Source organism: Numida meleagris, chromosome 3, assembly GCF_002078875.1.
Source record: "Numida meleagris isolate 19003 breed g44 Domestic line chromosome 3, NumMel1.0, whole genome shotgun sequence".
In the NCBI taxonomy this organism is placed as follows: domain Eukaryota; kingdom Metazoa; phylum Chordata; class Aves; order Galliformes; family Numididae; genus Numida; species Numida meleagris.
In genome coordinates this window covers 74,980,887-75,052,975 of record NC_034411.1, presented here as the reverse complement: position 1 = coordinate 75,052,975, position 72,089 = coordinate 74,980,887, and the positions used below count along the sequence as shown (strand labels likewise).

The 72,089-nt window shown below is 38.5% G+C and overlaps 1 long non-coding RNA gene across 2 annotated transcripts; it reads left to right on the top strand.

Annotated features, from left to right (window-relative positions):
- LOC110396819 lies at positions 37,822-64,182 on the top strand. 2 transcript variants are annotated; one of them, XR_002437283.1, is made up of 3 exons: positions 37,822-44,142; positions 49,520-59,283; positions 63,564-64,182. It is a non-coding gene; the product is annotated as an uncharacterized LOC110396819 (long non-coding RNA). The 2 variants fall into 2 exon arrangements; XR_002437284.1 differs by lacking the exon at positions 37,822-44,142 and having other exon boundaries at positions 48,561-55,507; positions 59,050-59,283.

Sequence of the window (72,089 nt, the reverse complement as noted above, 5' to 3'; positions counted from 1 at the left end):
AATGCATCTCTTACAACCTTTTGTTAATGAATGAATTGGGGAAGCATTGGTAATGCAGAACACATCATAATATGACACTGGCAAAAACTGTATGACCTCGAGAACTGTGATAACAGAAATGAGACAGAGTTTAAAATAAGTGCAAGGTCTCATGAAGATTTTCTGCTGTGATATGGGATCTCACCAGTAGAGCAGACAAAACAAAAGAGCTCTTTCCTTGATTAAAGAATGATACAAATACCTAAAATGATGCAATTCTAAAGAAACGGAATTCAATACTAGGAAGCGTGAACTAAAGAACCACTAAGAGAAGGAAGAGAGTGGCGGTGACTGGATGAGAAACGCCTTCACTGTTATTGTAAATCTGCAGTGACCTCTGTTTGAGAAAGATAACTAACACCAGAAAAGGTGCAGAGAAAGGCTAAGAAGATGGCTGGGGGTGTGAAGAGTAAACAAAGAAAATTTGCCTTTTTTAGCCCAGCAAATTGAAGGCTGAGAAAATATTTAATATAGGCCTGTACTTACGTGTAGTTACTTACGTGTAGTTGTCTGAGACTGCTACGAATGAGATTTTTCCAGTCAGATACTCATACATCTGCTGATTTCAGATTCTTTACTACTCACCATGGAATTTATCTGAAATTGCAGCAGTTATTCAGAGACTGGCATGGGGAATTAAAGGAATTTAAATAGAACAGCATATGCCTAGACACTTTCATTCTGTCTTGAACTGCATTAGATGCATTTAAGAGGGGAAAGCTGTGGAAAAGCTGTGGAGTTAAATTCTGACTCCAGTGAAGACAATGGTGAAATTGAATGTTAATGGCTTTCCCCCAGCAGTATACCTTGTTTGAAAAAAGCTTCTTGGAGAGAAGTAGTTCATTTTTACTGTCATCTGATCTCTCTATTGTTCACATTCTTTGTTCAAATTTTGAACTGTTAGCATAACTAGTTTTTAAAGAATAAAAACCCTGAGACTATAAAGGACTAATATTGTTGGAATGAAGAAATCATGCCAAGTAGGAATTTTTTTCCTTTTCCTTTTCTTTTTTTTTTTCATTCTCTCTGTTTTCTTTTCCAATCTGAACAAATAATTAACAGGAATTAGAAATGCATACATTCTTGGAGATAATTCCTCTGGAATAGAACTTTCTTAGATTATGAGAAGGAAGAGGGCTGTAATGTTGCTATGTCTGTCATTGTCACTCAATAAATTTCAAAGATTATTGGAAGCAGGTTCACACAAGACTCTGTTATTTGTCTTTCAAAATGCACACAAACTCTTAGGAGTCTAAATCAATCATCAATCATCTAAATCACTTTGAAACAGCCAACAGCCTGGTACTGTAGTGCAAACACAACTATTTTATAAATCAGTCAGGAGACCAAATTCTTTAAAAGCTATTCTGCAGTACCGGGGCAAAAAGCTATATATTTCATTAAATAACAATTACAATAACTCAATTTAAGTGTATAATGACCCAAGTCAGCAGTCCATATCAACAGATATTTAATAGGAGCTTTATCTAGTTTGCTGACGTGTTCTTCTCCAGAAGACATTATAGGCTCTTCAGAATCGAAAACAATTGACTCTACTCTTTAATATTGCTGAACAGTAGGGAGGAAGTAGGGATTTCATCACAGCTTTGCTTTTTATAAACAGAATTTAATATATTAACAGCATTTAATATATTAACAGCATTTAATATATGTTCAACAGAACATTCTTGAGAAAGCTTCTAAGCTTCGAAAGAAGCTTAGAAATGTGACTGCACTTCTGTGATGCTCTTTAAGATGAATCAGATGTCACTGCATTGTGAAGGTGGAAGGCTCTGGTGCAGTCTCCTTCAGAAACAGCGTGTTTCCTGATATAAATTAAAGCAATTATAAAATGAATGGGCGTCAGAGAACTATTACAGTGAAAATCACTCTATTAAACACAAAAACAAATGTACTTTCCATTTCTTCCACTGGTTCTATATGTGCTGTATTTAAAAATGTAGGCTAATGTCTATATTGAATAGGTCCACTTAGTTTATGTTATGGAATATTAATGTTGGGATAACAGCGCCAAGACAGTAGCAATAGATGAATAAGTTGCCGTAAGAAAACTCTATTTACATCTTAGTATTGGGTGTTGCAAATTGAGCTAATATATTCTGTTAAATGCCATTTGTTACTTTTAAAGTTTATGAGGCAGTCAGACTACCTTAGGTGTAAATACATTTGTTGTGGTTTAACCCGGCAGTTGGCTGACATACAGTCATTCGCTCACTCTTCCCCTTCCCAGTGGGATGAGGGAGAGAATCAGAAAAAAAAAGTAGATCTCGTGGGTTGAGATAAAACTATTTACTAAGATAGAGAAAATGAAAAGGATAATAGTTATGACTATATATATGTGAATGTATATAACGAGTGATGCAGAAGCAATTGCTCACCACCCCCTGACCACCCAGCTAGCCCCTGAGCAGTGGGAGAGAGAGAGATGAGCTCTCACCCCTTTCAAAACTCCTTCCACATGATGTCACATGGTATGGAATATTCCTTAGGCCAGTTTAAGTCAACTGTCCTGGTTCTGTCCCCTACCAGTTCCTTGGGCCCTTTGCTGCAAATGTCCTTGGCTCTGTACAACACTGGATGGCAGCAACTATTAACATCAGTGTGTTATCAAGATTGTTTTTTCCTAGAACCAAAAACAGCATCTTGCCAGACAGTCTGAAGAAAACAATTCAATCCCAGCTGAAACTAAGACAAGGTTTTTTGTTGATTTTTATAACATCGCAATGCTCTAACTACATGTTAGCCCTGCACTAAAGGAAGGACTAAACTTACATGCAGAAAAGATAATTTTGCTTGAAATGGAAGATTTTATACTGCCTTTACACTGAGTCCAGTCCCTACAATCACAGTTTTATGATTTTTAGTTCCAAAGTCTCTGCAGCACTTCTGTCTCACACATCTTGCCGCCCTGGCCCACGAAAATCTCCCCAGTATGCCTTAATAAAATGATAATAATAATGCAATAATAAAAGGATGGTGGAGGAGAATACTAAAGGAGGTATCCCTGGAAGAGAAGTGAGAGAGGAGTGCATGTACTGGATGGAGCTGTGATGAAGGAGACACTGAAGGATACAGCTGAGAAACACTAGGAAATCTAGAATCATAGAATCATAGAATCGCTCCGGTTGGAAAAGATCTTTAAGATCATCAAGTACAACTGCAACCCTACCATACTACTCTAACTCTAACAACCCACCACTAAATCATGTCCCTGAGCACCACATCCAAATGGTTTTTAAACACATTGAGGGATGGTGACTCAACCACCTCCCTGGGGAGCCTGTTCCAGTGCTTAGCAACCCTTTCTGTAAAGAAATTTTTCCTGATACCCAACCTAAACCTCCTAGGGGAAGAAGAAAGGTGTGTGAGTATGCTCATGGGAGTCCAAATTGATTGAGTCACATCATGTTTGCAACACAGTAATGTCACAAGCCTGGACAGCCATTGAACCTTATGTGATCAAGATGTCTGTGAAATAAACCACTACACTTGAGTTAGTAAGTCGATTTTCACTTCATCCTAATGGAGAGAAATAGGCAGTTTTAAGACAAGACTAGTTTTCAACATGTAATTTAGGGCAAGATGTATTAGTCCATACAAGTACCTGATTCTCCATTGAGTCCTATGTCTTTTTGGTTTAGGTTTATTTTCATTCAGTACAAGAGAAATAGATTCTGCTGGTACAGACATTTTCTGTCAGAAAAGGTATTACAAGACACATCCTCCTTATCCAAATAGCGTGGACATGGAGCAATCCTTCCCATGGATAATGATATGGTTGTGTGTGATAAATGATGTCAGTGCTCTGTTGTGAAGTCTGTTTGCCTTCTCCCCTTAACTTGATTGTTCAGTGAACAGGATGAGTTCAAAAGGCTTGTGTTTATGCAGCCAGCAGTGAAGGGAACAGTAAACCAGTAACTTTGTGAAAAATCATCCTGCAGAAGGAGGACTTTTGAAGTTTCATTCCTTTATATTATATTATACTATCCAGTGACTGCTGACAACTTCCTATTTAGTATTGCCAATCTTTTCTGGTTTTTCCTTTCTACAGAAATTGTGGGACCTTCATTTTATTTCATAGTTTTTTAACTACTGAATAGTCATCTGACACTTTGTGAAATGGGACCTGTAGACTAAGGAAGTTGAAAGAATGTGTCATCCAGGGATGTTGTGCTGCTCCAGCAGACTGAAGCTACAAAAGGGGGTAATCTCCTCTTCCATTCCTCACTCCATCCCATCTTGTTGCTTGGTTCTGCCCATTACATTGCCAAAGCTTAGCAAAAGCACACACACACATATACACACACGGGAAACAAGAACAAAAAGAAGTCATAGAGCATCACCAGGGTTGCTAAAATTGAGGAAGTAGGACTGTGTGTGCAGGAAGGAGGAGAGAGAACCACTCCTTTTGGCAGCCACACACTGTTCCCCATCTTTCCTGAGTGTGATGATATTCTCTTATGTGAGAATGGGACCTTGTTCTCTGAGACTATCATTTCACACCATGACAGAGATTTCCTTAAGCCCCTTTTTCAGATACCTAATTAAGGGTATCTGAATAGATTAAAAAAAAAAAAAAAGCTGCAGTGAGCTAGAAATTATGGAGTTTACTCAGAACTTAGCCCAGGTAAGTGAGTTTTGCTGCATATTTTACTGAAGTGGAGCTTGCCCTACAGTGCTGATGCCGGGGACACTGTAGGCTTACAGGGCTTGAGGGAGACAGTTTTAGCTGTGTGAGAAGGAGGGGGCTTAGGGGCTGAGCTGCATGTTTTGCATCAGCTTTGTCAGAAAAGGTAAATGTGTTAAAGAAAGAAGAGTAGAGGTTTTGGAGGTTGCATTCACATTCTGATGAAATCACTTGCACTGAGTTTTCTTTGACTATTTCTCAGTGGGGACCCATAGAGGTTAGGAAAAAACCCTGGTAAAATATTTTCACTTCTAAAATTTTCTTTTGTGTTGGTGCTAAATCTTTGAGTTAAGCTTGGGTATTTCCCTCTGTGTTTTGGAAGAAAACTTGTTGTACAAACACTACAATGCCCAAGGAGAAGTTCTTCCACTTCTCCACCATGAAACTGCTTTTATTCTAACCAAGACATCTTTAGATATTTGGAAACATTTAACACTTTTTACTTCCTTTTATTTTCCAATATGAGAAGCAGCAGGGTCTGACACTCCTGAAGAGAAGGTGAGCTTGTGGTTGATAAAGAGGTTTCAGCTGTCACATGGTGAAGCGTGAACTGATCTTGTCTCACTGAGGAAACTTTGACAGTCACCATCTCCTTGTAGTGATCATTATGACATAAAATGATTTCTGAAGACTTGGGAAATAAAAATTCCCCTTAGGGTAAGTCTTACTGATTTTATCATTCCTGGCTTCATATGTGGCTGCTGATTTACATCTTACTAGCTAGTAGGAACATTTCTAGTTCCTTTAAGAGAAAAAGGGGCTTAAGGAAATCTCTGTCATGGTGTGAAATGATAGTCTCAGAGAACCTGATATTATTTATTCCTCTTAGAATTCATTCATTATCTTTCCCATTCTTTTTGGATTTCAGAGGCGTATTTCAATAAAGGAACATTTGAATACTCATCTGTGCTAAAGCAAACACTTTGTACATCTGGTGGACAGTACATCTGTCCTCACACAATGGTGGATGATTGGATGCTCTCCACAATGGTATTGTGCCATATGCCGTGCCTTGTGTCTTACTAGAGATTTCAGACTTCATTTAGAGATGTTTCATTTTTGTAACTTTTCCCTTAGCATCCCTCAGGAAGGTTTATCTGCATTTCTCTATTCTTGTTATCATATGAACAAAGATCGTACAACAAAAATATGTTATAAAGGCAGAATCCTTTTGTTGATTCAGACAGCTGATTGTGGGGTTCCTCTTGTGTGGAACTGTTTGAAAGTACACTGTCCAAGTCTGCATTATCTTTAGAGACTGGAGAAGACAAATGATTATGTAATGATGATTAAACATCGAAGTCTTTCTCTAATAAAGAAATGAGGTATGACCTAATTACTAAGGTTTGCTAGTAAAGATTGATCCATTTATCATTCTAGTTTCTCTAATGGTTAAAGCTTTTTTTCTCCCCAATTTTAATAAAGTGGAACTTGTAAAATCTCTTCAACTTTTATGTTTAAAGGGAAAGCCATATCACTTATTGGGGCTCACGTAGTCTCCATGAAATTGTGAAGACCTGAGAAGTAATTCTGTCACAATTACTTTTGTGCTTTTAACTCACCTAAACACAACAAGAAATTCTAAGAGTTAAGTGCTAAATCTTAAACATGTCAAGATTCAAGCTTTTTCACTGAGAGGTAACTTAACAGTTATGACTTTCAAGGAGTGAAAGTATTTGCATCATGGACTAGATTGACTCAAGTGTTAGGGTAACCCACGAAGCCTTTGAAATCTGGTCATGCTTCATCAGGTGTTTCTTCTCTGGCTTCTTGGGAAGAAGAAGGAAAATTTGCATTTAACTACTTAGAATGTCCCTTGTCCAATGGTTTAAATGTGGAGATACATCTGCTTTTCTATTCTCACTTTAAAGATCTTTCTAGGCATCAGCCATGGGATAGCAATAGCATTATTGTGATATGAGTAGTGGTTGAATTAGATGATACAATCTCACTTTATTTAGGACAGAACATTTATTTTAAAAGAAGATACAGAATAGATAGTAAGAGCTTTGATAGCCATATAAAAATTCAGACTTCACTTTCTTGGACCATGTTGGTTGGACTTGATGATCTTGAAGGTCCTTTCCAACCTGAGCAATTCTATGATTCTGTGTCTCATTCTACTAGTGTCTGTGCTTCAGGTGCAGCTTCCCTGTGCTTGGCTGATGATAACACTGGCTTCTGAGTTCTGCCTTGCAATGCTCTGGCAGGCCTTGTATAGCCAATGGGACACCAATTGTGTAGAACATTAGAAACATCTTAAGCAGAAGAAAAGTCAGCATTCCTCCTTGGCTAGTAAAATATCACTGTAGAGAAGTTCAGTGGGAAATCCTAAGCAGAATAAATAAGTGAACAAATCCAGTACAATGAACCCTGAAAAGCTGTGCCTTGAGGAACAAGGCTGAGGGCTAAGCAGGGTTAACTCAGGGTTAAGCATAAACAGGCAATCCCAACACTTTCTTACCATGAGATGACTCCTTTCCTGTCTTGTGCCCACCTCACCTGAGTGGTGCTGTTCATCCCCAAGGTGCAAACACACAACACAGCATACTCTGTGCTTTTGTCCTAAAACACCTGTAAGCTTAGACAACAACTGGCTGTATTTTTAATCTCTATCTCCATTTTTCCTCCTCAGTCTTCTTTTGAAGAATGTAATCCTTAAGATGCTTCATATAGTCAGTAAGTCACAGATGAGATGAGAGCTTGGCCTTCAGATGGGTGGCCTGGATGAGATTCATGTGAACTTGCAGGAAGAGGTCATAACAAGAATGTGAGTAAGGGAGACACTTCTGTCAAATCAGATCTTGTGTGGAAGTAAGAGTGGCTATTCCAGACCAGTGGTGATGCTGTGAAAGTACATTTGGCTGTCTTACTGCCACATCAGACTCCAAAGCAATCTGTCCTTTTCTACTGGGATGACTACTGCTCTTCAGGAGCTGGCCAGGCTAGTCCTGCACTACCATCTTTGTTTCTGATGAAGTATGCTAGGTTTACATGTGTCACCTCTATACTGTGGCACAGCTGAAAAAATCAACTCTTAATTTGGTGGGGACCTTATCGAGACTGGAGGAAAAGTGTTCACAGTTCAGACCTTATGTGCTTTTCCATTAATTGTGGTTGAGGGAATCGGTGTCTACCAGAGCAGCTCATATTTCCCTGGCTAGATCCAGCGTGTCAAATCTTTGCCTTACACCGCATTTTTTCTTTTTGTAGTATGCACACATATTCTATCCCTCCTGGCCCAAGACAAGTGAGGATAAAGTTGAGGCAATCCAGGGGAGCATTTGACTCCTGCATAATTTCTGGAAGTATGAAACAAGTCAGTCCTATATCTGAATGGCTGGAGATTTTTCCTTGGGACTTAGTATTCTGCATAGTAGCAAGTTGCCCCCTTTGGATTCCTTTGCTGCAGAATGTTGCCCTGAAGGAAAAGGTGGATATCAGCTAGCAGGCTAGCAACGAGCTTTTGCTGTAAACCTAGCTCAGCCTCAGACTGTTGTTGAACAGCTTATGAGGCATCCTTACTACAAAAGCCCAGGGAGGCTCTTTATGTGAAAAGGTGAACCCTTCAAGTGGTTTCTGTTTGTAAAGCCCAGTGCTTTCCAGAAGAAGGTCAAGTTCTTAATTACAATCTGTACTTGAAGCTGAAACTCTTTCAGGAGAACTTTTTTATTTCTCCAGGCAGTTACAGAGGAAGAGGATTGTAAACAAATAGATCAGATGATTAACATGACGAGTTTGCTCTCTAAATGGCAAACAGCGCACATGAAATGAGCTCATTGCAATCCCACTAACAGGTTCAGAACTTTACCAGAGACAAATGTTGAAGCCAATTTTAGTTCTTTCCTTTGCTTCTGTGGTGTTGCAGAAGCCAGTCATTTCTATTAAACTGAACTTTGGGAAAATGTAACATGGTAAATGACAAACTACAATTGTCAGCTTTGAAATGTTTCAGTAAAAAGGAAATTTCTGATCAAAATTTTACTAGGAGACTTTATAACTCTTTTCATAGCCTTTGAAATCTTCAGTAAAAATGTTTACTGTTACCACTGCTGATGAAGGCATGTAAAAAGAGAGTTTTACAGTGTTTTTCTCACTATTTCTCCTTTTTATTTTGAATTTTATTGAATTCAAACAAGAAAGAATGTACAAACATGTCCAAGTGAAAAAGATATTATTTCTTTGTAGATACTATTCCTGAATGACTAGGGGTTTTGGCAAAAATTGTGGTTCATTATCCTGAAACAAGAAATGAATGGACTTGATAAGATGTAAAAGCTTAGGAAGGGCACTTTTAGAAATTATTCAGCTCATTACACAGTTGTTTTCCTTGCTATGTCTAATGTTGTTACAGTAGAATAAAAGAAAGGCTATAGGGTTGTGGTCTGCTTCTCTGCTGTCATCTGTGAAGTATCTATGCTTTCTCCACAGGCAAATTAGGAAGTTTCTCATTTCTTTCCTTCTCTGTCCTTTCTACTCTTCCTTAAGCTTTTCTCTTTCTGAAGCCAAGTAGATCAGACAATGCTCTTGATACTTTAAATTTAAACTTAAATCCTTTAACATATAAATAAAGGATTTTCACTGCTAGATTTTTGGTCCCCTGTACAGCTGAAATTCATCACTCCATGAAGTTATGCAATTATACCCATAACAAGGTGCTTCTCAATCCTCTCCTCATGCTACAAATGTTATGATTTTCCAATATTCTCTTTGTACTGCAGCTGTAGAAAAACCCTTTTATTACCTTGATTTTGTGAAGTGATTTTTGCAATCGTTCCTTTATGTCCCTAGGGAAGCTTCAGTGATTTGCCTGTGTTCTGCTCCCTAGCCCTACCACTACATTGCCTGGAGTCTCAGTTTCATAGTTCCCAGGCCCAGTTGTATGTCACATACTCATTCTGCTTCAGGGAGCATCGCCATCCTTTCTGTGCTTCTCCATTCAGAGAAAACCCAAGAAAGTAGATGTGACACATGCTCCATAAAGTCTTCTGATGTTAACGATCAGAAGATAGGGACTGGTGGGCGCATTGTAAGGTGCCTTTTCCCTCCAATCTAGGAACAATCTCTCTGATTTTAAACCAAATTTGCATTTTATTGAAGTAGTTGAACTGTTCTTGTGTTCCCCAAGAAAGACCAGAGAAGGAATTGGGGGAAATAGCAGCAAGTTCCAACATGGCAGTAGATCAGCTGATCTACAAGGAAAAAAGTCAAACATTTGCAAGTCTCTGTGTCTCTGTCAGACACATGTTCATAAGAGGACAATGAGGCTATATCTTTTGGAACAAATAATGACAAAGAAAAGAAATCTGTTCTCAGGATAATTGATTTTCATGCGTGTTAAATGGATAGTCTGTAAGGGGCTGATTTACCACGTTATAGAATATTAACCATTTTCTCTCAACCCCATCCTCCAGTTATGATTATATTTTGGATGTAGAATTGAGTGTTCAGTTGTGTGCAAAGCTATGGAAGCAATCTTTCCAATTCTAATTGCACTGTTTGCTTCAGTTACTCTTGTAATAGTATTTAGATTCAGCTGAATATGCAGTTTATCCTGCATGTTTAACATAAGCGCCCTGAAAATTTAGCTCATATATATATAAGTATTTGCTGGGTTTTACAGTGATCAGATCACTGACGCTAAAATATCAGCAAGGTTGAAAGAGGTAATTATATAATTTATGTTTGCTAGCATACTTGTTATTATTTTATTTCTTAAGAAACCCAAAGCAATAAGCAGTTCAAAGGAAAATAGCATTGCAGTAAAAGAGAACAGGAAGTCACTGATCAAAGTTTAGAACCAAATTTCAAATATGGTAGAATATAAAACATTCTAGACCACTCTTTCCTCTTCCTTCAAACACTGTAGAGGTAAAGAAGCTTGAGTTTCAGAAAAAATGCATAGGGCATTAGTGCATGTAGCGATCTCCTGCGTAAGATCTAGGACTTGCAATTTCTTATCATATACAGTTTTCGCTATGCAAAGCTCAATAATTCTAGCAGAAAAAATAGTGCTATTAAAAAATGTTGTTATTTCACCTTTATGACCCTCAGTTCCTGGATAAGCCTTGATGGCTACCATAAATCTGCCTGTGAGGAAGTATATTAACTCCTTGTACATGTGTGAATTATCTTATAATTGTCGAGGGATGCTGCTTTCTGCTCTTGCTTCATGAGAAGGGCAGGGGGGAGCAGCTATGGCTACAGGCAGTGTCTAGGAGCCATGGGATGCTGTGCAGCCCCTGCTTCCGGCTCCCTGCTCTACACACTGGATGATGTGTCTGCTACAGCGCCTCGGACAGACAGGGCTTTACAGCTGCTTGCTGTGGCCTGGGCAGCACGGGCATTCCTGTGAATATGGCCAGCACCCTTTTTATAGGGTGAAATCCTACCCTTGTGAAATCAGTGGGATATTTGCCACCAACGCTGACGGGGCCAGGGTTTACTCCCAGAAGTTCTTCATTGTAATCTGAGATAAGCAGGCAGACATCTCTGGGAATGTGGAAAAAAAATCCCCAAACCTTAGTTTGCACTGGCTTGCTTCTGTCAGGCTCTTTTCGACTGCCTTGAAAGTGGAGTTTAATTTTTACTGTGCCCAAGGCCTGGCAACCTGGGAATTATCTGGGATGACTCTTTGTCCCCTCTGGGGACCAGCTAGAATTGCAAGAGGGAGCTAGAATTGCAATCCACATCGCCCTCGTGTTTTTTCTTCTCCAAACTCTTTCTACCCTTCTCACTTGTATGGCTACAGGGTGATGCACGAGCAAGGCAGGGTCCTTCCCTCCTCTGCTGGCACTGCATAAGGGGATGGCTGTGGGAGCTGTGGGCAGCACAGCAATGGGATTGGGTATTTGAGAGCAGAGCCCAGTGCATCTGTTGTTTCTCAGATTAGAATTGAGCCACTAATAGTTGTCTGACAATCTGCAAGTTGGATTTATAAATCTGCTCTTGTAAGAAACTGAGTTATAAACGCACTGTGCAATTTATAGAGCCTGCCAGTGAATCTTAACTGCAAACTCTTGATTTATGCACCGTCCGTTTAAACAGTGATTTTTAGTTTGTTTTTTAGTAAAGTATTTCAGTATGTGGTAAGTCAGAGAAAAAAATTTCCATATCCTTAACGGGATTAACAAATCTTAAATCAGATCTGTAAGTCCTACAACAGATTTACAAATCATACCAATAAATCCAAAATAAAACTTCACCTTTTTTTTTCCCCTTTGGCTTTCAAATCCTGATTTTGCAGCTGGTTGGTAAGGAAGTGATTTATAAAGCAAGAATTTAAAGCTCAACTGTCAGCATGATCAGCTCTGAGAGGTCTGGCTCTCACGTCTTATCTGAGTGCTTTGATTTACAAGCTGTAGTCAGGCGCTCTCTATCGCGGATTTTCTCCTAAAACTCAGTTTTGTTTATTATAAGATCTACAAAAGGTTAAACTCTCTGTATGCCACAGCTCGACTGGCCCAGCAGTGTTATGGAAAAGGTGATGCCTAATCAGACTGCAGCTGGCAAATGTGCCCTGCATAGCATTTGGTTGTCAGAGAAAACAAACAGCAGCTGAGCAATAAATTCTTGAAATGTTAATAAACTGAGGTCCTTGACTCTTTCTTCTTGCCTGTATCTCTAAGGCACAACGCACACCTTCAAAAGCCATAGGAATAAAGGTGTAGCTCCTCATACTAAGGTGCATTTGTTTAAGTTCCATCAGAGGTAAGATTAAATACAGGTTACATGCTCTACTGAGTATGAATGGGCTGAAGGATATACCTCAGCCTGTGTTTTAGTACCTTGCTGAACAGGACTGTATTTGACATCTGATTCTTTTTCAGATTTGAGATTGGATTTTCTTTCTAACTTATGTCATTGACTGGTTTTGAAATTAATGGAAATAAAAATGTGTGACAATTAGAACTACATAATTACTGAATGCATTCTGGAGGCTGAAATCAATGTAATATGCCGTCTCCTTTCCAGGGAAAAAAAAACAATCACAACAATTGAAAGCAGCTTCAGTGACAAGAGAATATTTAATTTACAGAATATTTATGTGAATTTGTTTCTGCTTGAAAGATTAGCTCCCATTAATCAGATAAGTAATTTAAAAATCACTTTCTATACTCTAGAGTGATCACTTTAAGTACCCATTTTTTTCTTTTTCAATAATCAGGCTTTTCTTTATCTCATCTAACATGTTTTTCTTCTACCTACTCTTCACCTCCTCCCTAGTGATTGAATACAAAGAATATTTTCATATTAGAGAACCTGGCAAATAGCATGTAAAGAGCCTGCTTCTCCCCTACTGTTCAGATTAGCTTGCTGACCAGCGTGCACAACACCTTGTAGCTGAGTAAATGGGTGTTTTGCTCACAGATTCTCTCAGAGGTCAATTTTGTTATCATTTCTGCTCTTTGAGAGGCTCTGGGCTTCTGAAGTCAGGAGAAAAAGTGGTGGCAGAGTTATTGCACGATGTCCAGACTCAAGTTAACATTCTTGTCTTTTAATAAAGTTGATTGGTATTTGCCTAAACTCAAAAGCAAATTCTTGGTTGTATTTTAGAGGTTCAAAAATGTGAGTGCTTAAGATCATATATTACATGGTGGAAAACAAGTGAGCCTATAAAAAAAAAATTGGAAGGTGATTTAATACTATAAAAGGAGATTACTTTAGATTTCTGAGTTGTCTTCCTAATATGACTATTTTGCCTACTTTTGAAGCAGTTATAGCCTCTTGTTAAAATTTAATTAGGAGCTGCTATTTTACACACAGATGTATTTGTATCAAGTAAGTATGTACCTGCCAAATCCAAACGATACTAGCTGTAGCTGTTGGAAAGGTGTTTAACTGGGGGTGAATGGTGTTGGGTTATTGCTTGATTAGTCTAGCATTCCCTTTTAGGCACAAAGCAGGAGGGGAAACAGCCAGCCAGGGCTGCTCTGTACTCTGATCTGGTTACTCCTAGTGCTGTTTTAGGACCTTTCATGTTATGTGGTAGAACCTGTGTAAAACCGGCAAGCCCTATGCTATTTGTCGGCGCTTAGTCCCGTTAGAGAATTCTCTCAGTCAGTGTGGCATCAGAATAGTAAGTCCTCTTTACTGTGTTTAACATACATCTTATATATCCTGCACTCGTAAGCAGTAAATCCACTCACGGTTAATTGGCCTTAAGTTCTTCCCAGCAACATAGATAACAAACAAAGGGTTCCTTAACTGTCCCAGATGTGACCACATTAGCTGCGCATTCTAAAGGAGCATTCTGTTTACACTTTAGCCCTGTCTCCAGACTCCCAAGGCCTCATAGCGATAACATCTACCAGGGTCTGTTGAGCTCCTTGTTGTTACATCTCCCCCCACACTATTTACTGCTGAATTTGCCTCAGCTCCTTACAAAGTGGGCAGGATGATTCTTCTGCAGCTGATCATCTAACTTTTAGTTTGATAAGTGTTGTGATTTGTCAGACAGCCACCTGGATTTGAGGAGATGAGATCTGATGTGCTGGGGCCTGCTGATTACACAGTGATTATCTAAATCCTTGCTTGTTGTTGGAAGCTGTTTACCAAGCACAGCAGCTCATCAAGAAGAGACTTCCCAATCTGAACAAATAAATCGAGTAATCCTAATAGCAAACAAAGTGTTACAGAAATAATGGAAAACACCAAGGGAGGTGGGGACTGGAGTGTGAATGAATAACTTTGTCAGTGCATATCTTCCTCAGTAGTGCTTGTTACATTTTCAGGGAGCATGCACAGTTGCAACTTCATGGCAGGGCAGCAGGTTGCACTGATAACAAGATATTACATAAAGATAAACATAATTACAATCGTGGGTCTGTGTCGTTTTAAAATTATTATAGTACCATGGTTTTAATAATGCATGGGGTTATTCCAGAATAAATAAGTATCTATTACTGGTCAAGAAAACTGTGTTTTGCTTTACTTCTACTTGATTTTAACCAAGCGTATCAAAACTATCTCAGGAAGAGCTACAGGATTGAAAGAGCCATTTACTCCTTGAAAAGAAAAACAAGAATTAAAAAATGTTCTTTGTGGCTTCGGTGGTTTTAACAAATCAAAAGAAATCTCATATAGAAAATGGCATAAATATATTTACTCCTCTACCTTGGAGTAATGAAATCTACTCAAACAAAGCTTACATATCTAGGAAATTGATAATTAGAAATGAAGATTTTATTTGTATTATTGCAATTGGCGTAAATGCATACATTGAGGGCTTTTTTTTCTCCCCTCAGATACCCACAAAAGCTTCCTTGAAAATCCATCCTGTGTAAATCATTGTTTGCAGACACTGGAGATTTTGTATAAGGAAGGGCACATGCAGTATAGAGTTTAAACTGAAATGTCATCTCCACATTGTCCTGCATCATAGTGGAAGAGTGGAAAATCACAGGGACCTTATGTGAAGTGCCATCCTAAGGCATCTGGGAGTAGCATTTTAGGCCATGCTGAAGAGCTCGCAGAGAACCGTTTTTTAGTCTCAGTATTAAGTTGTCACTTGAATGGCCCAGAATTTGATTTACCATTTGTGTTGTGAATAATCCTGATTTATAATAAAGTAAAAGGTACAGATTGAAGAACATGATAAAAAGTTTGGTTTATTAAAATGCGTCTCTTGGAAAATTCTGCTTTTTCCCCTAAAAGCATGGAAATATTTATTTCAGTTTGCTCTAACATGACTTACAATGTCTCAGTTTGTCTGAACAAATCAAGAGATCTCAACCTGATGTTAAAAACAATAGTTTTACATTTTTAATTTTTTTTTTTTTTACAGTAGTTTCTTGGGATACTATAGTCTTCTCTTAGTCTGAAGCTCAAATAATTCACGCCTCGTTCTCCTCACTGCCCTCAGTGTTGCCTGTATTGCAGCATGGTTCACTTCAGGGGCTTGTGGTGCTGGAAAGCAGTTCAGAGGAAGCAGGTTGTTTTGGGAGAATGGAGGAGTCGGGCTCCTAAGGGTAGTTCTTAGGAAACTTTGTGACAACTTACAAGGCTCATATTGAATGCTGAGCCAAACAGAAGCAAAGCACTTGCGTCTAGGACAGCTGAGATGTTTTTTCCTGCAAAAAGCTTCAGCCTCTTACTAAACTCTTTTTTTTTCTTTGCCTTCACATTATTAAGGTCTTTACATTTTTTTTCCCCCACAAAATGCATTCAAATTTTATATGGAAATAAGACATTTCTATTGGAAAATGATAATCTGAAAATCCTTTTTCCCGTGTGTACCTCCATTTCTCATGAAAAAGATTTGTTTTGGTCTCTTCTTTCCACCAGCCTAATGCACGGTCTTGCAGCTGTATTCATGCACAAGCATATGAAGAGCTCCACTTGGCTGATATGCTCAGAGTCTCCAAGCACTAAAGATCAGCTGTTGTGCTTTACCTTGTTACAGAACACTAACAACCATTTCTCAGCACAACAAAATGAGAGATGAGTAAATGTGTTTTATATTTAACTTTTGAGGTTTCCAGCTTGTTCTGGACAGGAAATACTTGAACAATAAGCTGTTGCTCTCTGTTCTCAGTGCTTCACAACCTACCTCTGCACTCTCACTAAGAAAGAAGTGGAGGAAAAAAGAAAGCACTCCTCTTGGGTAGCTGGAAAACAAAAAGGCTGCATAGTGAGACAAGAGAATAGTAACCCTCCATACTATCTTCTCTGTGTAAGGAGAACAAAGATAGTTTTCCTGGCCCTTTGCCTTGCCTCTCCCTCCTCTCACTTGGTAGAAATCATCCAGCTCTCATGTCCCAGAAGTCCCTGGCTGTGGAGAGAATCACTCTGACTTCTCTCTGTGCTAAGTCCCTTGTGAATTAGTCTCAGATTCAGTAGGGATTCTCTGTTCCTCAGGAAAAATGCATGGCATTGGAGCAAGTTTGCAAATGTGCTGGCTTACAGAACTTAATATGACCGTTAACCTTTCATGGGAAGTTTTGAAGGAGAAAGGAAGGCAACCTTTTACAAACCCATGCAAATCTTAACAGCTCCTTCCATATCAGAGAGAATTAAAGAAGAGAGAGACCCTGATGGGATAAACTTTTTTCATGTCTTTGAATTACAGGTCAGGCTTTGCTTTTTAACAATGAAAGAGAAGTAGGAGCAGGTATTGACTTCACAATGATGCAGATTAGGTTTGTGAACTCATGCAGACACAAATGAGAATTCAAAGCCAGACGCCATTTCACAGAGGGAAGAAATGGAAAATTAAACCTCTCATTATTGCATTGAAAATTATAGGATTACATCTATCATCCATAGCATATGACAAATCTTACAGTCAGCTTTGCTGAGTGGATTTGCAAGACTGTTGGAAAACTAGAAATTTAGATGTACTAGTTGAAGAAAGAAATAATAACTGCAAGTTGCTTTTTATCTTTGGGATGTGTATAACTTAAAGCTTTCTTAAAAGGAGAAGAATTATCTCTTCAGCCTCATCTGCTTTTTCAGTTAGATTTCATTGTGTACTGAAGGAGCAGCTTAATGAAGACCATATCCTTAAACATCTGCATCCATTTGATCAGTAGATAAAATCACTGTTTCCCTTAGGTGTATGTGACCTGGCCGTCTTCTTCCTGGCTTCACTTGCAGCAGGGATTTAGTTCATAATGTTTAATTTTCAATTCTTAATACTCATCTGTGTTTTCAGTTTATTTAATAAGTATTTAATCTACTTCAACAGGATTATGTATAATACTGGGAAAGTTGTGTTTTTTTCCACAGCTATCATAACTTTTTTTGTGAGAAAAAGAATAGGATTTATTTAAAAAAAAAAAAAGCAAAAAACACAACAGTATCTTTTAGTTTACCAGCAAGCAGTCAAACGTTTTTCTTTGACTTCTTGATGCAATTAAAAAAAAACCATGAAGATTCTTTGGCACTTACAAACATCCTGGAGTTAATGTGTGTATCTGAGGAAGAGAAGAATTTGACTTAAATGATTACTTTCACCATTTTGGATTCTTATCCATTACAAATATGATTGCCTCCAAACATGATGGGCCATGGAGTACAGCCACATCTAGGCAATGCAAGCGCATTCAGGTTTCTCAGGCATGCATGATCAGTGAATGGAATGGATTGTTAAACTGTGCTAAATAAGAACAAAAGCCCTAGTGAAGTATTCCCTTACTTAGAAGCAGCTTTCTGTTTCAGTCTCCTTATTCTGTTACATCATGGGATAATATGTAGGAGACATCGAGCCAGAATCGCTTTAATCAAATAAAGAAGCTGAAAAGGACTTCTACCCCCAGTATCATTTTATTGAGACTAATATTGTTATTGTCTGCAGTGTTGTATCAGACGATCTGGATTGATTTAATCATTTCAGGCAAGGTTACAGAGAGTATCCTCAGTACGTGTCCATCAGCATACCTTTATGAAGATCAGTGCCCTCATACTGATTTACATCAGCCCAGGGCTTACCAGGTAACTTCAAACCCCATTTGTCTCGAGGAGTTTCTGGATGAACTCTGACTGATTCGCTATTCAAAAATCATGAAAGGGAGCATCATAATTTGAAAAGATGTGGTATATACTATATCCCATGTGAGAGCTGGGTGTTATTTTTTTACCAGGTGAGTGGTAGCAAGTGACTCTTATTGCCCTTGCCCTCCCTAGTGGTGTTGGTGACCCTGCAGCCAGCACAAGACTGGACTTGTTTCTGTGCTCAGCGAACACAGAGGGCTGCCAAGAACTGATGACTGCCAAGGGTAAATGATTACTAGGAATGCAATGAGGTATGGAAAATCTTCTTGGTTTTCCCCCTCCTCTAGTACACCCATATGTCATCAACCACGAGCTGGACTGAGTACAATGTTTGAATCAAGCCAGATGCAATAACCCTTAAATCAGCCTGTGACAAGGTGAGAGGGAAAGAAGAAAGTGGTTACTCAGGTTTGGCAACACCGGCTTGATGGTTCCACTAAAAATACTGCATTTTTTAGAAGCATGAATGGACTGATTTAAGTCATTGCTGTAATTGGACCTTTGGTGATCATAATTAGGAGTTCGTCAGTGAACACCGAATGACATTTGAGAACATGCGCTCAGAAAATGCGAGGGCTTGATTTGTAGATCTGTGTTAGCAAGCTCTGTAGGGGATTTCCATCCACAAAATGTCTTCTTGTTAAGCTGTGTGCTCAGTCAAAAAGATAACAAGGGTGACACGAACAGGGATATTTCACTCTTGCTGCTCAGTCTTCCCTTGTTCAAAAGATTTCTGTTGTCAAACCAGGGGAGAAATGATAGCATGCACTTATTGAGCCTCTGTCACATATCAACAACAAAGGTGAGATTGAATCTGAACATTATCTGAACAGAACATCATCAGAAGAGAATGACCAAGGGTCTCCACATGCCAATTGTCCTTCTAAGTGTCTGTCTGACAGTTGTAAATGGCAAATGTATTCCCTGAAACACACATCAGTTCTGGAACAGGGGAACAGCTTGTGAATGACTTAACTATCACTAATAGTAGCCTGTAATTACTATCTTGCTAGGTCGTGCTCCTTTAAAGAGACCCCCTGTGAGAAGAAACAAAGTCAAGGGCATGTCTTGTACAGATCTCCCCCTACAGATTTCTCTGTGGGATTACCCTTGTGTTTAGCCTTGCTATTGAAATAATCAATTACGTTCATCTTCTAATTAATGAACTAGTATCCATTTCATAGAACATGCTCATGTTGTAATTACTGCAATTGTGTTACCAGTGGAGCACTTGGGGAATGGACGTGTGCAGAGTGCTATTGAGGTTGAGTTGCAGTCTGTGGGGAGACAAAGGTAATGTTTCCTGTGCTACTGAGTGGACAATTTTTTTTGATGAGAAGATACAAAAAAATCTGATCAAAATGCCACTATCAAGACAACCCTTTTTTCTTGGTTTAACTATGTATTAACCATATTTTATATTCAGAATGTACTCGGGTTTTAATTCAAATATTTGTTTTATCTTAACTGTGGCAGAAAATTCATTCTATACAGTAGGGAAAGTCTTTAACTCAGTATACAGGGAGGAAAAAAGAAGTTTAACAGTGGATTATAATAAATAGTAAGAAATAAAATGAAGGGTTTTTTCTATGTATAAGGTTTCAGAATTCCATGGTATCTTTAAAATCTTTAATAAAAAGTATACCATCTGTCATGGTTTTATGATTTTCAGTTATTGGTATTCCACATCATAACATCATGTAGTGGATATACCTGGTTCTCAGAAGAGAAGGACTACTACAGTCCCCACGCTATTTTCCTTGTTACCAATTTCCAGCCGGAGGGAAAAGATAAAAGCTCGCAGTATAAAAACTTGCAGATCACGAGTCCTCGTCCCTTTTTCTGCCGTCTCTCGTCTTGGCAGCACCTCGCTCTCCAGCCGTCTTATCGTCGGTAGTAGAGTAAGGCCTACCTTGATTTTGGGACATTCTCTCTCTCTGTATTGGATTTATCAGCTTAAATTGTAATTATATTGTATTATAGTGTGTTGTTTTGCATTCCGATATTTTATTTAGTAAATTAGTTTGTTTCTCCTCAGATTGTTGCCGCTGTTCTTTGCTCTCAGGGCCATCTCCCTACCCTTTTCCCCCTTTCCCCTTTTCCCGGGACGTGGGCCCTTGGGTCCCCCGTCCCCTTCGTCACGGAATCGGGCCTAACGCTCGTAAACCATTGACACCATCAATATTAAATGTCTGAATAGAGACTTTATGGAGAAAGAACTAGATGGGCAGTTTGATCACTTGGAAAATGATACTTCCATTCAAAATGAGTTTGCTTGATAATATTTCATACCTTATATCAATTAAATGCTACATGGAAAATAGAAGAAAATAATATGCACGCAAGGCTCTATTAAAACCAAGAAGAAATGTCACAGTGAATTACTGGGGTAGTTCTTTAACTGGTGTAAATTAGCCTGTCTCCGCTGAAGTAAGAGAGGACCTAGCTCTTTAAGCTCTGCTTTCCAGTGAATCTAAGCTTGACTTATAAATACATACACGTACATATACAATTTCTTGAACATTATTCAAGGATAATTTATAAAAATGGTTTTTCTACATTCCTTCTGGAATCTGAGAATATTATACATATTTATGTCAGTGAATCAGGACATACAGCAATAAAAAGTAGTTGGGAGGATCATAAAAAGAGCTCTTTGTACATAAAAACAAATGAATAGGCTCTGAGTACACATTTCTCCACTCTGTGAACTACAAAAAAAAAAAAAAAAAAAAAAAAGATTAGTTTGGTTTTGTGATTTGCTGTTTTGTTTGTTGTAACTTTTTCCCCACACATTTTCCTTATCGTCTTTTGCAAACCTTAGACCTAGTTTTAAATTTGCATTTCATTTGGATATGCAACTAGTATTAATTTGCACAGCACTTATCTACCACTGATCATCTGATGGAGGGGTATTGTCGTACACTTAACAAAATAATCCTCTATTATGTAGATGATGACAGAAAATGTCTGTTCTATATAATTACAGTTTGAGACAAAACAAGAAGAAAATTGTTAATAATTTATGCATATGATAATCAAAGCAAGTTATCATATTCACCACTCCAGAACAGAGGAAAGATGTAATAATTTTTTAGAAATTAAAGTAACTATTCTTGTTTGGCTTCCTCATACATTAATGCACCAGGTTTCAGCCTGAAGCATGTTTTAATGGTTGCATTATGAAACTCTCAAAGTGGCTGTAATGAAGACGCTGACAAGATGAGCAATCTTGGTGTTGCCCAGTGACGCTGTGAAGGTTGCACTCAAGAACTTACATAAGTTGTTAGGCAGTGGACATATATCAGGTTCCAAATGATGAAATTAAAGAGAAAATTCTCTATGTGCAACTTATTCCGTATTTTTTTTTCAAGTGCTTATTTTATCTGTCTGTAAAATCTCTCACTTTTCTTGTAGTGCAGGTGAAGGTAATGAATTAATGGACCTCTGTCCTGATCTGTATGGAAGTTTCTCAGTGGAAATTCACTGCAGCTGCTGTACCCTTGCTTTGAACTGGTGTGTAGCAGTGGATGTGCGTTCACTTCAGCAGTAACATGAATGCAGATGGCACTTTAGGAAGCTGTGCTGGCCTGTGCTCTCCCTCTTCCCCTGGATATGTCAGGAAAAAAATGTCTCATGAAAAGAAAGTGTTCTCATGTGAACACATCGTATGGAGTTGTGACAAATTTCAGGTGCACTGTAATTTAAATTCATGATAGTTACCTTTGATCTCCTCCTACTTACTTATTAATCACATCTCTACTTGATTTGCTTCTGTTGAGCAGCTTCCAAGATTTCCCACATTTTTAAACCAGTCTCCTAGTGGTGTGCATGAATATATTATGCCACTGAAGGAGGGAGGAGAGGTGAGTCTGAGACCTCATCAAGGAGAAATGTTTCACTGAGTTGGAAAACTGTAGGAGAAAGGAGGAAGAGAAGGAAAGTTACAGCTAGGAACAATGCTACATAAGTATTAGCACATTTCACTGACATTTCTTCTTATTGATTATATTATGGTGGTGGTGTGTTCACGCACAGGCAACTATCTAATCAAAATTAGGATACGATGGTCAGATTTGTTTTTTTTGATCCAATTCTGGATTCAGATCTTGGACAGTGAGGGCAGCCTCTGTTACCCTCTCATATGTCCCCATACTGATACTCTGAACATCAACATATCGGTTGTGAAGAGGTCTACATAAAGTCACTCAAAATGTCAGCACTGGTACATTTTGCTCCTTCCTTTCATGAGCCAGCAAAGAGAAAAATACTGTCCCAACACCATCCATTAAAGGCATTCTCTATATGTATAGAATACATTAGAATGATACTATAGATATTGAATTTATCTTCATAAGATGGGGATGGTCTCATCAGTCATGAGTGTCACAGCTAAGCAAAGACACAAGTGAATAATGAAGCCACCCTTATCGAGTACAGATGAATTCAATTTCCCCTGCACTGTAATGTCATATTTGATTCAGTGAACTATAACATCTACTTTTTATTTTTTAAGTTGCCCATGGGTTCTATCTTTTTCTCATTCTCTCTTTCTAAAGCCATTTTGTGATGTATTTTTCTGCTTTTATGCATCCTGCCTGTCTTTTTCCTTTGTCTGACATAATGACTAAGTTGAATCATAAATGGTATACACAGAATGCAAACATTTACAATGTCAGGTGCCTAAATTCCCTGCCCTACTAGCTTTGCTAGAAGACCTACCCCTAGGAGTTACGTTGACTACACTTTATATACAGAAGTGTAGCATGGATAAATTGAATTGTTCTGTGATATCTGTAAAGGTCTGTTCTCTTGTGATTTTTGATAAAGTAAGTAAGTCTACGAATCTGTCCATCCCAATGGAAAGCAGTACAAAGGAGCTAGACTGTAGGAGTGGCTTTGGTATCAAGCAACTCTAACTGTTGTGAATACAGGCTGAGAAGAATAAATTAAAGATTTGCAAAAGTGTGCAGTAGTAGGTCATGTACAGAACAGTCTAGATAAAAAAGAAAATCAGGCTGCAACAGATGCTATGGCCTTCCTCTAACCAGGACACTTTTAGTAGATGTAGAGTTAATTGGAAAGTGTGCTTCTCCCCTCTCCATACAGCCCTGGCATCTTTCCCTAGAAAATGCCTTTGCTGGGTGCTGCCTTTGAGCCTGCTGAGGAAGCTGTAATTTGGTATGCTTTGGGTACACTGGGAACAAATGCCACCTGCCCTGTGCTGCCACAACTGGACGTTAGACACTGCGAGAAATGCACAGGGACAAACAAAGTATGTTCAGACCCTTTGCCACTCCTACTGTTGAAGCTATGCCAAGGTCCTGGCTGCAGACAATGCCAGATTTGTTTTCAGCCAACTTAAACTTTCACCTAATCCTACAAAGCTGAGGTCTATCTACTTAGACAGAAGAATGTGCCACTTATGCTTGCAAAGATAGAGCATAGTGCTCTTCCTGGGAAGGGCTTTTCCCGTCTGACACAAGACTCTGACTGAGATCCCCAGAGGATGCTGCAGTTTTTCCTTCTTGTAATACAAAGAATAAACACAAACGTGTTGCATGAGCAATGCAGCTGCTGCTTTGACTCTCAACACAGTGCTATTTTGTACCTAGACTCTGTATTTTGTATTGCTTTGTACAAAAAAAGGCACATTAGTTCCATCTGAGGCTAATTACAGCAGTAGAAGATTCTGTGGGAATGCCTCACCAGGTTTTACCAATAAACTCCTTAGAGAAACAAGGAAATGTATTCACATTATATTTACCTAATAGATGAGATTCAGTCTATTAGATGAGATATGAAGTAAATTAAATTCCGTGGCAGGTGAACACCCTGAGGGTACTGTAGTTTATAACACTATATTAATATTCTGCAAGACCACTGCATGAGCTTAGTACAGCTAACTTCAAAATTAGCTTTACAGGCCACCTGCAGAATTTTTTCTGGTCGCTTTCGTAGTCGGCGCTGCAATCATAGATAATTTAACATAAATATTAAGTAAATAATTGGTTCAGAATATTTCAAGGTCAGGGACATAAATCTCATTCTCATTTCATGAATGCAAACTATAAATATACAAGGCAGTGCTTAACCTGGCAATCTAAGTTTCCAGTGAGGCATATCCCTGCCATTTTTGGAAAAAAAAGAAAAGGTCTAAACAAATTCTGCAGAAGGCAGTGAAAGAATGTGCAGAGGAATTATTGCAGAGATGATAGGATTCAGAGCTCTATGTAAAGAACGTTCAGACTGATAAAATGATTGTAATGAGGTCTACTAAGGTTTTAGAGAGCATTCATATAGATCTAGTGATATGGATATAGATGGTGGGTTTTTGTTATGTTTTCCTGAAAGGATGATTTCTGAAGCTGAGCTCTGGCTGAGATAATAAGACAATGGTAGTGGATGTGCTTTTCTATGACAGTCATGCTTGAAAGATACTCTCTAATTAGCCTCCAGAAGCTTAAACCTCACAGGTAAGCAAGAAATAATCTTCACAACAACCAGGTGATCTCTTAGGCAGAAAAGCACATTTATGTTTTGAAGGAGCTGAACTCTTTTTCTAATTCAGTTCTCCAGTACCACGGTTTGAGCAGGAGATTGAGAGGAGATATTCTCAGATGTTAGATTTTTGGCTGTTCCCAAAAAATCTTAGTTGTTCCGAACAGTCAGAGTGGGAAAGGGTCTGCAAGTCACTATGTCGGTTGTGTCCAACATAACCAGACCTTTGATTTTAGTTATTTATTAGATACCACTTGTAACTTTTTTCTTACTGTAATGTATCTGTGCAGATTACTGCTTGATGCCTTTGTTCCTAAATTGCCCTTAAGGGTAATGAAAGCTAGTATTTTAATCATAGCTTCGGAGAGTAAGTTGGTTTAATTAGCCTTCCAGTGCTTTCCAAATCCTTTTCAAAACATTTGCTCTCGGATATTAACATCGAATTGTAGAGGTGGCTGAGGAAGGAGAGCTGCAGGTGTCCCTCACAGACCAGGAGATGTCTCTTAATGCAAAATTGATCTGAAGAAGTATTTTTATCAGCACTTGTCACAGAAAAATTGCAATCAGAGAATATGCTTTCATAGTTTGTCTCAGTTGGCTTTTACCTGTTGCTCTCATAGCAGCACAGCAATTCCTGTAGGTTTTGTAAGGTTTTTGTGTGTTCTTTGTATTTCAGATCATTAAATATTGAATCTCAACAAGCTAAGTTTCCTTTAAGTCGTTCCATTAGGAGGTGCCTATAGAGGATACCTGCTGGCTATTCCTCTACTACTGTAGGGAAATCTTCTGGAGGTATAAAATCGGGATAGCAGAGTCTCCCTCTGGGCTTCATTTTCAAAGGCAAGTATGCAGAGGCACTGTCTTTGGTGCAGAAGGCCTTGCTTTATATCTGCTAGAACTGGTACCAAAATCCACCAGAGAGAGTTAAAAAGGCACCTGAATATTTAGTAACTTAAGCAACCGCAGGGAATGATGCTTAGGAGTAATTGGAATGGACTAAAAAGGAGTGAATATCCCCTGAGATCTTGACAAGAAACCTGAGAGTTTTCAGTCAGAAAGACTTTCACTGTCTTTTCTCATCCATGTAATGGATGTTCTTCTTCCTGTATGTCCAGAAGTGAGGAAGTGTGAGAGAACTTTTAATTATTAAGTAATGTATTGATTGAAGCATAATTTCTCTCTCAAAACTGAGGCATACTTGTGTGAGATAGAGCCTAAAAAAGGGCTATGTATGAAAGTGTGAGCAAAAATAAAACTTGGAGCAGAAAGATGAAGGATAAAAAATAGAGGCAGAAAGATATAAAAATAAGGCAAGGATTATCTTACTTATTCTCACACTACAGATCATTTTCTCCTCAGATTTATTGAGATACTAAGATGTGTCTTGATTACATTTTCCTGCGTCTGCCAACATTCTTGATTTTGCTCGCTGATACATTGTGGGTACACACCTACTATTAAACCTTCATGATTAAATAATTTCAGTTGGGAAAAGTCTGCTCCACTAAAATGAGGAGAAGTTCAATAGCTGAAATCTAAGGCAGACATATGAGGTAATATATAGTGTAACTTTTTATATTCTCAATTCTTCTTACTACACCCTAGAGGTACTGGGAGACAATGGAGACAATGTGTAATGAATGAGAGAAAATGCATGTAAAAGCATTGTATGGTGAATAAAGCCTTTAGTTATAAGACCAAGAAGAGGAGAAAAGAGAAATTAAGAAGTATAAGCAAGAGAGACAAAATATCTAGCAGAACAAATGGATATAATCATTTTCAAACATGTCAGCTTGAATCAGCTAAGGTAAACAATTGGAGTCTCGGTGCATGCCTTGACTAGGGAAGTTTTGCCACTGAGTACCATAAAATGGAGAGGAGGCATAAAGTGCTGGAGAACAGAACAGAAATACATGTCTGACCATTTATAATCTTTTAATCAAACATGGAGCCCGTAGCTGGAGTCTTGTAGCTTTGGAGACTACTTTGTCTGTGCATTCATAGACCATTCATAATGCAGTGAGCCATAAAATGCTCTCTCACTTTCTTGCTTCAGCAGTTTCAACACCTTCCTCTGGGACAAATTCCTCTAATAACAAGAGGTAATTCAATTTTGCTCTTGCTCAGTCCTAAGCAAACATTTCTGGCAGTTGTGACTTACCGCATTTTTGGAGGCTGTGCAGGGAAGACATTGTAACTGTTAGAAGCTACTGGGTGCCCTGTCAGACTGTAAATTGAACTATTGCCTGGGATCTTGTGGATACAGTCATTTTAAAAACTTGGAGGTATTTTTTATTTCATGGTGCAGAGGAAATCAGTTGCTGCCCCAATGCACTTTCATTTCTGTTCTGTATGCATGCTGGCTCTTTCAGAGGTGGCTGGTATCTGTGAGACTATGTGGGATAAATATTTGTGGTGGTGGTGGGGGGGAAGGTGGCTTTAATGCTGGTAGTGGGGGCAGAGCTGGGAGTGGTGGGGCGGGTGCAAGGAGAAGGCTCTAGAGAAGCAGCACTGCTTTCATGCCACTGTGTTGCTTTTGAGCTTAATGGTAAGCATGTGCTTTGCTGATTTGAGATCTCTTGAACAGGTAAGCAGAGGAAAAACTCTTCCTTCCAATAGCTGCATTTCTACCACAGTTATAATCTATCAACCAGTAGCAGTGCAATTTGGGGAGCAATTTGGCTGTTGCCAATTCAGCACACTGTTCTAGATTGGTTTTATGCATCCTTTTAAATTTACAGTTTGGGAATTCATTTAATTCGTAAAGTCTTGGATCTGTGATGTATACTCTGAAATGTTTTCTCTACCCATTTCTATAAGATCTTATCCTATGAATGTTTTAGTGAGGAAAGTGTGCTTCTCTTTGTTTTTGTGCATGTGGAACTTTTATTAACTTATATTGTTGCAGAGAAAAGATGTGTAGTTATGTCCTGAGCATGAAAATACACTTAGAAATTGAATAAACTTTTATTCTGTTTTGTAAGAATCAAATGTTGATTTATGTGGGCTAGTTTAAAACAAAACTAACTCTCAGTGGACAGCTTTTCTTTGTGGTTTCTTTGGCCTGTCTTTGAAGCATCTTGACTTCTTAGAAATAGGATACCAGGCAAGGCCACTGGTCTGGTGTTGTCAAATCTTGCTACAGCTATTTTTCTCTCTAACCTTCATAGTTTGAGTCTCATTTGCAGGCCATGTGGTACCAAAACTGTGGTCCTATCTTGCACTGACAGGGGATTTCCCTTCATGTGAGAGTTTGACAAAAAGCATCCTTACTGCTCCTGAGGGTTTCGTGGTTGAAGAAGTTCTGAATGCTTCTCTGTTTTTAAATTCTATATATATACAAATATATATATTTACCATTCCAAAGCAAGCGTGTTCACCTAACATGTTCCTATATTTTCCGTTTTTCTTCTCTAGATGGCAATGTAGCACTTTTTCATCCACTGGGAGTAACATGTAAAATTTGTATAAACCTAGTAAGTTAGCAATGGATTTATCTTATTATGCACGTACAGTTCTAGCTGTAATGGCTCCCTTGCCACTCAGCCGTGACTCTCACTCCACCACATGCATCCTCTCACCTTCTTTGTCCTACTCCAGTCCCCATCTCATAGGCTCCATCACCTGTTCTTGTCGCTTGTATCCCACTATCTTATTTTTTTTGGCCTGCATCAGATTAGGACAATTGTGCATGCAACAGCCTTGACCTCCCTCTTTGTCACTCCTTCTGGGACGTTTACTCAAATCTTGTCTTTCACACTCTTTTATGTTTTCACCTGTCCCTTCACACCCAAATGAATGATTTCATACTCTGAGTATCCTTTTTTTTTCTTTTTCCTGGAACAAGAGCTTAATATTTATGAAAAACTCAGTTGTGGTGCACTGATAACGGAAAAAATCATGAACAGACTCTCATAATTTGTCTGTAAAGCAAAATGTGCTATACTGCCAATCAACACTACTGAATTTAGGAACAGGCTAATAGCATATATTTTCAATTACTTAAATGCATCTTCACTGCATCAGACTAACATCCATCTATTCTTCTACTCTGCCTCTAAGAGTGGCTAATGGTGGATGATTTGGAAAGAATATGAGAAAAATTATGTATAAATTCCCATCAGGTAACAGTCTACCCTTTAAAGGTTTTTTTGATCCAAAGGTTGTTTTAGTATTGTTGCATCTAATTGTATTTTACAGAGATTTCTTTTATGAATTGTGGAATTCATTTCATAATGTGTTTATGGAATTGATAAGCAGATCTTAGTTTTCAGATACTTTAAATTGGATTCCTAATAATTAAGTACAGTGTCCATAGCTACTGGGTTAGGAGAAATTGTGAATAATTGCTGTTATCTTTTTTTTTTCTTTTGATGAGACAAAGTGAATGGTACAGCATATAACAGAATTATGCAATGATGCTTCCTGTTTTGCTCATTCTTTCTTGCTTATTAGTCTCCAAAGTTCCATTTTCTTTTTAACCTGATTCTGAGCAAGAAGATTATGTTTTTTTTCGGATGACTACAAGATCTCTTTGTGAGAGATATTGGCAGATTTAGAACACATTGTAATGTCTATATGGTGTGGCTATTTCCCTCTCCTGTTCTTTTCTTTATTGACAGAAGATTTCACTTGACATGCCACTGTCTTTTCACTTAGTAACATATCTCCTGCAGCTCTTCACAGTTTGTGAGTGAAATGTGAGCAATTTTGAATTATCAGAAAACTTACTTACCTCATTTAAGTTGTAGCTTAGAAGATCCTCGTTTATAACCTTTCTGAAATGTGAAAACTGACCATTCATTCTTGCAGTTAATTTTATATCCTTTATTTTTTTTTTTATTTATAGTAATTAAGCCTTAAGATCCTTGAGAGAATGTTCATTTTTATCCTGCAACAGTTTTCTTTAAGAGTTTAAGGTGGTGAACCATGTAAATGTAAAAAAATCCAACTAACCAACAAACCAACCAACCAAAAAACAACAAAGAACACGACTATTCTTTGGATTACACTTTTCTATATGTTTTTTTTACTCTTTCATATAACTCCTATGAATTTCTTCGCCATGATTTACATTGAAGTCATGCTTGCTACCCTGTTAAATTTGCCCATGTATCAGCAGATTTGACTCTTAACTATAACTTCAATCCCTTAGATCTAAATTTCAGTGATTTATGTCCCAGTTATTTCACTCATTACAAAATTTGGATTTAGAAAATGGGGAGAACAACAGAAGAAATAATGAACAGCTACCGGAGAACTGTTTGAAAATATGAAGGTGGACTTTCACTTGGATGAGAGTCACCACAAAAACAGCAGTATTTACTTGCAAAGAGGAGGAAGAAGAGTAGCAATAACACAGATCTTTCTGAAAAATTAACTTAAATGCAAGGAAGCATATTCAAAGAGGTGGTATTAATGACACAGGCAGAAAAATCAGCAATGACAAAGAGTAACAGCAAGCACATCCAAAATCATCTTTGCTAAATGGTGGGATCACTGCTAAGCTCTAATGTGTGGATACACACACCAAATCTGTGAATTAGATTGGATATTGAAGGAAAAGTGTAACAGAACACATTGCGAATGTAGGGACAAATTCAAAAAGGTCAAGGCTGGCAATGGAAGTCACCTGGCAAAAGACATCAGGAGTAATAAGAAAGCATTCTAATTATATGTAGTTGGTAAGATAAATACCTAGTAAACATGTTTCTTTCTTTCCTGTGCAGTAAAACTACTGTAAGAAGAGGATGATAAAACAGAATGGGATGATATCCTTTTAGTGTCAGTCTTGGAGGAAAAGGCCTATTTGAGGGAATGTATAGCATAATTAATGCCAGGTGCAAAAGGAAGTAAGATTCAAGAACACAATGGGAAAGAACACGTTAGAGAGTTCTTAGAAAAGCAAGATGTATTCAGATGTGGTGGGGGTGAGAAACATAATTGTGGGATATTTAAAGAATTTGAAAATACTAGTAGTTATTCTTGAGATATGGAAGATAAGCATAGCACCAGTTATCACAGCAAGGAAGTAATGAAAAACTAGAAAATGGCTTATATGACAGGACTTTATTTAAATTCCAGGAAAATTCTGGAGCAGCTTATGAAACAAGCTGTGCTATGCTTACCTTGAAGATAAAAAAGGAGACGCTTAGCAACCACAAGGACTTAGCAGTAAGAAAAAAAATCTGGTGTTTTTGCATGATAACAATCCACATGGAGTTTAGCAGGAAACACATCTCTCCTTCAGATAAACTTGGTCTTCATGAAAAGTCAAAAGAGAGGAAGTGAAATTGCTTGATAGATAAATCCAGAGAGTAACTCTATGATAATTGTCTAAGTAGAAACATACAGTCCTTGCTAGATTTTTTTAGGGCTCTTTCAGGTCAGATTTTATTCAAACCTTTGCTAATATCCTGAATTTGGGGTTGACATGAAGCAAGGAGGAGTTGCAAATCCTCTGGAGGACAGAGTTGGAATTTAAAATGATCTCAATTAAATGATTCCTAATAAAAAGCTGAATATCAGTAGGGATATTCAGTTTGGTGGAGATAATCACCTACACAAATATGGAATGGGGAACAAATGATTAAGAAATAGTCCTTCAGGAAGGAGTCTGTGAGTATAGTGATAACAACCTGAACATGAGTCAATAATGTCTTACTGTTGCACAAGGACAAACTTAATTGTAAGCAGTATAAGCAAAAAGAAGTTTGCAAGTCATGTGACAATTTTTTGCTCTACTTTCTTCTACTCACCCTTGGTAAGAACATAGTGGAGAACTATGACAGTTCTAGAGTATCTTGCTTCATGATAAAGGTAAATAATAGAAGAGGTTCTTTCAAATAAACTAATTGAAACAGGCTAAATGGGATTTTAAGAACAGGCTCTGAAGATGTGAAAGTCTTCTGCAATGGATTATGACCATAAATTCATTGTGTGGGCAATAGGCTTGAACTTCAGTAAGAAAGGTGAAGCTTAGATATAAAAGTTCCTAACAGTAAGGGGACTGAATCACTCAAACAATGTACATTACTACTGTTGTAGAAGCTACATCATTAGAGATTTTCACACAACATCTGTCAAAGACAATGTAAGATCTTACAAATGACCCAGCTTTGAGGTAGGTGATGGGCTAGATGACCCTCTAAAGAATATTTCCAGCCATGTTCAACGTTATCTCTCGTTTTTACTCTTTCCCCAGCTTCTCTGTTTTCCTCATGTACAAGCTGCTCGCCATCTGCTTCAAGGGCTTATACTTCCTGTCTAAGTTTTCTTTTCTCTAATTTACCATGGAAAGTTAATGAAGCCAATTTCATACTTGGTCCAACTTCACTATTCTTTTACGTTTCCAGATCATTCACTAGTATATTGAACAACATTGGTCCCAGCAGTGATTTTGAAGTACTTCTGCCGGAAAATTCCCTACCTTTTCAGAATGAATCATTTGTTATAACCTATTGTTTCTTGTTTCTAAACCCTTATGAATCCCTGAAAAGTTTTTCCTCTTATCTTGTGCCACCTTAATTGTGCCAGCACTTCAGAACCATTGCTAAAGGATCTAATTTAAAGCATGTATGTTTTAATTTTGAACACACGCTACATTATACCGATTTGAAACACCGTTTTCTCACTGCATCTTTTAAATCTTTGTTTCATGAGATTATAAAAATGATGCCGATTCTGCCTTAGTATCTTACAGTTATTCATGTGCCCCCCCGCTCTATTTTCTATTATATTTTATGCTAATTAGCAGGCAAATGAATTTTCTGGTATATGAATCAGACTCATTAGACTGTAATTTCCAGAATTGCCTCTCTAGCCCCTTAGAAAGCTTGGTTTGATATTTGTCTTTTCTAACTCTGCTGGAAAGTAATAGAGCTTGCAATAAGCAGAAGGGGGCTTACAGATGTTGGTTATTCAGCAATTTCACAATGAGTTTCTTTAGAATTTTGTTAGTATGACACGGCCCTTGGTGCTGTATTGTCCCTTTTTTTTTTTTAATGCACTTTAAAACTTGTTGCTTAATCAGGTTCTCCATAAAAAAATGGATCCCAAACACCAGTCAGATTTCAACTTCTGTTAACACTGATGAAAATAATTATTTTTGTATTTCGATATTAGATTTCATGAGAATGCCTCTTTTACCCTGAGCATGGTTTTGCCCGCTTGTCTAGTCTATCTTCTTTAAAGTATATTTTATATCCTTTAGCATTGCCCTTCTTTCCTGATCAGCCCGTGCTGCCAGCCTTCAGAGTGTAGTTTCCAAAAATTACAAATAAGCTACCTGGAGAAAAGAATGTGGTGGTTTTTTGTGGCATTCTTTCCTCTTGCTATCTACAGTATTAAGTATATTCTACTTAGATGTATTTTTTTGCTAAAAATTCAGAACCAGTTGATGTTAGTTAACTAGAATCAGACAGTATACTAGCACTTCTTGAGCAGGACTTGTTTGTACATTGCACCACAATAGAGTTCTAGGTAACAGGCAGGGCTCTTGGCTTAATGCTTTTACTGTTACTGCTTTCAGTAATTTAGGGAAGAAAGATATGGTATTACAATCCTTCCAAAAAGAGGTAATTGTATTAAAAATATACGTAAGTCACCCCAAAAGTAATGCCTCCTATTTATTTCCATGGGAAATACAATAGATACAAAGAGCTCAATAACACTATTTGATAGAGCAAATTCTCAGCTACAAAACACACTTTCTCAACATAGTCACCATGATTTTTGCCAGCAGTGAACAAGAGCCTGCAGTCTGTGCTCATAAAAATCTGCATGGCTGCCTGAAATGTGGCTTGTCTTTCATGTCGCTGTTGCCACTGCTGAAACACACCACCCACTGCCACACTGTGCTCACACCCACTGTTTGGTCTCTGTAAGTACTAGAATAACAGAAGAAAAACTTCTCTAAAAGAAAAAGTGAAGTAAAAAAAAATTATTTGTGAAACAAGTACTCCAATAAAGATTGAATTGAGGATTGATCCTGCAACTCTGTCTCTGTTGAATAAGATCCTTCCTAAATGCTACATAGAAACTGAAAACATCAGTATGACAGATAATAGAGAATGAACCATCTGTAAACACCAACATCAACTTCCTCCAAAAAACCGAACTCTTGAACATTCGATGCAGTTTCTTCTAAATTAGTTCTTACTTTCTATTTTTTTAAATAAAATCATTTGTGCATTGGTAGATGCTGTATGCTGTACCACCCTTCAAAGCTGTTTTTGAGCAGATTTGTGCTGATACATAATTAGAGATAAATACTTCAAGTGATGTAACAGTCCTTCAACTTCTTTTGAACTATATTTTTAATATCTAGGAAAGTTGATGTTTCAAACCATCCCTGATCTCAGCGCCCTAGGGCTTGCAAAGATCCCCAATATTAATGAATGTAACCTGAGGAAAACATTTGTCAGAGGGAGCTGGAAAAGGGACCATGAAAAATGTATTATGTAGACTGGAGAAAAGTTGCCGGCCTTCTGATTATAAATCTAAAATATTAAAATAATGAATTCACAGACCCCTATTAGACATCAAAGCTTGTATCTTATTGGGGTATGCTTTTAATTTATATGCCCTCTTTCAGGCCAAAAGCAAACCTGATAAATTGAACAGTGAATTCCTAACCTGATTGAAAAAACCTGACTCTGGATCGTTGTTGTCAGTGCAAAGGAGACTTTGTGCAAGCTGAACTCTGCTCAAGTAGATGCCTGTGGTATAATTTAATACCTCATTTTCAAACTTTACAGCTTTTAAATACACTGCTAAACCTTAAAGTAGTAACTTCGTAGCCTTTATGCTCTTTGCTCTTTTATCGTATTTCAGTTTTGTTTCAAAATTCTGCAGCAGTGGCAGCCGTAAGAAGGGGAAATGTAAGTGCTTTCAGTTGGCAAGAGTAGCCACTGTTAAAGCTAATAAACACAATGTCTTTTTTCCCCTTTTTCCATGGGAGTGAGGAATGTACTGAAATTAATACACAGGCAGCTTGTAGCTTATGTATTATCGAAAACCAAAGCTCAGCTTAGGAATGCTGAAGAACCATTCATTACATAACCTTCCCTTTCCAAAAAAAAAAAAATGGAAAATGTTGTTATATTCCACCTAGAAACACTTCTGTAACTGACAGATAACTACAGTGGATGAAGCATGTTAAAGAGCAATAGTGAGACACAGGGCGAGAGTAAGAGAGATTATGGAGCTAATGTGGGATTTGGGAGACCTGCTTTCAATTCCCTCATCTGCCACAGGCTACCTCTTTGACCTGGGGCAAATTTGTCCCTCAAGCGTAGATTTACAAATATGCTTAGACATGTAACTACTTCTGTTTAAGCAAATATGTTGCTGGTGAAATTAATGGTAAGTTATTGATCGGTGCATTTGGTTCCCAGGCTTTCACTTTTGCTCTGCCAAATGGGGATGATGTTGCTCTCTCAGCTTGCAGTTGTTCTGGTAGCATAAATTGATTACGGAGATCTTGGGATGCTGGTAGTCCATCTGTATGAAGCATCAGTATATCTCATGATTATGCTCCTGCAAAAATTCACATTGAGCTCCTTTCTGATACTGTATTCAATTCAGATCAAGCCATCTCAAAAGACCTATAGCAAAACCAAAGAAGGGCAATGGAATGATCAAAGATATGTAATGGTTTCTGTACACTGAGAGGTTGGATAGACTGGCATTCTTCAGTGTGAATGAGAGATGACTGAATAGGGATGTGAAAGCAATCAATACAGTTGTGAAGAGGTAACAATTACTGATGGTTTATCACCATATAAGTGCTGGAGACCATCATCTCAAATTATTGACAGTGGACTTAAATCTAGCAGAGCAATTACTTTTTTTACCCAACATACAATTAAACTGCAGGACTCTTTCCCAAGGGGATTGGGGAAGTTAGATGGATTTAAAATATATAGTAGATAAATTTCTGGATGAAAAATCCATTCTGGATTATGGAACACAAAGAAATGACCGTGAGTTCAAGAAATCTGCAGGCCCAGACATGCAGAGGCTATGGGGAATCGCTGCCTCCTGTTTATTATCATATATTTTATACATGTTCTTTAATGGTCATATCAGAGAACATTCTAGGATACACAGACCTTTTGCCTCAGCTGCCACAGCCTTTCTTATGTTATTTTATAAAGGGAAAAATATAGAAAAACACATTTATCTGTGCAAAAAGTATTTTGTTTCATAAATTCAATGACAGATGGTAATTGTGGCCTTTGCTAAAAAAGCAGAGAGAAAAATGATGAAATGATATTTTTTGCATCATGTTTTATTTACCTTCTCCCTAGAAAGAGACAAGGAATCACCATTTGAGGAGCCTGTTCTCCTTCAATGGCTGGATGTGTCCAGACTGTACCTTCTGACTTTGGCATTAGTGAAGGTCAAACACAGGGAACCATCCCTATGGTCCAGAGAATTAGCTGTGGCAGCCTTCTGCTACATGCTGTCTTTGCCTTGGATGGTGAGTAAACTATTCTTCTCACATGATACCTTTCATCCTTCCCTTTCCTGTGCCCAGTTACTTCTGGTTGATAAGAAAAAGCAGAACACATTCACTCTCATGAATGGCATTCTGCAATGAAGGGCTGTAAGCTCTTTAGAATAGATAAGTAAGGAAGAAGGGATTATGGTTGTGCAGTGGCACTCCATGTTAGGGAGTGTTTCAATGTTGTTTTAGAGCTCAACACTGGGAATGATAATTTCGGGTCCTTATGGGTAAGGATCAGAAGGAAGACCAACAGTGCTGACATCCTGGGGGAGTCTGGATGATCCTCAAGAAGGAAATCATGAGGCAGGAACAGACTATTGCCCTGTGCCATGAGATGAGCAGTTGGGGATTAAGACTGGTGTGGCTGAACAGGGAAATTTTGCAGAGACTCTGGGAGAAAAAAAGTTCACAATCTTTGGAAGAAGGGACAGGCAACTTGAGAAGAGTACAAGGATGTTGCTAGGATACGCAAGGAGAAAATTAGAAAGGTAAAAGTCCACCAAAAACTTGATCTGGCCACCATTAAAGACAAATGTTAAAGATAAGAAAAAATGTTTTTACAAATATTCTAACAGCAAGAGGAGGGGCAAGGAGAATCTCCTGCCTTTATTGGATGCAGCAGGGAACATTACCACTTAGGATGAGGAAAAGGCTGAGGTTCTCAATGCCTTCTTTACATCTGTTTTTAAGAATCATGCCAGTTATCCTTGGGATACTCAGTACCCTAAGCAGGAAGACAGAGGTGGGGAGCAGAATAAACCCCCAGAATTCCAGAGGAAAGTGTTAAAGACCTGCTACACCACCCAGTCTTTCACAAGCCCATGGGGCCAGGGGACATCTACCTGAGGGTACTGAGGGAGCTGGCAGAACTGCTTGCCAAACCACTTTTCATCATTTGTTGGCAGTCCTGGTCAACTGAGGAGGTCCCAGATAACTGGAGACTTGCCATTGTGATGCCCATCTACAAGAAGAGTCAAAATGAAGATCCAGGGAACTATAGGCCTGTCAGACTGACCTCAGTGTCAGGGAAGGTTATGGAACAGATCATCTTGAGTGCAATCATGTAGCAAGTGTGGGACAACCAGGGGATCAGGCCTACCCAGAATGGCTTCATGAAAGGCTGATCCTACTTGACTGTCCTGATCTCCTCCTATGAGTGGGTGACCCGTCTTGTGGATGAGGGAAAGGCTGTTGATGTAGTCTACCTAGACTACCATACTACAAGAAAGATGTAGAGACCCTGGAGCATATCCAAAGAAGGGCAACGAAGGTGGTGTAGGGTTTGGAACACAGGTCTTATGGGGAGCAACTGAGAGAACAGGAGTTGTTTAGTCTGGAGAAGAGGAGGCTCTCTACAACTCTTTACAACTACCTGAAAGGAGTTGGCATCTTCCTTCAGGTGACTAGTGATAGGATGAGAGGTAATGGCCTTAAGTTGCACCAGGGAGGTTCACGTTGGATATTAGGAAAAATTTCTTCTCAGAAAGAGAGGAAGAGTCTGCCCAGGGAGTTGATGGAGTCACTGTCCCTGGAGGTGTTTGAGAAACATTAGATGTGGCACTGAGGGTCATGGTTACTGGGCATGGTGGTGATGGGCTGGTTTGACTAGGTGATCTTAGAGGACTTTTCCAACCTTAATGATTCTATGATTCATGTGTGGTTCTCTGCTGTGGGTGATAAGTCAGCAAAACATCCTTTTTGTTCTACCCAAGCCAGCTAGCATCACAGTCTCAGCAGAGTAAATGGGGAAGTTATTCCTGTTGGAGACAGTAGCAAAAGGATGGATGGTTCAGTCTAGCCTTGAGTGTTCTGAGTGTTTTTCTCCTGAGCCAATCTGTGGGCTTTTGGGGAAAGGTTGGTTACATTCTGAATGTGGATCTCCCCATGGAAATGGGCAGTACTAGATACCAGTTGTCAATCTCCTTAAAAAAGAAGAAGATATCTTCTGACTTTTCCCCCAGAAATCTTCCCTAAAGAAACCCTATTTGTAGCAAGGCATTCTTCTAGGTGAACTGAAAGGCATGCAGCTCTCTCTGTGAGGTTTATTAACACTGCTAACCATGTGGTAATAGGGCATACCCAGCAGCAAAACACAGCACTTTCCTCCCAGCAGGACCAGAATACAGCTTTCAGGCTTGCCGTAGCCCCAGCAGTCCTGAGAATGAGGAACTGAGATGAGACAGTTTATTTGCAAAACAGAGCACTGTATTGCCAGCAATGAACTGAAGAACAAACGGAAGACTTTACACAAATGTGACACTTGCTCTTTTCAAATTACAGCATTTGTATTTTTTTACTACAGATGAAAAACAAACAAGCTGCTCTGTCTTGTCTCTCTCAGCTTGCTTAGAGACTCAGCTCAGCTTGGCTGCATGTAGATCAATTTGTTTCAAGAGATCAACATTTCCTTTTTAACCTTTCAGACTGTAAATCCCCATAGGATCCTGATGTTTTCATCAATTATATATTTTCATTTTGTATTGGTAATCGATAACACTTCAGAACACTAATGCCATACAACATCATTGTCTTGGGCTAGTAAGTGAATAATAACTAAATAATGCATTTCAAACAAGAGAGCAAATGAATATTCTCCCTCCAGCACACAAAAAACATGCAGAAAGAAATCACCAAACAACAGAACATTGATTTTTGTGGCTCCAAACTTTCCAGCTGCAGATAGAAAAGAACAGAACAGAACTGCAATATACTATCTCACTCCTGAAGTTGCACTAAGACATAAAACTTCAGAATGCATCTCCTTCCCCCATAGTGCTGAAAAGCCACAGTTATATGAATATTTGGAGAACAGAAGAAATGCTTGCAATCTCAGCATTTTTGGCAAGGCACTTGCAAATGCTATGCTCTCAGAAGACAAAGCTTTCAAACAACAGATATTTGAAAAACAAAGCTACATCTGTACTGGTAGAGCTGAGAGAATCGGGGAATAGCTTTGGACTCTGGTTTACAATCATGCATGCTGTTACATTGTTAGCACAGGTTTTGTCAGAATTTTGGCTGGCACTAAGTAATACTCTCCCAAGCAGAGCTGGAGTGTATGTAGATTGGGAGTTAACACTCTCGGCAAACAGCTTGAACATGAAATCCCTATTTTGGGAAAGAGAATTTGGCTGTGCAGGTTGGAAACATGCTGTGTCAGCTGGCCTTGAGGCCAAAGAGCAGTCTCTCTCTCATTTTATTTGCTAATGTAGATGTAGTCAATGGGTGTTAGATGTACTTGATGATCTTGCTACCAGCAGCAGAAAGAGCATCTTGTCTCTAAAGCATTCAACTGGGACTGGAGAGAGTCAGTTCCTAGACTTTGCCCAGATTTTCCGTGTAACTTGAGGTCACTTATTTCTTGTACTTCTTTTTTTGGCTAATGAAGTGTGGATAAAAGAACTTTTGTACTTCAAGCACTGTGAAGATGACATGCAGAAAGATGTGATAAATGACTGTAACATATTTAATACAGCAAATATCTCTTCCTAGAAGTGTGTAGAAAGTTGTAAAGTTCATCCAAGAGGATTCTTTCTTGCTTGCTTTCTCCCTTACTTTCTCATTTGCTTTCTCTCTTTCTTGCCTACTTTCTTTTTTTCCTGTTTCTCACTTGTTTTCTCATTCTCTAGCTTTCTTTCTCCTTGTCCCTTTTTCTTGTGTGTTTTCCCTCTCTGTCTTTCTTGCTTTCTTGTTTTCTTTCCTCCTTCCATCTCTCTGCCCTCTGTTTATTTCCCCAGACTGAGCTGTTTAGCTCAAGCACCAAGGCCTCTGGAGGCCCTGGAATGTGTCTAGGTTATTTCTGTCTTCTGCAAATTCAGCGCACCGGCGTATCAGAACGAGATGAACCTCTGCCTTGAGTTTGTCAAAATGTGTTTTGAGCCTAAAATGTTTAAAAGAAGCCAGACATATGGCATGTTCTAAGTAAATATTGCTTCACTGGAAGATTTGGAATCAGCTCTCAGTGGCTATGTGATACAGTCCTGCACCATAATAATGATAATGAAAATTACAGAAAAACGTAGTGAAAAACTTAATTGAATATACAGAAAAGAGGATAGTTGTATTTTCCATCCTGATTCAGGATGGTGCTTAAACTTTTCCTTCCCGTTAAGAGCACTTAAGTACCTTTCCCAAATAAAGAATGATAATCATCTGATTTTGGTTATGGTACCAAATGATACTAAACAGATATTATGTCCAGAACAAGATACAAAACAAAACAAGTATTTGCTTGGATATGTTTATCTCACTGCATTGATATTCTACCTACTGGTCAGCAGTGCTGCTGGAGCTCCTCCTCCCATGGATTTAAGGTACTGCTTTTCATTGTTTCTGTAGTCACTTCTCTGCTGCTCATTTTCTCAAGTGGTAAACTCTTCCCAGGTAAGATAAACAAGAAAGTTTCTCTTCAGCAGAACACTATTGCTTGAACACACCGGTGCTTGTGTGTTGATGTATGCTCTGATAAAGCTCTTCTGACAAACTGTGAATTTTCAGATGCCACCTTCATTTAAGCAGGAATTTACCCTATTTCTCTATAGGGATGGTGCTGCATTTGAAGAAAAGGACTCTGTCTTATTCTAGATTAACTCCTGCATCATGATTGACTGCATTTGTTAGCATGATGAGTAGATGAGAATATATATGTTTAGTATGAAGGGAGTGTTATAAAACACTGTTTTCACATACTGCAATGCCTTGTCATATTCTCTTGGTACTGGTCAAATTATGGTCTCCTATAGCTGTGGAATGAGCAAAGAGCCCTTACTTGGCATGTATTAAAATATACCTCTGAGATTCTTTGATTTGATGCCTTGTCATAGAATAGGTCCATGGATGTGGTTTTTCTCCTGACTTGGTAGCAATTCATTATTATTACTTTTTTGTTCACATTGTTTTACATTTTACAAAGTGACCTATTCTGAAAATTTAAGGGATAAATTTTCTGTCCATATCAAGGTATATTAAAAATGAACAATGTAAATGGCTTGCCATCTAACCCATATCCCCAAATCTGTCATTTTTGTTTTCATCCAGAAGGGTAAATACACTTTAAAAAACTAGTCAGCATCAATTTTCTGAAGATTTAGGAATGAGGAATGCTTTCTCTAATTCCATGTGTTAACATTTTTAAGATCTAGACAAGTCCTTCTTTGTTATGATCAAACAGTTAAAACATGGAGTAACATGTTAATTTGGCTAGAAATCCTTTCTGTATATCCCTAACCTCTATCGGTGTCAAGGGCATCATTCTGTAATGAGTCTTTATCAAGACTGCCATTTAGACAGTCCTGAGATCTTTCTGCCCCAAAAGATTTATCTGTTCTTTCTGTCATCTCAGACCTAGAACAGGTGGGAATTTAGGAAGTTTTCACTTTTCAGCCAAACTTTCTGTACAAAGCCCATTAAGATTTCTGTGCAAATGGGAGTGGGGGATAGGAGGACCTGTAGAAGAGAATATGCTTCTTTTAATCTTGACTACAGTACAATAAGATTTTTTCCATTGATCTTTGATCTGAAGTACAAAACATCCCTTAAGCCATGGGAATTCAAAGTATCTATTGAATTATCTATCTAGCAACAGTACAGTCATTTTTTTTTTAGAAATATATGTTCGCTTACTGTGTCATTTTAATTATATTATTCTAGTATCTGACATACATCTTTGGTTCTCAGAAGTTTGGAGGAACTTCTGTCTTCACAGGTGTATGCACAGTGGAGTGACTTTTTTTTAGTCAAGAGTTAAATTTTATCCTCTACACTTACATGCTCTCAATCCTACTGATGTTACTGAGAGTCTTTATCTTCAGTGGGGGTTTGATAAAGCCCTAATGAAAGTTGGCATCGGCTACAAAAATCAACAAAGGACCATTTCTACAGGGAAATTCAATCAAAATAACCCCCTTCAAGAATTAGAAAAGACACCATAAAAAGACTTTCAAGAAACTAGCTAAAATTATGTAATTAAATATCTAACATATCTAACAGACAGTAGAAGTTTGTACAATTCCAGATTAACTCTTTAATTTATTCTCTGTACAATGGAATTTAACAAATGTGAAGCACCCATGTAATTCCAAGTGAAAAGCATCTTTCTTTCTTGTGGATTATGACACAAGTGTTGCCAGTAATGAACACCTAATGTGCTTCAAGGCCAGAATAAGTAGAACTGTTTGAAATTTCTTTCTCATTTAATTCCTAAGCTTCTATAAAACTGAAAAAATGATGTAATTGCCCAGGGTTCCCGATTGTAGAAACTTGTACCCAGCTTACTTTCTGAAGTAAACCAATTACTCCTAATTGTGGTGGTACTCAGATATGAGTGCCATTTGTGCCCTACCTGGAGCTCTTGGAGGGCTCTGAGGAGATGAAAGCAAAGTTCTACCTGCTAAAAATGCAGTCAAATTCCTGCTTTAGAAGCAATGGGGGTGTGAAAAGCATGGATGATAACAAGTAGTCTGCAGTTCACCTGGAGCCGAGGAGTCTTTACCAGCACTAGACTTCTGCTTCAACCAGCACAACTAACTGAATGCATTAACTTTCATTCATTTATTTATTTATTGTAAAAATAAGGCAGTTAAGATTTTTTGGAACTAGCATTAGCATACATTTCCCTAGCAATATAATAGATGGTGAGTATAAATGATAAGTAGGAAGCTTGACTTTTTCTTTTTGATGGTTTTCAAATTATTTTTTGTGTGTGTGTAAATGGGAGACGATTTTCCTTATAATATTTATGAGCTGAAAATAACAGTTAAGTCATTGTTTAAAAGGTGAAGAAATACAACAACAATAACAGCACAAACAATATATAGCAGTGTGAATATTGTAATGCAGAGGCCTATTTTGAGAAGGAAGTTTTCTTCCATTGGTTCTTGATTTATTAATTACATCCATTTGGGAAATGAGCCCTCAGTAGGCTGAAATATAACCCTCTAGTTACTTATTCTTAGGGGAGAAAAAGGAAAAAAAAAAACAATACAAAACATTCCCACATGTAGCAGTGCAGTATGTTACCAAACTGTCTGAAAAAAAAACTTTTCTCCTTCCTTTTACATTAGCTATATTACTGATTACTGATGATAGCTGATTTGATATTCAATGGGTTTTCTGCATTTAGGGCACAAAATTAATTTGTCCATGTTTTTGTCCCTGCCTGTTGCTGGTTTTGAATAGAGGAGGTTTAACTGAAGAAACAAAGTATATTCTTGGAATGGACAGCAAAAAATTGTAGAATGTTGGAATGTCTTAGCAGTAATTGTTTGACATCAGTTATGTCAGCGATAATGTGAAATATTTTGTATTCTGTTATTACTTCTGTAAGAAAAAAGATCTGTTCTTCAAAGAAGTGAGAGCACCATCTGTGGCAGTAATATGAGAATGGAACTTGTGAGAAGACATCATGTTTCCATCTGTTTTCAGATAGCATTAAACAATGGCCAAATCCACTAAACTGTTTCTGCTGTGTGAATTTGTAAAGTGTGGTTTACAATTTTTCATGGCTTCTGTGTCTGAACTTATGCATGCAAGTCTGGAATGAATGTCTGTCGAATACAACTGCCTTTGAGTACAGACATGTCTGTTCTGGAGGGCACGCACAACATCAGAGGTCTGCTGCCATCATTGGCTGTCATGTTGGCCATGTATGAGACCCTGTATATTGTGAAGCAGAGAGAAGCTACATTTTTTATCTTGCTCTTCCTTTTCTAAATACTGGCTCCAGGGTGTATTTAACAACAGATACTTTAAAGAGTAAAATGTGGTGATACCTAGTTATCATCTTGTAATACCTTTATTTTTTTGCATGTCTTTTTGCATCAGTGTCGTCTAGAAACAAGTCTTTTTTTTCCAGTGAGTTAGTGTATCTTCCACCTGTCTGACTAACTGGGTAAGTTAACACTGACCTTTGCAGTTGTTTTGTATTCTTGCTTTGCTTTCCCCCTTGTCATGACATTGTCCTTCAGGGAAGCTCATGAGGGCGTAGATATTTAGGGGGCATGGTTAACTGAAGATCATAGGAAACTGGCATTTTAAACAGAGAAGCCATTTATTCTTGATGTTCACTAGTTTGGAAATCATACTTCCTCTTGGTTTTGTGGTGGCAAAGCATCACTTGATAAATAAATGGAAATTAAACAGTGTTATTATTTTTTATTTTATTTTATTTTATTTCTTGTGGAAATACACTCTGAACTTTAACAGACCAAAATGACTAATGGATCTTGTGGAGCCTGTTATTATGGGAACCCTGGCCAAATGTCTGCCAGATCCACTGGGACTTTGGAGCAGGTTGCTATACAGAAATTTTCAGGAATATGTTCTCTTTTAAAAGGCCATTGTTTTCTTGATAGCCTTTGCTGACAAATAATGCTGTAGCCAGGCACATTTTAAAATCAGTGCCTGTGAGCCAGTGAGTGATGGAGCCTCCTTGGAGACACCCTTTTATCATCTTGGAGATGCTCAGGTGCTGGAGGTGAGCAGGCTGAGTTCCAGCACGCTAGTTCTGCACTAGCAGGAAACGTCTCTCCTGACAGAAGAATCCTCTAGAGAGATGGAGAGGTGTATCTGAATCCTAAATCACCTGTGAATCCTTGGGACACCCCAGGAGAAAACTTGCTGTGCTCCCTCCCTGCACCACAGACAGCCTCATGGGCTTTGATTTCATGGAGTTTGATTTTGGCAGCACTCTTTGACCGGGAATCAGAACAAGGCTTCTCTGATTTGCCAAACCAGGAATGTGACATCAGATTTCATTTTTGTCTTATATATATATATATATATATATCAGGTTTTCACTTCAAAATGGCACCAACCATAAGCCATATGGACTGGAAGGCATGTATGTTTTATCTAGGAAATCCAAATAAGTTTTTAAAAATGTTGCTTAAAATGATTGAGAAGAAGAATCAATGTTAAATGTCTTATACAGATAAAAGATAAAAAGAAAGTTTGAAACACTGTATGTTGCTATATAATTTTCTTTTCAGGAGAAAAAAAAAGAGAAAACAAATCTATGTAAAGGAATGAAGAAATGTTTACGTGGAGTAACCTTCCAAACTCATGGAAATTGATCTCTCGTGATTTTAAATACATCACCGTTCTGTGTCAATGCATGCAAAGGATGAAGGAAACAAGTTACAAATGGGGAGCGTGTCAAATGCTCAAATCAAGACAGACTAATTCATCCTAAAAGAAAATGTATACCAACTAAGCTGTCTCAGTGTTTGGCATGTGTTTCACTAAGGCTTGAGTGGTGGACCACTACATAGCTAACAGATGATTCATAGGCAAGAGACTTTCTGCACAAGGTGGTCAGCCTGCAGCTCACGTGTGGAGTCCAAGGGGGATTGGCTTATTTGTAGAGCAATTTTTCACATTCCTTTGTACTTTATGTATCGGGGTTCTTTTCAGTGGTTTCAAACTCTGGCTTCTCAATAACTGAACAAGATGAGATAAATTGCTCACTGTCTGTAAGCAGATTACAGGAGAGATATGACATATAAAGGCTGGTAGGGATGACAATATCAGTATTAACTAGGAGAATGCATTTCTATTAAGGAACCACTCCTTCATGTACTTTCAAAGCTTTGTTTTGCCAATACTTTATCCTCTCCTCAAACAAACAAACAAAAAAAAGAAGCAAAAGTGAACCAAAATATGTAGAGAGGATTCTGACCAAGCTGAGAAGGGAGATGGAAGCAACATCTTACATGCCATTAGGAGTGTAAGGACACACTACCGAGGTGTTTTTATGAAATTTAAAAAATATATGTAATTTAAAATAATTGAATTAGTTCATACAACTTTTCAGAAAAACTTCAGTAACTGTTCTGATTACTACCATTAAAGATCAGATGGAAAATTAACAGTATCCCCTTATACCAGTAAAAGCGGAGGCTGAACTTTTACAAGTTTGCTGCCATTAAAGTCTGTAGCATGTGAAATACCTATTAAACCTTACAATGATAATTCTCCCTCTGCCCCAGCTCTTTTTTTAATCCATTTTTCATTTCCCTGACTGTTTGACCTTCTTGAATGATGCTATAATTTACTGGAGGGTCAGAAAGTCACAGGGGGCCCACATAAAGCAAGACAAATGAAGATAGGGTTTCTTAGCAAATTCAACACATTTCTAAGGGCTACTTCATACTGTGCGGAACACACCAGTCCTGTTTAGAAGAAGAGCAGACGAAGTTTTCTTTATACATATTAAAGGTGCTTTTTTATAGTCTTAAGGGGAAAAAAAACTTGTTTGCAAGCTCTGCATTCCAAATTCTGTAACCAAATGCCAAGACTTTTCAGATCTGCCAAGTTCAAAATCTAAGATTTCAGGTCCACTTGCCAGCTCACATTTTCCATTTGGCAGCAGAGCTCTCTCCAGCCCTGCCAGTAACTGGCCCCCAGGATACCTCCTTATGAGGCTTGGTATTTAATTTAAATTTTTGTTTTTCAAACACTATTGTTCCATAAACATGAAAGCCCAAAATTTCAAGATAAACCCAGCCTAAGCAGAATCCCCTTTTCTTGCTGAAATGTCTCCAAGACGGTGCCCACTTTGAGGGTAACTTGGGAAATGATATCTGACTTAGTGAAGGGAGCTTATTTGTCACCTGCAGTGATATTTCTTTATGAATACATGTTTGTCAGGGGAATCCTGTCTCTTTGCTTAGATAGTGCAGGATCTCTTTTATTTCTCTCCTTACTGTGTATGCCTAATTCCCTTTACTGTTAATGAGAGTTTAATGTGCTCTTTGAAATGGATAAAAAAACTTCTATGCAACTGATAAAACAGAGCTTAAAGAGACAGGGTGACAACACTTGAGGCAGAGTAAAACAGCTGTCTGGCTGTGAGTTTAATGCTTTTCTGCCACCGGAGTCAAACAGAAAGATTGTTTTTTTTCCTTTTTGGTATGAAAAGACTGCTTGAAAGAGAGGAATGCTAGAAATAGAATGACAAAAAAATTGAGCTTTAACTAGATGTGGTGTGTGATGCACGGAGTGATTCCCTAAAACAAATAAATTAAAACTATTCAAATCAGAACAGTGGGAAGAAGTGGTTTGCCTAGATTATACTGACATTCTTTCAGAGCTCATCTCTTTTCTCTGCTATGTTCTCATTGTGGTGGTGACCTTCTAGACCAAATCTGGATAATTTAAATCAAGCGAATGCTTTTCCTTGTTCAGCCATCCCCTAGTAGACCATTTATTCAAACTTTCAGGAAATTTTGTGGCAACAAATCACCATGACATACTTATTCTTGCAATACTCCTTGTCCACCCTCAGAGAAGAGCCATGACTTAGCATATGAAGTGGTTTACCTTTCACCCCAATTAATGTTTTTATAATGAGTACCAAAGGAAGCAATGATGTTTTGCCACTTATTATCGAGTGTTGCTGGGGCAATCTATGAAATTGAAGACTTAGGTCAGTGGCAGCACTGACATGATGGCAATCATGCTGCTGAGGTTTAAGCCTTACTACAATGATGAATAAATGGGTCAATTTAATTTCCAGAACTATCAGTCTGAAGCTGTGAGGAGCAGAATGAATGAGATACAAATGTTCAGGGGTTTTGCTGATTTGGCAGAGGTTAGACTTGGTATTCCGGCCATTTTTGAGCCTATTCAAATGTTACTTAAAAGAAAAACAGTGAAGGAATAAAGTAAGAAGTTACAATTGTGTTTTGTCTGAAAGCTGAAATAGGAACTGCATCCCTTTTAAGGGCATTTATAAATATTTTTATATTGTTATATAATAAGGCACGTGATATTCTGCAATAAGTTATATGTTGTAGGTTGTCAGTAGTTTCATTGAATTACTGTCCACAAATGCTCATCTTTCCAGATGGCAAAATTCAGCATTCTCAGTTTTAACATATGATACTATCTCAGATGTTATTACACACTCTAAACCAACCCCCTTTTGTTATCTTTTATATAACGTAGTAATGCTTAAACATAATTTAAAAATACTGGGCATAGGGGCAGAGGCAGCTTAAAGACATCTGAAAAAAATTACATTTCTAAGTAATTCTTTGGATTTCTTATGGAGGGAGAAATAGGCCACTCTAGGAAAGCTATGATATAACAAGAAGAATAAATGCCTTGCGTAGAAATTCAATACAGAGCTGCACTAACTTAAAAGAAACCTTGTCTGCTTGAGGTATACTGACTAATAGCAGTGGATGTCCATGCAAGTGCTCCTTATATGAAGAATTCCCTTCTTGCAGTCCAATATTTTCTTTTTCTGGCTTTTTTTTTTTCTTGCTATTACATCAAGTCATCTATGCCAGCAATCTGATTCACTCTACCTCAGGATCGCTTTTCCTATAAGACCTAAGGAAAGCAAAAAAGAAGAAGGATAAATGAGTACATATGCATATATTTTATACTTTTTCTTCAATTATTTCAAGTATTAATGTCATTTAATCCTACTCATTCCTCAACCTCTTTACACTAGGGAAGTAATTTATCCCTGTTCCTCCTTTGGAAAAACATCATTAACCTCTTTTGCTCATGATGACTGAGCAATTGTGTATCCTTCCACTGGGAAAAACAGAGGGCCACATTAATTGGAAGAAAGGTGTTTTGGGGAGGGGAAAGCCTTTCCTCCATCCCCTGTGTTGTGGGTGGCAGTCACTCAGGCTGTGTCTAGATTACCAGCTTGGATTACCTGGCTTCATGGATCCTGAAGAGCCTAGCAGCAGCATCTGATTACCCTTTGGTATGGGTGGGAGCAGGACTGCAGCAAAAAGCCTTGCCTGAAGGACAGAAATTACCCATCGCAGGGGGGTGCTGGAGGCACAGAGCTCTTCAAATGGTTGCTCAATCTGTACTGTGTCAGAACTAAAACCATGGGCCATCATGTGCCCCACCCCACTGTGTAAGATCAGACGCAGATTTAGCCCCTGGATTTCAGCTTCCTTCCCTATAAAAAATAGCATTTAATTTGACTTTCAGGATATTCATACACTTTTAATTATTTAATCTTAGAAATAATTTTGCATGGATATAATTAGACAGAAAGATTATACAAATGCAAAATGCCATGTTACAAAATGTTTAAACTTGAAGTGGATTTTTCAAGGCTGACAGCTGTCAAATTTCAATATTCATATATTTATATATATAGTTAGGCTAATGCATTGCCATAACTAACAAACAATCTCAAGCAAAGCACTGGTTTTCCCCATGGCTGCATGCTGAGATGAGACATACCAGCTCTTCCCTACGTATCCATGTGAGCGTGTCTATTTCTGTTGCAGGTAGGCTTTGAAGTACACTGAGTGTTGGCCATTTTTGTGCCCAGACAACTGGAAGCTCACACACATCAAGCTTCGCAGCTGACTGCATCAGCGGGCAGACAGGATGGCAGAGCTGTATCACACGGATGCGCATTCTTGCGAGCAAAACCAGAAGAAACCGAGTCAGACTGATTTTAGGAAACACTGGTTTTGACATCATCAATTTAATGCCTTATGGTTCATGGATACACATTGCTTCTGAAGCCCCGTGGGCAAGTTTCCGATCCTTTCTGCTCTGCATAATGAGTAGCTCTGGCTCTCTGAGCTCAGTTCTCCTTCTGTTTTACAGCCCCCTGAAATCCATCCAGTTTCACAGACCGCCTTCGTACCTGTGTTCATATCAGAAGAGATGCCAAAGCAGCTGTGGGATGAATTATCTATTTATTTATTCATTACAAATGTTTCTTTGACCTGGCAAACTGTGGTGTGCTGGGAGAGCCTTTTTGTCACTCATGTTACCTCTTATCCTACACAGGAGTCGCAGAGGATTTAAAGGTCATTTGAAAAGCAGCCTTTTGCTCTTTGACGACCCTTTCAATATTAGCCTGCAGTTTTGTTTTACAAAGTCATCATTATTAGCTGTGTTCATGACTACTGCTGTTTTCCTGGGACTGCAGAGAAACTTGAGATACTAATTGCAGTAAGCTAATTTGGCAATACTGTGTGAACTTCCTTAAGGCATTAGTTAAGAATATACTTTCCTTTACACAAAGAGTATTTGAAAGAGGGAACAGACTGCAAAGGCAGCAGAAGGTATGCTTTTGTACTCCTTATACTTAAGAGTAGATGGTATAATTAGCTTACAATGGCAGTTGAATATATTTCTCAGAAGGAGAAAAGAACATACAGAATTAAACAGTAGCTTTAGCTTAATGATAATCAGTGATAATGATGATAATAATAATAGTACTTAGAACTTTAATGTAGAGATTTGCATCTTGAAAGTACTATGCAAAACATTGACTTAATTACTGTCACCTCTTCAGGGAAGGTAGGTATTATTGCCCTAACTTAATAGATAGGGAAATTGAGATATAAGGAAATGAAATGACTTGCCAAAGGCTGTGCAAGAGCCTGTAGAGGGATTCAAACTTTCCATGTCCCTTTGCCATTTGCATCGTTATACGAGGATAATTATGCACACTTTAGGTCTGCTTTGTGCTTTTGCAACTTGAGCCCAAGTCCTTTGAAATTAGAACTGTGTGTATAGTGTTTTGAAGGTTTTCTTTTTTAATCAGAAGGTGATTGGAAAAAATACTTTAATATGATTTTTTTTTCTCTCTCTGGGTCAACATGAAACATAGAGGCAAAAAATTTCAGTTTTGCTTTTAAAGTGGTTTTTTTTTTAATACAGACGAACTTCTAAAAGAAAGGGCAAAAATTTGTATAGAGTAAGTCAGGAAAGAAAAGAGATTTTTCCAAAATTAATTTTATTATTAATCTTTTGGGGGGAGAGATCTATGGAATTATTTACCACATTTCAAGTTTATTAATACCTTCTCAGATCCACAAACTGCATTTTTTTAAAAAATTTGTATCTAGTAGATACAATCTGCCTGGTTCTACTCAAAATCAATGTGAATCTTTCTGCCTCAATTATTTCTTCTCATGGAAGGACTGGGGGTCAGCCCTGTGGTTTGATTACTTGCAGAGCGTATGTTGAGTCAAATGATGCAGTGTTAGCATAAACAGTTTTCTGACCACAACCACAATTGAAGGTGATGATGAGATAGTGTAAGATGAGTTGTGTTCCATGAAGAGAAAGAAAAAACATGAGCTTTTAGTTATAATTATTTCCTTGTATGAAAGACATTAAAACTAGGATACAGGAATCTGTTTTGCTTTGACTGCGTGTGTTCTGTTTTTAGCATAGATCTTATGGGCACTACAGTTCTGGTTAATTAAGTCTGAGCCATAGTTCACTTCTCAGATAAGAAATGTAGTTCTGTATCTGTAGAACATAAAGCAGTAATAGATGTCAGCGTCTGAATCTGCAGGATTTAGAAGGAGCTTTTGATAATTGTTTTCTCTGCATCCTACATTCTGTCACCTTCACTTACCAGCGGATCAGTGCACACAAGCTTACAGGCATTTAAAAGCTGTATGCACTGAGCTCCTCTCTGTGAACAGGGTGATGTGCGCCTCTATATTGGGAGCCTTTCTGCACACAGCTGGTGTCTCATTTATGTGTTTTGAGTACCTACAGAGTGTGCGGGCATTTGCTGGTACTCCGAATGGACATGACATTCAGAGGTAACAACTTCGTGTCATGTTATTGATTTTTGCATTGTACTGGCACTCATTTCTGGATATATGAATCCCTTGCTGAGCCTCTGATGATAGTCTGACCTAAAGCTTCTGAAGACTTTAGTAAATGAACTTCAGGAGTGCTTATCCCGTTTCCAGAACAACATAGTCCATTCAGCTAATCAAAACATCAAGCATTTTTATCCAACAGGTTCTCACCAGGTTTGTCATTAGAGAATTTTGATTCATTTTCGCATTTGTTTTTTAACATATATTGCCACGTCTGAACATAGCAGCAGAAAGGAATAACATTGAGAAAACTGGAGAAACTTCCTAAAAGTCTTCCTTAGCACTTCCTTTCTGCAGGAGTTTTACATTAAAGCCCAAATATTTTGTAACAGTCTCAGCTTTCCAGTCAAAGTAAGCATGGAGAAACTATTTCTATAAAGGGTAAACAGGCAAAGAATGGCTGGTTATCCAGCTCACATTTAGAAAATCTGCTTTTTTCAACAAATTGTTTAAATGGGTAATATGGGCTAAAATTATTCCCAGGTTTATTTAGCAAATCATTTCAGATAAGTTATACATTCAAGAGAATCACAATATAACAGTAAGCTAATAGAAATGTGCATTCTTTCATATAATTGGTAAGATTTCTTTACTGCTCTAATTATTAAAACTAAGTGGATTTTTGGGAGGGAAAGTATGAATGAAATGCTAAATTTGGTTTATTTTGACAATCCATATTAGAATACCAGAGATGAGCTGTTGTCTCTGCATTGTTTAACTGACTCCAGGCTTTGAGCAGTACTATGTAAGAGGTGAGACATATTGGAATGGAGTAAGAAATAAGCACCTGAAAATGAGATCGTGCTGTAATATATGTTGATCACACAAGGTGGCAGAATGAGCTTAGGGCTATCTGAGAAGTAAGAAGCAGTGAAGCATCATCACTTTCAGTCAACACTGTATCTTTTCTTGCCCTACGAATATGCCAAGATGCTTCTGCACATGTACAGGGATGGAGGGAATTGTTTTAATATGACATTTTTGATAATTATCCAAGTTCTTCAGTTTCCTTTGGAGATGTAGTGGAGACTGCTCAAAGACTGTGGCTAACTTTGGAAATTAATAATCATACAATGCTGAACCTGCTCACATTTTCACTTGTATTGAAAATAGTTTGCTTCTATTGATACATTGATTCTCTAAGTGGGGTTGAACACTTCAGATGAAGGACAGCTACAAGAACAGGCATGCAGGGAACATTTCATTTTTCATTATCGATTTATGGCTAAATTTACTTCTATTGCAAGTGAATGAAACTCTATTGACTTTTCTGGTGTTGTGTTTACTTATAGAAGCACTGAGAATGGCAGGTAGATATATGTGGCTGAACTGAGGGCAACCCAAAGAAGAGAAATTAAAGCCCAAGGCAGGGAGAAAGGGCTATTCTGCAGCAATTTCTGTGCTACTGCTTTGGCCAGTGGGTTGAAGAAGGGTAGTGACGCTTCTTTCTGCACCTGTACCTCTATCAGATACTCTCCTTGAGTCACCCCTGAGCCTGCCCTTTTAGTAGTTGCAGGGACAATACCGAGCTATGTCTCCAGGAGCCTTTGGTACCATGCCTTCTCATTTTGCCCCTTTGGATCTATGTGGCAGCCAAGTGGTATACCAAAAAGATGGAGAATTTCTGCTATGGCCAGGGACTAGTTCCAGTCTTGTGTGCTTCATGTGAATTGCACCAACAATGCATAAAAGCAATGTGTATGTTGAGCTCTGTTAACTTTGGTTGCTTGAAGAGAGAAACATGCTACTGTAGGATGTATTTTAGAAGTAGCTGAAAATATACCCTGCATGTGAATTTAGTCCTATCTATAACTAAATTAAGTGACTGACCAGGATATTCTTATGAGCAAAGACTTAAGGATTGGGATCTGTTCATCGCTCTTTATGCGATATATATCTAGAAGCTCATTAGAAGCTATTAGAGCTTATTCAACCTTGCAACCTTTTCAGCAGATGTTCAGCTGTTTGTTTTTCCTCGTTGCCTGAAGATATTTGGCTAAGCATTAAAACAAGACTGGAGTAGGTCAGAAAAGTATTTGTTTTCCAGAAAAAAATAAACTAGGAAGTAAAACAGATGACAATTAATATTAAAAATGTCATCTGTAATATATTAATGAGAACTGAAGAAAAAGAATTGAAAGAAACTTTGAAATGTAGAGCTATAACAAACACTGGATTTCCAATCTATATCTTTGCACAGACAAGAGGTTACAAAATGATAAGAAAGGAAAAAAAAGAACTGAGAGAAAAAGGCAAACAAAAGTAAAAAAGGTGAGTTCTGGAAAATTTCTTTTTTATCAGCTGCATTTGCCTTTGGTCCTTCAGTCACTCATGGAAGTCACAGTCTATGAAACTCAACACGGCTTTCTGAGTGGGCTGTGGTCATGTCTAAAAGGCTTTTTTATCCCATAGCTGAACCCTGGGCTTCAGCCCTAAGAGTCCCCTGTGACCCCGTGTTATTGTCTCCAGATTAACCCACAGTCAATGCCCTGTCTTTCAGCTGGTAGCTGCTGCCTCTCAGCTCAGCCTCAGTAATTGTGTGATGTCTCCTCTGCTGTCCCAGGGAGGTTATTTTTAATTGCCAGTGGTTTTAACTTACCTGCTCGAATGTACAGTGCACAGCCTTGAGTCACTCACGCATACTTCTCAGCCTAGATCAGGTAACTGAGTGGAGATAGCTTCTCAAAATGCCTCTCTGCTGTGACTGCCTGTGAGTCCTCCCTCTTCTTTTCAGTACAAAGTCAGGCACTAACAGCCTAAACCACTGCAGGAGATGCTTTGAGTTAAACTGCTAGCCTTGCACTGAAATGGACAAAAAATGCTCACTTATACCTGCTCTTCACCACCTCTCAATCGTTAATTACTGCCTCTCCGTCTGATTTTTCTCACAGCAGGCTGCTGCTGCTTGTGCTGCATACATTGCAAAGTGTGGGCTCCCTAGGAGATGCAAGCCGGGGCTGCAAGGCAGTGCAGGTGGGGTGGGAGGGTAACAGCAGGGATGGCTGGTGAGTTGGGGCACAAACTGTGCTCAGACTGGGCTTAGCAGACATTTTGGGTACCATCTGTCACAATATACCAAAGCTGCTGAGTGCAGGTGTGACTCCCACTTGTGCAAAACATACGAGGGTGGAGCACGCTGTCTCTAAGACAGAGTACTGAAATAAGCTTTGGCTACTGCACTTTCACCCCAAAAGCTGTATATAGAAACCCAGTGTGGCAGGACAGACTGCTGCAGCCTGGTGGGGAAACAGAGGGTGGATGTTTGGGCTCTCACACATTCTGTCTCTATATGCACGGATACATATTACGTGCTGCTGAAGTGATCTGCAGTTACACACAGCAGACAGGATGAGAACGTGCCATGGGGTTTGTGTGGTCACTGAAAATGCTCTCATTTCAGAATGCTGCTGGAAAGCTTGTAGGGCAAATGCATATGGATGACCCTGGTGTCTGGAAAAATGCACTGTGAAAAGGCTGTATTGGACCGGAGGTGATTCTGAGCTGCAGACAGTCCCTGACAGCCTTTGTAAAGTGATATGAAGCAAAATACCTTCAAGAGCAAGGAAATCATTCTGTGCTGATTAATGCCGGTGTTGCTGGTATTGATGGTTCAGCTGCCTGTACAAAACAAATGTGGGTAATCAGTTCATCTTGAAATAACTTGTACGGCTGAATAGAGGAAGTTGTTGCCTAATCTATTTCATACTAATTGCTCCACGCCACAGATTCTGGGCCTGATTCAATATGAATTGACACAAAGGAAAGTACTCCACTCACTGCAACTGCGATAGTCTTCAGATCAGGGCTTCTTTTGAAAGGGAGCAAACACAGCATGGTAAATTAGTGTTCATCTGCATCTTCACTATCTGATTTTTGAGAAAAAGACTGACTTGACTTTTTGTACACAGCCAAATGAGTCACAGCACTTGCATGCTGGATTGCAGGCCAACAAAGCCAACCTGAGCGCATCAAAGCTTTAGCAGGGGCTGGGACTCTGTTGGCTGCTGTCTGCCACAGACCACCGTGGTTGGGTGTCCAATGCAGAGTGCTAACTACGGTCTTGCAGCATGGAGCCATTTACTGCCCCCAAAACATTTGCTGCTTACGAGGCGTTCGTCAAAAAAATCACACTGGGACCATACCTGTGGCTTGAGCTATTTAAACGTCTTTAAAAATCTGTCCCTTGAGAGGATTTAACTCAGCAGGATTTAGACTGCAAAGGCTCACAGCATCAAAGGGACCAAAGCGTCAATCCATCTCTTCACGCCTAAAGACATAATAGTATCATACTCCCCCCAAGAGGGGGTACTGTAGAGAAATTTCCAAGCTCTCAGCACCCAAACTAGCTAGCTCTGGAAGCAGATGGAGTATAATTATAGCAGTGTCGAGCTGCACCTGAACTAATTAGCTCTGCTGAGAAACAGGGATTGAATTTAATAATGCATGTTCTGCCATAACAAAAAGGCTAGACTGCCTTTGAGACCCATGCAAGTGTCTCTGCATGGCGCTGTGCTGAACTCTGTGGATGTACTCTGAAAGTCAGCTTGGAGCTTTTTTGCCATAATCTGCTGCACAATGTAGATATCACCTTGTCCCAGCATTCAGGTACCATTGGCATAATTACTCCTCAGCTGTCATTTACCTCCTGACTATTAGTTTAGCATGCTAAGTTCTGCATATGCTCAAGATTTTGCAGTCCAATCTCACCAAAATATCAAGATCTACCTCAAGGACTGCTGTGGCCTATTTCTAAAGCCTTGAAGGATTCAAAATGAGACCCTCTTTGCAATGGGCCTGATGTTACTGGCATGGTCAAAACATTAAGCACATGGTAGTGGGGAGAGAGAAGTAGAAGACACAGGTTCAGATCCCTGCTCTGGAGCAGTGATATCCATTAGATATGAACATAAGCTCCCATCTTAGATGTGTTTCGTAATAGCTATCACTAAAGCCAGTCTCTCTGGCTCCAGCCCTCTGCATATCATATTATTTCTACAAATTATTTCCACCCCACAGGGAACTGGGAGCTGGGCTCAGGCTCCAGACATGAGTCAGTCAGAAGGAACAACTTGACCCCATCTCCCAAGCCATCAGGGATGACTTAACTCCAAGGCTCTCACTTCTGGTCTACCACTGTTACTCTTTTCAAAGGGATCTGTATCACGCAAGTGACTGATGCTATTAAGGTGCTTAATGGCTGTAAGGGTACAGAGACTATGCCTCCCTGGACACGCATAAGCACTGTCCACTTCTGCTGAAATCTACTTTATGGTAGTTTGATCCATGGCCTGCACAGCAGCTTTTGCTGACTCTTCACCTTGGTGACTATCTATGGAAAACTTGTGTAAGTACTGTACAAGGGAGGACTAAGACTATGAGAGAGCTGTTGCATTACTTCATTCTGTGAAGCTTAATTATGACCTAGGAAGTGAAAAATGAAATAATTCAAATCTTGAATTACTTAATGTCTTTCAAAAATTTCAAGCGTGGTTCACAGCATTTGATGATTTTTAATGTAGCTCCTTTAGACAAATTTAATGCATCTGTGTTATATACAACAAATTACAACTGCTGAATCAAGTATGCACGCACCTCCAGACCTAAGTGTTCTAATTATTTCTTCAACTTTATAACACACAAGCTTCAATGTTTTCAGCCAAGGGAGATTTTTGGTAGCTTTTACTGCTGCATCTTACTGGACCCATTTGTTGCAGAGGTAGGTAGCTCTCTCATCAGAAACTCAGAATACTTTGATCTTACTGCAGAATCATTTTTTTCCTGCCATTCCACTAATAGGATCTGAAATAAAATCTCCTAACTAGAAAAAGACATGATTTACAAGGTTTGTAATAGTTGTGTGGAATTCAATTGCCTGTGGAGGAAACACAGGAATCATTACTTCCCTTCCTCTTCCTGCATTTACTCTGCAACATATTTGGCTCAAATAATCCATTTCTAAAAATATCTGTGTGGTAAGCGGATGAGGGGAGACTTTATATACAATATTGCATTTGTAATAAGAGAAAGGGAGAGATGTGAAGAACTGAAGAAGAATTCCCAAGTCAGAGATCTTCCCTCGCACTTCTCTTGGTATGGCTCAGTGACAGACTACATCTATTACAGGAGGAAAATAGAATTGCAACTTCTCCCTAAATAATTAAATGAATACTTAACGTGCAAGTTTAAAACTTACAGTATATTATAAAACAATTATATTTCCTCTGCATGGAAAGGCAAACTGCCATTCAGCTTCCTTTGTCATCTGTATGCGTGAGTCTGGAGCAATTAGAATGAATATATTGCAGGTGCAGTATCTCAGGAAATTGCAAGAAGCTGTGCTGCAGTTTTGTACCATAGAGGGGTGTCTCTTAACTCCTGGAAGTGCTGAAAACTGGAGAGATGTGAGCACCTGAAGTGTGATTTTATAAGCATAACGAACACCAATAGATGTCTATATAATAGATGTGATATAAATGCTGTATTTCCTCACAGATTGTACTGTTGCTCATTTTATTTAACTGGAGAATGCAAACTATTAAATTTTAGATTGTGGATTACTGTCCATTTTTGCCCAGTTTATCTTTCAAATTGTAAACAGAATTTTTTTGAATGGCAACAGAATGTGGTAGCCTTGATGTTATCTCAAGATATCATCCTTTCCCAGTGGTACATATTTTTATGTTTTCTTTAAGACATACTACTTGGGAATTCCTTGGCCCTGGACTTTTTTGCTATCATTTTATTGTATCTAACTGTTCATGTAAAATTGGTCCTTGTACCTGACTCCAAGATTCATTTTAATTTTTAAGAGCAAATTCTTCATAAATTCAGGTGAGCATGCTAAGATAAATGCTTCCTAACGCCAGATCTCAAAGTGGCATATGTGGTGATTTTTCTTTTTTTGGTAGGGTGATACCAATCCACATCTGCTGAGGATTTGACCCTTAGAGCTATCTGACCTGATAATCATTTCTGCTGATGATTCATTTGCAAGAGCAGAACAGAGGGACCTCAAAGACCATGGCAATTATTCATACATGGTTTGATGCCCTTTTATTTCACCACAGAGGTTTAAAGGAGCTACTGTGGTAATAAGATTCAGGCCCACCATTTTACCTGTGTGAAATCACTAGTTTGATGAATGATACTGATATGGAACATTTCCTTCCTTGCAGATATGAAGGAAAAAATTCATCCTGGGGACTTCAACACAAAACTCAGTGCAATTAAATGTTTGTACTTGAACTTCTGATAGCCACTATGGAATTCCAGATAGCTTGCACACATGGAAGGACAGATGAGCACATCCACCTACCTTGATTTTGGGAAGTGATAAAGGAGGAGGAATTGCAAATATTCGATCTGAAAAAGAGTCTCTGGCAGAATTGAGTTTTCAGGTTGTCACTGTGGTGAGTTATCTGCTCTGTGTATCTATAAACTTGGCAAGAGCAGCTACTACCCCTTAGTTTGAGCTGCACCAACACACACACACTTTAGCAGAGTAGAAGAAGGAAAAAGAGCTTACTCTGAAAGGGAAATGGCAGGAAGATATCACATGCAGCAAACTCCTCTGGCAGCCAAGACTTGTGACGGGATAAAGATTATTTTTTTTGTAGATAGCATTCCTAAATACACAGTGGCTTGGTGGGATGTTATATGAGAAAAAGATACATATTACTTTGGTGTTTTACTGTGTGCTGCACGATTTTTTCAGTGTAAGTTTTTAATCTTGAAATACAGGATGGTTTCAGCACTCCTCTGAAATTTTAATGCTTACCATTAGAAATATATATTTTTTCATATTATCTTGATCTGAGAGAAACTCTTTTGGTATTGGTTATGAAATAAGAAAATGTGCAGGCTCTGTGGCACTACCCCTTGGTTTTGTCTCTGGGTTCTCTGCATGGGTCTGTAGCTAATGTTGCAGCACCTGTCCTATATTTCAAGTGTAACAGGAGGCCTTTTGAGCAAACTATCATTTAGAGAAGAGCTAGAGATTGCACAATCCCCTGTGGCTCTGGGAAAATTTAATGGAGTTGGAGACTAATCCCCTCACCAATGCTCTGTGGAGCACAGGGAGCAAATTTCCTTAACTCAGAGGAAGAAGTCAAATGTTCTCCAAGGGGGACCTTGGCCAATTTTTCCCTTTACCTCCCTCTAGGGTAAGGTTTTCTAAGGGAAAGATTGAGGATTGACCCCATGGAAATTAGAATTTGAGGAGACCTATTATAAAATTGATTTTATTTCCTTGTCACTGCAAAGTTGTTCCCCATAGCATGCTCTCTAGTGATTTATCCAGGAGTTTCAAATGTTGTAAGTACCAGTGGTTCTGTATTTCCCAGGCCTATCTCACTGACAGATGGCACAGAGATGGGGTTCACAAGGTACAGCGGAGATAAAAAGAGAGATATCCAAATAACATAAAGATAAAACTTCATTTTTACAGTGCGAGTACACTACTTGTGAGGATCAGGAATGAAACCAGCAGCATTTTGCGATATGTAATCTGGGTGATATAGTAGTTCAGACCTAAGCTGCATTTAAACACAGTGAAATTTGTGTCTGACACAAACCAACCACTTTAAAAGTTACCTCTCTTTAGATCTCTTGAAATTCCATTTCTACTTTCTTCTTGCAGTATGTTTGTACAATACGTGGGAGAAAAGTTTCTGATTCCTTCTCTGTCCCTTCCCCGTTCTCTTATTAATGCCACTCTCCGTGCAGCCCCTACCCACATACCCTTCATCAGAAGCAGACATAACAAAAAGTACTGAAATAATGAGATATGATGTTCTTGAAGAACCTCTGATCTGTTGAGCAACATATTGTGAGATTTAAAATTCCAAAGGATTTACAATAAAACGAAAAAACCAAAACTTTCAACACCTTACAGCTCCTGGGAAACAAAATTCAAAACATTCCATGTTTCAGTTACTGTTTCTTATTGCCAGCATTATAGGAAAGTCTACTGTCTGGTTCCATCCTGCCGTCCAATTACCTCTTCCACTCTGTCTTAAGCAGCCACAGCAATATCGCATCTCTCCTGCTACTCATACATCCAATATGGGTGTACAAAAGATATTTAATGCTTGATATACTATCTTTTCTAACTTTATTCTGCATGTGAGATTTGTTATTTGCTACTTTTTTCTATTTGATATTGACTCTGAAAATTTTTTTCACAGACAACAAATCCAGTAGTGAATTCAATCTTCAGATTTCTCTTTTCATGGGGCACCTTTCTTTTTGTTTCATTGCTTTTGCTTTGTTTGTTCAAATTAAATATTTATTTCTTTTAAAAGAAGAATGAACTTTCAGAAAAAGATAATAAAGGATTTATCTGATGATAAAACGTAAATCTTTCTAGAAACTTCAGAAGGATTTTAATATTAATGCAGATCAAGTATGGAAATATATGCAATTGGAGAATAGTTTCATGGAATCAAGAGTCTGTGGAGTCAGAGTAGGAGTAATCCTTATTAGGATGAATTTCTGATATTGATAAGTAAGAAATACAGTATCTCAATTTTTTCTCTTACTTAAATCTCTTCATTCTTTTGTGAAAGGATAGGAAAGAATGACAAGTCATTTCTTTGAAATACAATGCTGGATAAGTAATTAGAGAAGAAGGTATAGGGAAAAAGTTAGCAGTAACAAGGAAATAAAATCAGTTGCATAATATGTATTCTCAATTTCTAATTCCATAGGGTCAACCATCGGTCTCTCTTGTAGAAAAAAAAAAGATAATTAATTATAGAAAATTAATATTCTACTATTTTTAATATTTTAATAAGCATGGATAACTCCTTCTCCCATGGTTCCCTCAGGATAACTCTTCTTCTCTCGTAGTATGAATTCTGGTATAATGAGAGCTTAGTACTCAGTATTCCTAATTTAATACAGCATACAAACTCAAATTAGTGTTGGAAGTACTTAATTTTTTAATCTGCATTTTACTCTTTCCAAAATGCCACTGAAATTAAGCAATGTCCCCACTCAACAACAGAAACGAAAAAAATAGAAATATATTTGGAAAAAAAGATAGAAAATGTAAAGTTGAGATTCAGCAATGTTCTAAGTGGTCCTTTCCAATGTTTAGATTTTTATTTTCAATAATGGAACATGCTGCAATTAGTGAAATTTTATAGCTTATGTTGTAACAGTGAAGAGGTGGGGTACAGGTATATTTGGGTTCTTGCTTCACACCTAGAATGTTGTACTTCACTTTGCCATTATCTGATCTCATTTTTATCATTGTCACACCCCACCTCCATTTGGCTAACCTTTGCAAATGCTCTCCAATAAGTTTAACAAAGGTGAATGTAACTGGAAAGATTTGTGGTTGAAAAATTCACAAGATGGAGCCCTTGACAAAATAGGGCAGGATTTTCAGAAACTCCTCAAGGACCTAAGTCCTTTGCTATATGAAGTCCTGGGTTTCCTCACCAAGAAATGCTCTAACTTCCAGAGGAAAGTCACTCTACACAGCCTCCACGTTTCAGGGCTATGTCTCTCTCTCTCTCTCTCTCTCTTTTTTTTTTCCCAGAGAGCTGGAAATCCTTGAAGATCCACATTTAAGAGAGTGGGATAGGTGATGCACAGCCTAGGGAGTCCAGACGCTAGATTATTCTTCTAACACTTTCTTCAAATACCATCTCTTCTCAGTCTTAACATTATCATCTTGAAAGAGATTTCAAGTTTGCCCAGTACAATGATTCTGAAAGTCTGCATATGACACTCATTTGTGCTGTGCTCTAAAATAATTTCTGAAAAAGCCCTGCCCCCCTTTATCATTTGGCATGCAGGTTTCTTTCTCTTGCTGTGTTCTAGGACATGCTCTCAGCTAACTAGTGAAAACCTCTGCAGGATGTTTTGCTCATTAGAGAGACATTTTGATGTAAGAGAAATATCTTCCTTTTTATTTTAAAATGTCTTATTGGATAAATGGTATACAGATCTTCCTGAGATGTGTTTTGAAGGCAGCTGCTTGGAAAATGAAGAACAGAACCTTCAGATCTCTGAAATTAATAGAAAAGTTCAGTGAAATTTGGATTACACTCTAATGATAAAGCAATATGAAACAGCAACATCATTAAAAGATACTGGTAATGGAATTGTGAGTTTATTTGTCTGAAAATAAGAGCAGCTTGTGAGGTAATAAATAATGAATTGTTATTAAGGAGTACATCTGTCTCTAAAGGGAAAAATGTCTTGCAGAATGCATTGTACATCTGTACTGATGAAATTATTAAAATAGGTACCTTTGAGATAAGAGAATGAACTATAAAGAAGACCAAGTGAACTGAGGGCTAGCAGGCTTTTATGCTAATTAAATGATGGACACACAGAGAAGAGACAAATTGTTAATATATGCTAAACACGCAAAATCTAGAAGACCATCTGATACATTCTGTCAGAGACAAAACACGTCTGTTTAATTAAGGGCTGTAATATTGCATGTATGCTTGCAGGCAGAGATAAGGTAGCTAATCTAGCTTTTCCTGAGGTGCACTCTGTCTTTTTAGTGCTTAAATTTCAACCCTAAAATGCTCCTAATGCTGCTGTTTGCATGGGATTGTTTTCTGGCACAAAGCTGGTCCCTGAGAGAGAGATGCATTTCTAAATAATAACCGTTTGTCAGGAAAATAGTTTTTCCTGCTTGGCTTTAATGCAGACCTTTCTTTTATAGACAGGTTTCTTGAGGCTCATGCTGTCTTATTTTTAATGGCTAAAATATAAAAGAGGGGAAAATACTGACGCTCAGCCATTCCAGACGAGACTGGAACACAAGCTCATTTGAATAACCACGCTATGGATCTGTCATGCTGAGCTGAGACATGCCTCAGCAACCTCCAGAAGACTCCACATCAAGCCCTCGGATAAGGAGCGGGACAAAAGAGTGCCTGCAGCCTGCGCGTGCCTTGGATCTGCTTGCTGAAATGCGTCTGCTCAGGAGAGAGCTGAGCACAGCCTTGCAAAGGAATTTAATTCGCTGCATTACACAGAAACATATGGCTGAAAGCCTACAGGAAAATTGCAGAGGAGGAATTTTGCAGCAATAATGTAAACCTTATTCTGCATGAAGTAAAATCAATATTCATTCTCGAATCACCTTCCTAGGGTCTGGAAGCCATGCACTGTTCATTTTCACTAAGTTCATGGTATTTGCTTCCATTCCATTCCTGCAATAAGGGCTATGAAGGTGGTGGGCAAGACATATGAGGAGAGGCTGAGGTCCCTTGGTTTGCTCAGCCCAGAGCAGAGGAGCTGAGGGGAGGCCTGGTGGCAGCTGCAGCTCCTCACAGGGAGTGGAGAGGCAGTGCTGAGCTCTGCTCTGTGTGACAGCAACAGGGCCCGAGGGAACAGCATGGAGCTGCGTCAGGGGAGGGGCAGATTGGGTGTTAGGAAATGGTTCTTCACCAGAGGGTAGTGGGCATGGAACAGGATGCCCAGGGCAGTGAGTATGGCCCCAAGCTGCCATAGTTCTATGGGCATCTGGACATTGCTCTCAGACATAGAGTTTGAATTTTGAATGGTGCTATATGGAGCTGGGAGTTGGACTGGATTATCCTTGTAGGTCCTTTCCACCATGGGGTACTCTATGATTCGGTGATTTTCCAGATAAGCCATTTTTGTCGACTGCAGTATATGAATTTTCTCCTAATCATTGCTTGTATAAAACTTTGGGGTGAGGAATATCTGCCCAATGGAAATTCAAGTACCATAAATTGGAAGCAAACCTGATGTGGTGTGTGCCTCTCCTATAAAGATTTCACAATTTGTTTTCAGTTAAGTAGTACACAGCAGGCCCAAAACAGGGCCACTATGAGCTTTGAAGTGGTAAGTAATTGTTGTTCTGGCAGATATGAATAGTGAGAATGGTTCAAGTAGCACCAAAATTGATTTTCCACTCTTTGAAATATCCAAGTCTCAAAAAGTACATGTTTGTGCCAATTGTTGGTGCAAAACCAATGGCAGGGAGGGAACCCTCCGGTGAGTCTCATGGAGGAGCTCATCTTCAGTAGCATGACTCTGGGCTACATTCAGAGATGAATGATTACTGACGGTGAATCCAAACCAGTACAACCATCTTTTTTTGAGCTATAGGTGCTTTCCCAAACAGATTAGAGCTGATTAGAAATGAATTATTTAACATAAAATTAATTTCTTGGCTCTTAGCCACTGAAAACATACAGGGAATGGCTATCTATGGGAAGAGAAAAATGAGCATCCATAGATAATTAAAATACTTGGACACATTAGTTGTTGCAGATTTTTACCTGCTCAGAATAAGAGGTTATTTCCAGTTAAACATAACACCTCTGTCCGTTACAGTAAGCACACTGTTTTGTAGGAACAGGAGGTCTTGCTGTGTTATTTTCCTTCTGTTAATCTGTGATTTTTGAGTATATCCAGCAGCGAGATATCTGAGCATCTCCGTCATCATTCAAAGCAATTTGCTTTTTAAACAGAGCTGCTTGTTTAAAACACTGACATGGATGATGCTGAAAACATGGGATAAGGGATAACTCAGATCCCATCTTGAGAATGCTTGCAGACACCACGTTGCTCTAAGAAGAGCTAAAAAGATATGTTAGAAGGGGCGGCTTCAGTCTGTGGTGAAAAGGAGGAAAACTGGTCCATGTGATTATGAAGAAGAAAAGAGTGATCAGTAGAGTGGTTACTCTATTACTCTGTGGCCTCTGCTCTGAAACAGGAGAACCTTTGCTTTATTTCACTTATGTTAGGATAAGGTTGTGTTGCGTCTTTCAGCTAGCAGGAGCAAGCAGTCTTCTCAAACCATCTGCCAGCTTGCTTTAGTTATTCTAAGCAGTCTGATGATAGGTGCAATATCCCCACTGTTAACAGGAGTATTATCATATTAATTATCTTTAACTACAAGGCATGCTGTGATAGTAGGCATTGAGAGATTTAAATATACAGTAAATTTGGTAAAAATTGTTTGTCTTTAGTGTACTGAAATGCTTGCTTTTGCACAAAAGACCTAATGCTTCTTACACATAAAAATTAAATTGCCAGCAGTTTTATGATTGGCATCTGAAAAAAAAATTAAATAAAAATATAGATGGCAACCTATATTTGCTTACTAAAAGGAATTCTGACTTTTCTAAAAAGAAAATCATTCACAAATATTTTTAACTTTCAGCAGGAAGCCAAATAAAAAAGTAATCAGGGAACAATTACATTTCTTTCTGTGATGCAACGGAAGGTGGATATCCATTCCTGTTGCTGTGACTACAATGAGAGTGATTGCAAGACGGTAGACAAAAGGAAGGGAAGAAGATTATAGAAAATTTGACTTAATTTGGTTTGTTAAAGAATTTTACTTTTAGTATTGTCAGTTGAAAGAAGACATTTAATAATGAAATGAAAATAAAGAAATCTTACTGAATATCTCAAGTCTCTATAAAATGAGATTTCAAAATATTTTTTTCCAATGGACTTAAGTATCCAGGACATATTCCTCTATAGACTCAAACTATTTAACAATTTCTTATAATCTTTAATTGTACCATTCTGTATTTTCTTCTCTTCCTTTATTCATATATGTTAACTCACACATACTTACGCATCTCTGTTTCTTCTCTGAATGCATTTATTTTCCATTGCTTCCTCCTCTTCCTCTTTCCAGATCATTCTCTCTCATGATTTTTTTGTTTGTTTGTTTGAGTCGACTCAGAAAGTCAGTGGTATTAACTTGCATCTTAAAAATCCTGCCTCTTCATGTCTATTTGTTAAAAGTGAGGGGCTGATAAGGAAAAGATGCATGATTTCATCCTTTTATTTATTTCCAGGCTTCCTGTGAATCCAAAATCATGCGATGCTTCTGGGTGTGCTGGCTGTATTGGAAGATTCATAATGGATAGTTTCAACAGTGGTATGACGTTTCCAAGTACACACACACATTGCAGGTGTGCAGTATTGTTTTCACAATGGTTTCTTGAAGGGTTATAAAGAGCATCTGTGTTGTGGCGATGCTCCAGCATTCAAACATCACTGAGGTATTCAGACATCAATGATTAGCCCTTGTTTGCCTTTAAGTAAATTCATTTCAGGCAATATGCCATCCTGTTTCCAGCAATATTAAATATAAAGCCTTGCACCGATCTCTTGGTGTAAGAGAATATCTGCACTTGGAGCAGGTTGTTCACTGAACATTTTTTTCACCCTTCAGCCTTGTGTGGCTCTTTAATGATCTGCCATACACTACCTCTTTCTCTAATCTTCTGAGAGAGTCAGTAGGCACAAACTGTACTGAGAAAATTATACTATACCACACTCTGAAACAGTGAGTTTGATTCCATCATGTCTGGTGGGACTGCTGCTAAAAGTCAGCATCTAAAGAGGCAGCTCATTTGAATTCTGGGTGTACACGTGAGTTAATACGAATGTGCTCGGAGACTGAAGGCTGATGTATCAAAGGAACCGTTCAACACCACCGCAGGAGTGTTCCTAATAGTACGACCATTTTTTCCTTTCACTTCTGTCAAATTTATCAATGTCTGATGTCATTCTTTCTGAAAGAGAGAGCCTATTAATATGTATAAAGTAAAAAAAGTTCATCCCTATGCATTAACATTTACTCATGGCAATTATGTCTGCATTTATTAAATTCATACATTCCCCACCTTTTTTTTTCCTATTCCACCCCCTACAGAAAGTCACACAACATCTATGAATTTTTATGAAGCTGTGTGTATGTGTGTATGCATACCCCAGCACTTATATGTGTGTGTATATATCTTTACCTCTCTTTATGCACATCTCTATCTATTCCTTGGTACTAATGAGTGAATAATTTTACCCACTTTTTGTATCTTACTGATAGAGCATTTCCTAAGAAGGCTAATGACTGCTTAGCTGGAGCTAGGCTGAGCTATTAGGCAAGCACATAACTGCATTGCTCCAGGACGTACACAAGGAAGGAATTGGACCTAAGAACAGCATAGTTTATCTTGTCTTTCCCTCCTCATGTGTGCAAGGAAGAGGTAATTGATATTCTTCTGTTTTCATGGGCTGCCTTCTGGTGCACCTTAATTTTCCTCTGCAGCAAGCTGGTGTGTAAAAAGCTGAATGGCTCCCACCTCTTGTCATCTCCTTAGTTCCTGCACTCCTCCTCTCTCATCCTACTGGGCAGCCCCTGCGGATGCTGTGTGCCAGGCTGTGCTGGAGGAGGAACAATACTATAAATATTCTCTCTGAATGGAGAAAACCATGAGGTTAAATGCTGCATGTCTTCTTTCACAAAATGTTTGCCTGTCTGCGTTTGCCTGTATTCACTCTGTCTGAGCAAGTTTTCATTCTCTGATTTCTGCTACTTGGTCCTGGGAGGGAGAGAGGCAGTCACAGCACAGGATGAAGAGCATACATATAAAACCTCACATCTCTGGGATATGCCTCTATTCCCATCTGCAACAGGAGAATGACATGCCACAAGCTGGGATTTGCACTGGCTTTAGTGTAAACCACCATTTGTGCTAGCCAAGGAACACATCAGGAAGGTGATGAAGCCCTCTTTTCTGCTTAGTGACAGTCCTGGCTGGATCTGAGACAATCTCAAAGTGTAGGGTGAGATTTTGCTGGCCGATACTGAAGGGATTGTCTGGATTTACTTTCTCAGCAAGGGGCTGTAACTCTGTTTCATACCCTTGGTTTGACACAGCCGGTGTCCACCCATCTCCAGCAGAGCAGGCCAGTATCCGAGAGACTGAAGCAGACAGAGTGAGATGGTGCTGGTGAAGAGATGGAGCAGAGATTCAATTTTAATATTGGAATATTCTCCACACGTCTCCTCCTGCAGAGATATTTATAATACAATTAAATCCCACCCCCTTTCAGCTCTGTTCTTGGACTTGGAACCTGAGAAAAACTAAATCTTGTAAGAATTTTAAACTGCAGATTTCAGATTCGGAGATGCAACTGCATTCTGCCCTGTGCCTGGATTGGGTAGAGCAGGAAGTCCAGAGAAACTGAACTCCTACTTCAAGAAGTAAATTTAGCATTATTGGCTCAGCTGGATCAAAAAAGAACTGTTATTGCAGTAATCACTGTCATACCCAGAAGCTACAGTCAGAATTGGGAGGATGCTGCTTTGATGTTTTCCTAAAATAAATGCAAACATTTTTGACTCTTTTAAGCTGAGTCAACGAAAGAGCAGCTAACTGCTCTGTAAGCCAAAATGCCCTCGGCACTACTTTAGTCACCTTTTCTTCTGCTGTGGCTTAAATCATCAGTTAAACATTATCTTCACTTGTTCTCTTAGTGATCCACTGGAAATTAAAAAGCAGAGGAGAGAAGGAAAGTAGGACCCGTGGTTCTAAACATAAAATACCTGTTGGCTTGTGCTCAGCCCTCCCCTGGATACACCCTTACCATTTGGATTTGCAGCCGTTCACAGTGAAATACGCAGCAGCCCTGCATGGTAGGAAGCTAGTCAGAACTGACTGCCGTTTCCGTACACGTCACCCCCTCGGCCTCATGACAGCCACACTTCTCTGCGTTCTTCATGCTGATAACCTCTAAGTTATTTTACCATGTCCTTCCAGGGTTCATCAAGGGAGATACTTCAATCCAGCAGTCAACTGCCATCTATAATGGCTGCATTTACCATGGCCAAAGTGCACTTGTTTTCTCTAAAGAAGCACCGTCTATCTGTTGCTGTTTACGTGACTAACAACAATGCAATTAACTTCCTCTGTGCTACATCTCTGTGTAGTCACTCAGCTGCTGAAGCCCCTGCAAACTGAGTGATTTATAACTAACCTGTCCCATCCAGCAGGAATCCATATCCTAACCCTTTCCCTCCTGCCATTAAAAGGTGTAATTAATCAATAAAGACACTGGTTAATATTCTTCACACGTAAGTGCCAAACAGCAGAATAATATGCTCTCTCATGGCTGGCATCCCATCATTTTGTGGTTTAGCTAAAAAGGGAACTGGCAGGACAACCGCAGCGTACACCATGGGATCACTCCACAGATCTGGAGCAGTTATTATATCTGCTGCAGAGAAATATTTTCTCTGCTGGAAGAGTCTTTTAAATAAATGGAAAAGTTACTAGGGAGTAAAATTTTGTCTTCTGTGGTTTTGAAAACTTTCTTGCCTTATTTCAAAGACCTAAGTGGCATGGGGAAATCCCCTAGCAGCCATAGGCCCTGGGAATTCAATTTTCTCCATCTGTTCCCTATTCCCTAAGTAACATTGCATGAATCCTACTATCATTTATTTCACTAAGCAGCCTCCTGTGGAAAAAGAGAGACTTGATTAGTGCATGTGCATATAAGTTGCCTGTCCACATTTGGAAACTCTGCCCCTGAGAGCTATGTCAGCTTGATGTTCATTGCCATTCTCAAGCTCTCTGCATTGTTTGTGAAAAGGTAACAGTTTCATTGTGAAGGGCAAGACGGATGGGAAACAAGGATCAAGATAGTACGATACCAAATCAATTCATTTGCCTTATGATTCTCAAAACAGTCCCTCTCTTAATAAATAACTGACCTGGGTTCAGCAGGTTCATGGCTTTTGTGTATTGTCAGTGCTCTGCAGGTGATCCAGAATAGTTTACCAGGAGCTGAAGTCTTCTTAGTTATACCTTCCTTTCTTGAACCATTTCAATGCTGTTCATAAAGCAATAGTACATATTTTTATATTTCTTAATCTTAATTCTGAGTTGCTATTGACTTTTCTCACTGAAATTGTCCAGTTTTTACTTTCCTTATCTGTCTTTCTCATTGAGAATATTCTTTTTTTTTTCTTTTTCAGAAAACCTCATTATAAAGTGAATTTCACTGATCTTTCATTATACTAGTGAGTAACTACTAGTGCTATTTTTTTTTTCTGTAGCAGAGATCTTTCTGTGAGACTAAATTTCAACAGAGTTGGTCTTACCTAAATATGGGTCATTTTGTATCTAGCTGAGGCCATTTAGTACAATGAAAGATTGATGCTGAGATTTGATACGTTTAGAAAAAGCTCGTCAGAATATGGCTGAATCCATGTTCCTTATTCACTACACTCCGCTTTTTCATCCACCTTTGAAATGCCTGTAATACGATCCATGTGTGTAGATTATGTTTTATAGATCATGTGAATTGGCAAATTATGTTGCCCTGCTATGGAATTCAGTGCCTTAATTGTAACGCTGCATCTTTCGTTCCAGCGCAGAAAGGGGAAATTTATAACAGACGTCAACAGATTTGAGGTATTGCAGGACAGTTACTTTTTATCAATGGTCTCTTAATAATGAAGAGTTTCTGAAATAGCACTGTAGCAGAACTTCAGAATCACTGTCTGGATACGGGCTTGCCTAACATTTCTTTAATGGTTTTTTTTTAAGGGACATGACCAAACAATATGTAAGAACCTCAAGAACTTTGTGAACAACCTTATGAACTTGAGGATGTGAAGCTGTTTTGTACAAACTACAAAACCTTTTTAAGGACCCTGTGTGTAATTTTTTAAATAAGAATATATTATTATTTATTCTAATTTTGATAGAGAATAGGATTTCTAAATGTAGCAAATTGATTATAAAGAATTGTCATCTGCATGTACCAGTAAATCAATGTTTAAAAAAAAGTCTAACATAATATTTTTTGTAGCAGCTTTTATTTTAATAGTTCAGTTCAAACACTGCAGTATTATAAACAATAGAAAAATAGGTACAATTTAGTTTTCAGCTAAATCCTTTTTGGAATGATTATTTTCAGCTCAAATTTAACTAAAATGCCAGTGACAGTAATTATACATCGCCTTTATCTGTGTGCATGTTAGCAGTGTGACTGGGGAGCCTACAGAGAACTCTCTGTAGGAGGGGTATTGAAACAAATGAAGGTGGAAATTTCTGTATCTTTTTTCCCATCTGTTACTCCTCTTTGCCTTTTAGTGACAATCTAGCAAGTTTTTTCAGGGTGAAAAGCAACATATACATGATCATCATCAAAATCGTGGTGTCTTTGATCTCTAACATTTGAAGAGGATCCTGCTGTGCAAAAAACCTATACAAAAGCGGCACCTTTTGAAGTGTAGCTCTAGAAGGATACTGTCTTGCTCCAAGCGAGTTAGGATAGGACCACCTGGAATGATACAGTGGCTATGCTGTCATCAGCTGGTATCTTGTTTTCTGACAGAGTAATGCGAATGTCAGTGTCACTGTCACCATAAGAAGATCCCCCTTAACTTGCAGTTCTGCAT